Source organism: Sinohyriopsis cumingii, chromosome 19 (assembly GCF_028554795.1).
Source record: "Sinohyriopsis cumingii isolate HCF-2022 chromosome 19, ASM2855479v2, whole genome shotgun sequence".
Lineage (NCBI taxonomy): Eukaryota > Metazoa > Mollusca > Bivalvia > Unionida > Unionidae > Sinohyriopsis > Sinohyriopsis cumingii.
The window spans coordinates 53,369,195-53,441,283 of record NC_142979.1 but is presented as its reverse complement, the minus strand read 5'-3'; the positions used below and the strand labels follow the sequence as shown (position 1 = coordinate 53,441,283).

General features: G+C 37.1%; 2 protein-coding genes across 4 annotated transcripts in view; both read right to left on the bottom strand.

The window, feature by feature from the left end:
* Positions 1-27,399: 27,399 nt before the first annotated feature.
* LOC149775718 (matrilin-1-like) lies at positions 27,400-66,657 on the bottom strand. 2 transcript variants are annotated; one of them, XM_089943683.1, is made up of 8 exons: positions 66,189-66,657; positions 41,417-41,587; positions 36,255-36,377; positions 35,817-35,936; positions 32,436-32,501; positions 30,887-31,000; positions 30,084-30,638; positions 27,400-28,285 (listed from the first exon to the last, which is right to left on the bottom strand). In XM_089943683.1, exons 1-8 carry the CDS (start codon positions 66,244-66,246, stop codon positions 27,705-27,707), a joined length of 1,788 nt encoding a protein of 595 aa, XP_089799809.1. In that variant the 5' UTR covers positions 66,247-66,657; the 3' UTR covers positions 27,400-27,704. The 2 variants fall into 2 exon arrangements, with proteins under 2 accessions (XP_089799809.1, XP_089799808.1); XM_089943682.1 differs by having other exon boundaries at positions 32,379-32,501; positions 66,189-66,653.
* Positions 66,658-70,811: 4,154 nt separating this feature from the next.
* LOC149775717 (uncharacterized) overlaps positions 70,812-72,089 on the bottom strand; it is an 11,377-nt gene continuing 10,099 nt past the window's right edge. For both annotated transcript variants that reach the window (XR_016416480.1, XM_089943254.1), the window contains one exon: positions 70,812-72,089. This exon is cut by the window's right edge and continues 2,645 nt beyond it. The gene's annotated coding sequence lies outside the window, so the exon portion shown is untranslated.

The following is a 72,089-nucleotide window of genomic DNA, read 5'->3' as shown; positions in this document are numbered from 1 at the left end:
TGCAATTCTAATTTGATTTCTATCTGAAGCTGTTTTTGTTTCTTTAGTATATATGTAATTTTCGTAATTGACAATTTCAATAAACTTGAAGGTGTTTTGTATTTTCCAGTAATGCTTATACATACATCAATTCTTGTATTGTGCTATAAATGACACTAATCAAATAATATGATATACATCTTGCAGTGCATTTCATATGGAAGCTGCTCTTCCTTTGGTTAGTCTATACGGTCTCGCCCAACTACCGTCCTCTGTTTCCAATCTATTGGTGAGACACTTGCAACTGAAGTATACGTACGTATAAATCTTGAAATATGGACACTGTTAATACACAAAGTAATATGAAAAATATTTTAAGTGCAAATAAGCGTTATTATAATTCCATAACGTTCCCTCTCATTTTTGAATAAAACTATCAGAAGATATTTGTTTCAAAGTAATCAGAAATATGTGAAATGTTACTGATAAAATCTTCATAGAATCCAGTCTAACGAGGCAATATTCTTAAACCAGTGAAAACTTTTTCTTAACTTCTAAAATCTTTCTACAAGATTTTAAATTTAATCTTTCAATATTATTAGCAAGCCTAAGTCCCCATACCTCGTATAAATGTTACACAATTGACGATAGTATGTTACCGAAAAGGTTCAATAAAGGATATATCTTCGAAACAATAAGTTTATATATATATATATATATATATATATATATATATATATATATATATGTATATATATATATATATATATATATATATATATATATATATATATATATATATATATATATATATATATATATATATATATATATATATATATATATATATTCTTTATGGTTCTGTTCAGCTAACTATATATGCCTCAAGATCGTTCCTCCAATTATAAGAACAAGACAAAGATACCTAATTATTTTTACTTTTTCTAGATCTGTTTCACTATAAGTAAACTGTATATGTATTGACAACCAATGAAAATTCTTTCTTTAGAACGTACACTTGTGGTTTCCAATAATTGTGCAATAACTCTAAGAAGGTTTTGCACAAGAATTCGAAGGTGTAAGGCCATCAGAAGAAAAAGCAGTAAAATGGAAATTTTCACAACACCATTACCAGTATCCTCTATGCAAAGACGTATAGATTTCTCTTCTAGATCATTGAAAACTTTGAAAGAGAAAGAAGGGTGAGATTCTACTTGCCTTATTCCGAGGATATATGAAGATTCATTACCAACCATATCTGTGGATTCAATATTATCATACACAGATTTAATAACATTAAAAATGTTTCCCGCAAAACCCCGTTGAATAAGTTTATGATCGCTTATATCTCGTAGAACGTCCGCAGTTTTGCTCTTCCCATTGCACTGTAATTTTACAACAGAACATTCATAACTGTACAAAGCTACATATGTGTGTGGATGTTTGTTGTTATCGTTGTAATTTTGTTGTTTTTTCTTTTTTATACTAGTCGATGAAACTAACTAAATCGATGCGTCAAGGCTGTAAGATAGAGACCTATTGATAAGCTTTCGCACGACTTAGTATTGCAGTTTTGTATTTTATTACATACCAGGTGGGATTTTTATACGGTTTTTGCACTGGAATGGAAATAAAACCAATTTGGAAGTTTATAAAAGTTTGATTCGGTACGTGGAAGAATATCGTAAAGAATTTGCACTTACTTGTGTCTGTAGAAGTTTGCATATACATTGCTTTCTTTATTTTTCGTCCAAAAAAGAACTAAATCATCCGACAATATGAGTTAAAATTAGGACATTTGTTTATTCTCAGTCGTTAAAAGAGAAAGGAAAATTAAAACTATACATATTAAATTGAAAATAGTTTTATAAATTCGGTCAACATAAACCGTCATACTCAATACGATGACTGATTCGTCGGTAATCGTGTTAGGGCATGTGTTTATTTAGTTGCAGGAACACGACGATGTTTGTATTTGGGTACGTGATATTTTATTGTTGAAGGGTCGTGGCATTATTATATTGCTGTAAGAACAAGGCGGTGTTAGTTTGTGGGTATGGTATCAATAAATTAATGTAAGAACATGTCGGTGTTGTTGATTGAGCGTTGTATTATTTTGGCATGGTATTACTAAATTGTTTCAGAAGCACGTGGGTGTTTGAGCATAGTATTATTATATTGTTAGTGTAGGACCAATGTGTTATTATATTAGAAACACGTTGGAGGTCGCGTTTGGACAGGATGTTATTGTATCATTGTAGAAACATATTAGTGTTCATGTTTGAGCATATAAATATCGGTAGTCGTGTTTGGGTATGGTATTTTATATTGCTGTAAGGGCATGCATAATTTAATGAATGGTTTTTATCAGTAACATTTTTTTACACAAATGGCAGGATGATCAAATTGGATGTTGCACTAACTGTCAGAGTCGAGGCGTTCACAAATATCATATTCAACATCTATGATTATACATTGAATCAATGCATCATATTTTTTAATTTAACATTTTTTTAAATTATATCTTGTAAGGGATATGTTGTGAGGACTTCCTAAAATGACTGTGTGAAAATAAAGTGGCGAAGCATGAAAATGATTCCATCATCCACTACAAGTCATGCAAAGCATACTGTGAAATGTATGGCTGTATAAATCCATTCTTTTCACTGATAGCACGATAAGCTTATCAATGGGTGCAAAGAAATCTATTATTTGACAATGTGAAAATCTAAGTCGATGTGCTCATATAATTTGAAACAAAACATGTGCTAAATCACCGTACAGTTAATAGAGCTGCCGGATTGGCCTAATGTGTGTGCCTCTCCCAAAATGTGTAATGCAGTCTGAATGTTCTTATTCATGTGAGTGTAGACAATATCACACAGGAGGCTTCAACATTCAAGAAAAGGAAGTTCTGAAATTCACAATGAAAAACGTTTGCTGCGAGCCATCTATTTATGTATTTTTATACTGTTATCTCTTTTAAACACAGATGAAACTTAGCCAGAATTATAATACATTTGTGAATCAACCTTTGAAAAACAATCTCTTAAGTATTTCTGTAACATTAGAATAAAAACAACACCCACATCTCTCAAAACCACGAACTGAATTCTGTCCGTTCAATTATATGATGGTGTTTTGATCAAAACTAATATTGTCGTATTCAGTTAGGAAACAATAGTATGGAATATTGTATGATATTACGTCCGATGATATGCACAAGTATGATCACTGTATTAAACAGACATAATGCACCAGTTACACTTTCGTTGTGGGGGCCCTGAGTGGCCGAGTGGTCTAAAGCACTCTCCATTACGGATCACTGCCATCTCACCTCTGCCTGCGTGGGTTCGAGTCTAGGATTCTGCCAATGTGGGTATGTGAGAAAGCTTGCCAGTAGCTTTTCATGGGTCGGTCGTTCTTCCCCGTGTTTTCCCGGGTTCTTCCTCCACCAGTAATACTGGCAACCATGCATAGCCTATCGTGTGCTGAAAAATGGCGTTAAACCCCACAACAACAACAAAAACAACACTTTCGTTGTGAAAGTACAACACCCAAATGAATGAAATGGTAATTTGAGCTTAAGTAACATTAGCTATAAAGCTAGAAACAGCAGAAACATTTAACACACACACACAAATATGTAAACGACAAACCCTGGAGATTTACTAGAAAATTTAAATTGGACATGAGTTTATTGATCTGACTACTATTTTGTGGCAGTAATACACGATACATTAGACTACTGTGGACTCTGACAGAAAAGGGTCCATTAAAATTACTAAAATATTGTCTTTTGTCTAACTCAGATGTAACGAGTTTTCAATTAAAATCAAGTCTATGATAGTAGGAACAAATGCAGAATTAAAACTATGAAGGAGTTTAGCTGAGCATTTTAATTGACATAATGTAGCTAAATTTAATACATTTATACATGTAGTTGTACTAATATTTCCGATTAATTTGGAGTGGTTTGATTATGAGGAATGGATTTAAAATTTATTGGAATATGCATGTCACCTGAATATATCAATAGCTACACCATTGGTGTTTGTTTGTTTTATGAATTATTATCAATGAGATATATTTGGGATATGATACATTTCTTCAAACATGGACACTGCCAAGAGTTTTTCTTCGCTTGATTTTAGGTATGTTTGAATCGGTTGTACAAAAACTTCAATCATGGCACTACTACTACTACTACTACTACTAATAATAATAATAATATAAATTCCATAATAAAATAAATTATTACATAAATAAATAATAATATCCACATGGAAGGGAGAAATTGAGAATATACAGATGTCCTATAAATTTACTGGATTTCATTGATAACAATAATGTATGTGAAATTTTAATACTAATGTAAAGACACACAAAGAATTTTGTTTAAAACAAACAGTGCTTTTGCTCAATTATATCAAACACATATACTGTTGATAATTTAAAGACAAGTAAAGGATATCTTTGCTTAAAGTTGGTGAATATGCATGGACAATATTAGACACGAGTTCTACTGAACTGCTCTTATTGGATAATTAGCACAATTTATGACTGAAATAAAATTCAGGATATTTCTTGAAGTGAGGCAAAACAAAGCAATCTTAAATGCCGGTCTCAAAAATGGCTCTTAAATATATCTATTCAAAAGTCATGCTTATATTGCATGATTGTCATATAGTTAGACATGCGTGGATTAATATTGGAAAAAACATTTGATTTAAGGCAAGAATAACGAGATAAAATAAATAGGAACTATACTTGATTTAATGAGCTGTTGGCGGTTTCAGTATGCGACAGTATATAGCTGATGTTGTAACTTGGTCATGGACGTGTCCTTCGTGTATAAAGGAATATAACGTTATTAATAAACATAAATTACACACGACAAGGGAATACACGTTTAGGTTTTGTTTTCTTGCAAAAGTAGGCTTGAAGAAATCTTATGGGCAGGGTCCACACAATAATATGGGAAAGAACTCGGGTAGAATTTGACCAGTCACGCTTACAGCTGAACAAATTATATTATTGGTATGAGACAATCCCAAGACCCATACAGGAAGTTGCGTATTAAATGAAAGTTATTACAATTAGCATTGTCTTCTGACAACTAATGAAGACAACCTGGAATGAAAAGATAAAATCTCGAGATTTGTGAATACAGTATATCATTTTCTGTAATTATCGACCAATCAGCCTGTCTTTAAAAATGGTCTGCTTTGAACCTTGTTGAACTGAACTCTTTGTCTTTACAGCTGAAATGGTCTTTTCTTTTATCACAAGACACATTCATTATCTTTCGAACTGAAACTTAAAATAGAAAATACGGAAAACTTCGGACTTTTACCTTTGCTTATTAAAGCGCACTAAGCCCTATATAACGAAATGGCCAGCAATAATTACGAACACAAGTTACGATCCGCTGACAGAGTGCTCTTAGTCTCGTATGTGCCTTTCTCTCGCTAAGTAAGAATACACTTTGAGAATAGTGGAATACATACTTCAGGCAATCGTTTTTCTTTTTGTAATAGGGAGATTGAAAGACCTTATATTTGCTTTGTAGAAAATATCCCAGATAATATACGATTTTTTATGGTTTCAAACTATTTCATACTATGATGTTTGTATTCCCAAAGTAACTAGAAAACATTATTCTTTTTACCGCAGCATGCGCCAACATATTGTGTTCATGAATGTTGAAGTTTTTCTCGTTCCAAAAGTCTTATAAACCTTGTAATTTGCTTCTAAATTTTCTTGCAATTCTTCTCCAGCTAATATTGTTGTCACTCTAAAAGAAAGGAAAACCACTATATTTCATATCTTTGAAACAGTTGCTTCTATGTTTTATGAAGAAATATCCAAAATAATTCTATGACAATAATACTTCATTGATTTTAAAATATGCATTATATTCTTCTCGATGTCAATTGCTTTCTATTTAATATTTTAAAAACAAATTTAAATATATAATTGTTACATAACTAAATAATTTCGTAATTTATGAGTAAGATTAGTTTGTTTTATACAATTTATGCCCATAATATGTGTAATGGATAAAATATATTTTCCAGTATATTAGACTTACTATGTGATTAAAAATCGAAGAAATTAATGTTAGATATTTTTCTACTGTCTTTATATTTGGATACATATATACCATTTGTTCCTACTTTCGTGAAAAGCCATGCTAAGAAGTACAATGCAGGCGACAGATAGTTGAGTATCCTAGATTTCCTGATTTCTATTTCCATGTAATTTGACCATATACTTAAATGAATCACGGTAATTTAACGAAAATATCATAAAACCAGTTTACAAATGTGTCCAACTTTTCATGTAATATGAAAACAACTGTTTGATCCTTTTTTTCAGATGGAGATTCAAATAACTGCTGTTGTTCTAGGAACAATATTATTATCGGTGATATGTATGACAGAAAATGCATTTGTATGTAAAGAATTGATACCAACGCTACTGCAGGAACTACAGCAGAAGTTAGGGATGGATTCCACAGTGCATGAGAGTTTCAATATGATAAGTCCAAATATGGAGAGTTTCTCTATTTTGTCAGATCTGTTTATAAAAGATGTGAGACGTACGAGTATGTACGGAGGCCGCCAATGTAGCATCGATGCCATGAATAATTTGCCAGGAAATCATCATCTAAGAAACACTACCTGTCCTTTTCACCTAGTCATGAATAGAGATCCTAATCGAATACCTGCAATTCTCATGGAAGCCAGATGCAATTGTAACAGAGACGAGGCGTGCATTGGTGGAGACATTATGTCACGATGCGCACCCATTAAATACTTCGTCCGGGCGATGAGAAAAACTGCACTGTGTGGTATTGATGGATATTATGAGTATAAACATACTCTGGAACCAATCACTGTTGGATGTACGTGTACACAGGAACATTGGACATATGCTGGAAATTTGAAAATGTCGCTAGATTAAGGAACGTTGGAGAGAAGGAGATAACCCTAAAGCAACAGGTTTTGAAATGATTATGGTTATTGAACAAAGTAATGTCAGTATATATTTAGAGACTGATAATACATTCATGTATCTGTATATATTATGCCTTAAGGTGTACATGCAATGAAATACATAGTGCACCTTGTATCTCTGATAGTTTTTGTGTAATAATTATAATGAATACAGTGCAATAACTTGTCAGAAGATTTGTGTGGTTTCTAGTCTCATATATATATATATATATATATATATATATATATATATATATATCAGATAACCTATGTTAATATTAGAATCGTATATTACTACAGTGTTTAGGAATTCTGCAACATAATGACATTGTTCATACTTGAAACTATCTTATCTTTCAGGAAGCAGGTCGGAGTAAGAAATGTTAACTTTCAATAAATTGTTATGAATTTTATAACGCAATTCTCTTTCTATGACTTTTAGGAAATAGTCTAATAAGTGATAAGGCTTTGCATACCATTTTATTTAAGTTATATTCTTGTTAATTTCACTTATTTTTTTACGCTTTCCACCTACAATGTTCTACAGATGATCGTAATTTATTCATTATCGGCAATGTCCATTTATATTTGAAACAACCACTTACCTTTGTTAGGGTGATTACGATATATTTTAAAAATCGTTCGCCTTTCGGTTGAAGAAACCCGACAAAGTCACAGGCAACGTCATCGACTGGTGCAAAATCGTTAACGTCACGTGAAAAATAAAACCTAATTCATGTTCTTAATGGGGCATGTATATTGAAGAACTCTTGTAATAAAACAATTTGCTTGTAAACTCTTTTCATTAATTTATATAAAATGAAGTCAAGTTTAAATTCCTGTTTTTTAGACTCATTTTCATGGCTGATATTCCTTTTATAAATTAACCTTCCAATGTATCGTTACCTTCATAGCTTCAAGCAATAATCAAAGGGCATTTGCATTGTTTTTGCATGTTATATAAATTCATCTAGTGCTATAGATGGCGGGTTCATGCATACTTATAAAGAATTTTCTTCATTGTGTGTATTTTGATTAATGTTATTATGAAATATATTTTTCCTTCTACTTCGTATTCTTTTGTTATTATTATTATCATTATTATTATTATTATTATTATTATTCCTGCAGAACACACGTGCTATTGTGGTTTTCTTATTTATAATAGCTCCAGATGACCATAGTTCGAGCTTCAGACTGGTCGTGTGCTTTGTTCCTGTTGCATTCAGTGTGTGTTACTTCATGACCATCCAGGCCCGATAGTCTTCCACTCAGACTTGTAAAGAGTTATTGTGGCTGCTTGCGAAAGACTAAAAAGTGTCTGCCGAATGCAGATGACTATCTCACTTGTTCCTGGAAGGGACGTAGGCTAGGATATCTGTGGTGATGTAACGCACAGAGATAATAGTTCGAGCCCCTATCTGGCATTGCATAATTCTTTTGTTGATGTTTAATCCATGAACTAAAATGGAACTTATGGTTAACAAATTTCATTATTCACGTTTCATTGCATTGTTTGGTTCATAAACTTTAATAATGCATGGAATGTAAAAATCAATGTCACTCCACCTTGAAAGGATGTCTGCTTTTCAGTTTAGTTTGGTCATCATTCTTGTTTAGCGTTGCTAGGTTACGTTGCATTATTCTTGCCTATAAAGTATGAAATATATACATAACTAGGATATTGCTTGTACAGCCTCATCTCCGCTGGGTTGGCTTAATAAAAATAGCTCGTCAGTCGCCAACAATTTATGATATTTTTATTCCAAGCTTTCAAACAATACACTCAGTTTTTGTTGGTATCAGTTTGTATTGTGTCTTGTGCTGTATTCATGTCTAACGTAATTATAGCAATATAATATAATTCTCATATATCTTAGTTTGATTCCTTATTTGTTAAAACACATGCTACTTGAAAGAAATGAATGGTAAGGCTCAGTGAAATGCAAATGACCTTAACAGTTGGACTTTAGCAATAGTTCTTTTCGCTACAATTAGTATAATACTTTCCAACATCAAGGATGAGTTTCCAGTAATGACAAACAGGCATTAATAATAATTAATAATCCCCGTTTTCTAAATTAATTTAATATGGTACACAATTTCGTCGCAATCCTTTCTGCTTTCAATTATCCCCTCTCTGCTCATGCGTAAGCCTCAGGATAATCAGAAATCTGGAGTATGAGTGAAAAAGAATTTCGGCTGGTTGAAAACCTTGAAACTGAACTGACAGCAAGTAACCTACAAGAATATGGTTCTTCGTAACGGTATGTGTACACTCCTTGCGGTTATATATATATATATATATATATATATATATATATATATATATATATATATATATATATATATACATAGATAGATAGATAGATAGATAGATAGATACAAACATACATATATATACATGCATATATATATATATATATATATATATATATATATATATATATATATATATATATATATATATATATATAACCACATATAAAAGTCTGAAAGCTCTGGCTCTGGCCCAGATTGGGGTCAGTGCTACGTCTGCCTGTTCTAGCGAAACTTCGTCCGGAGAAAAGATATATATCTTTTCTCCGGACGAAGTTTCGCTAGAACAGGCAGACGTAGCACTGACCCCAATCTGGGCCAGAGCCAGAGCTTTCAGACTTTTATATTCTGTCTCCAGAGCAACACAAATATTAATATATTGTTATCATCAGTGGTTTGGCCGTGGTTGATTTTGTTGCCCGTTAGACCATAAATACATTTGATTAACACTGGGAAAAGATAGTATCATCAACTACGAACCTTTTGGCTAGATTGTGTGTGTGAAGAAGCTGTTAAAAATCTAGTATACGGCTTCGGTGTCGCTCGGGGACGCAAGGTAATACTTACAAAAGCGTGCCTACTACTTACAAGCTACGTAAAATATAATTAGCCCTCAGTTTGGCGTTTAAACTCTCAGAGAGGAGCATCTGCCGGACGTCTTTTTTTACCTCGTTATACTGTGGGGAAAGAGATGTCTAAGTACTTTCTAAATGTGGTAGATGTTTTGAGTCGCTATTGTTTCTATTAGAATGTTAATAGGAGCGATATTCCAGTTTTTGGCTAAATACCGCGTTCATGTTAAAGCAGTCTGAGACAGGTCTTTACCTGGCACAGGGTATATTAGAAAGATTTAAGTTGGTTGAATGATTAATCGAGTACCAGTGTGCACAGGACATGTTACTTTCCGTTTGTAGAGTAAAATTGTGCATCCTGGAATAGCTCTGCCATTGTGGAGGTTTTCAATAGCGACTTATCGCGATCGACCGGTAATGTGTACGTTGACGTGATTGACGACCTACCCGGGTGCAAAGGTGGATGACGAAGATCTGCCTCCACCTCCGCTCGGAGAGACACTGCACCTATATGCATCATATTCGATCGATGGGAAATCCCTGATCAGCTCGTCATACAAACGCCTCGGTGTGCCGCCCGATGGATGCGAGATCAGTCACTAGGCGAGGGCTCCTGCGAGAAGAGTTACAGGTCGTACAAGAAGACGACCAATGGCCTTCCACGGATATATTTTCTAATTGGAGGTAATTTATTATCAGTTGTGCAAGAAGAAGTCAAAGTGTGCAAATAAAAAAATGCCGGTCCATCCAAACTTGTATGCGAAGCAAATAGAAGAGGTACGGTCCTGTCAGGAAAAGGTCGCATCCTAGGAGATCCAAACGCACTTTAATATTGGGGTAGGTCGAATCCTTAAAATATGATGTTTAAAAGATGCAACGTTCGCGCTCCAAACGGACATATCGACAAAACAAATAAGTCCCTCTGTAGCAAAGGCGCGGCACAGACGATTGCTAAATACATTGGTTTTATCGCCTGTCGAGTAAATAGAATTTGGTTGGTACAAGCAGCAACGTTTGTAAATTATTAGTCAATAAAGTCATCCTAGAATAAAAACCTTTTGCCAGTCTAAATATAATAAATAATAGCCCTTTGTAAGAAGGACACACTATTGGCGCCCCTGGGATCGAAAGAACATGGTTGTCAAATCGGCTGCCCAAGGTCAGGGAAGAGGACATTTAATTTGCCAGTGGGATTCTACATATGCAATGATCATGAGTGGAAAACGTTATTTGAAATCCTACCAAAGAACGGTTAAAGTAGTAGAAAAATGATGAATTGCTATAGCTTGCTAGACAATATGATTTTAATGGAGCGAAGGCTTCTTTAACGAAGCAAGAAATAAAATAGTTTGGTCCAATATTTGGTGGGAAAGACTTTTTTGGGGATAAAAGTGCTTTGGATAAAAGTCTCCATCTGGCATTGGCAAAAAATTAATAGAATTGAAATTAAAACACAAGATGAGTTAAGAAAGCTTCCGTTTAAGAAGGAGAAGCAACAGAGACAAATACAACAGTACAAAGATAAAAAAGAGAAAATATAGCTACATAGAAAGAAAGAGAATTGAAAGAGAGAGAGAAAGAGAGAAATTGAAAGAGAAGACAGGTAAATACAAATGGAAATGGAATGTAAAATGAAAGAGGCAGGAAATACAGAATACAGAGAGAACACGAGGAGAGGAATGTACAGCAGCAGACAGAAAGAAAAGAAGCAAGGGAATTTCAATTTAGATTCAAAACATTAGAGCTGGCAATTGGAAAACACCCCTCCCCCTTTTAAACAGAAGTTCCGTTTTTATGTTACTAGACATGCTAGGTTTGTACCCCCGTTTAATGAAAACTAAGTAGATAAAAATGTTTCTCATTTTGAAAAGTCTTGAAAATTTAATATGGTCAAGCGAGCATTGGACTCTATTATTACACATTGTACTGATTGGCAAAGCTCATCAGTTATATACTTCATTGTCAGTACAAAAAGTTGCAGATTATGACCTGGTTAAGGAATTTATCTTGAAAAATTATGATGTGGTACCCAATGAATATCTACAAAGATTAACGACCTGTAAGAAAAAGAAACTTGACAGAACCATGTAGAATTTGCAAGAGAAAAAATAAATTATTTGACAGGGGTGGTCAGCCATCAAGGTTGGTTAAGACTACGATAACCTCAGACAGATGATATTAATTCAAGAGTTAAAAAATAAATTGAATCCTCAGTGACATTAAGACCTACTTTGAGTAAAAATGTCGAAACTATAGAAAATGCTGCTCGTACAGCTGACAATTATTCCTTGACTCGCAAAGTTTCTATTGTCAGTAAGTCTTCCACACAACAGTTGTTTGGTCAAAAAGCCGTTTCGATCTCATACGAGCACGTACATATCTCAATCTGGCACAACCTTTTGAATCAGGTTTCTGATAAGACTGATCAAATATCCTTATATCTTCTTATCTGCACCTATTGCGAGAAGAAAGGGCACGCTATTTTTAATTGCTACTAACTAGAAAATAAGCAGCAGAATCAATATAATCTAATCCGAAATGATCTTATTTCTCCTAGCCTGTTTCCTCACAATTGTGTGATTTAGTTCATCCTCCGCTGTGTCACGATAATCTTCTGTTTCTACCTCCAACAACAAACTGTTGTTGTCGCTTGCCTAGTTGCTGAGCCTTTGCATTCTAACCACAGTTGTAAAAGTCGTACTTCAAATAATTCGATGAACCAATGACTATGTGGCTGATATTTATGGAGCGTGTTAGGTTTTGTCTGGATTTGTTGAGAGTATCTTCGACGATCATACTTTACTGGAAGACAGGGTGAGTGAGCTGTCGTCGCTGCTTGTCTTCTTGGTCCTCAGGCCGAAACAGATAAACGCGGGTGCGCTTCAATAAATCTATCATGGTTTTGCCAAAGGTGGAATTATTTAACAGTTTATTTGTTTCTCGAACTCATGGCTGCCTCTGTTATTGGCAAGTGATGTGACAGCGGTCTTTCACCCGAGGTCCGCCTATATGACATAGGGTAAGGACATTTGAGGTGCTTAATGTATAGCTGATGTTTCCCAGCTCTGATATGAAGGCCCTTTGCGGTTGTAAGCACACACTGCGGTATGGACATCTGAGGTGCCTAATGTATAGCTGATGTTTCCTAGCTCTGATAGGAATGTCCTTTGCGGTTGTAAGTATACACTACGGAATGGTCCTCGCGGTAGTCGTATTGGGATATGGCGTAGATGCATCGGTAGCAAACGTGTTTCGATGTTTGTGCTGCTTCTACAATACTCCACCTGGGGAAGATCTTTGATCGATAAAACGTGCTTATTTTCGTCGTTTAGTATGTAGCAACAAGCTGATTGTCTTATCTAGCACTTTTTGGAGACACGTATGGGGTAAAGTGCGCAGTCTGATCCAAACGCGTTGATAGCAATCGTAGCGCTAGGGTTCTCACACTTTGTGTTTCCTGACAACATCATTGGAAATAATGATTACCAAAACTTATCGTTCTCTGATACCTACTATGCTTGATAACTCTATGGACATTGTTGTTGATGGCTATAATGCGGATAGGCTGGCCAATTCAAGGCATAGATTGTCCTGGTTTTCTGCAAGTATGGTAGTCTTTTTGAGATCCACCTTCGCCTAGGAAGATTCCTTTAACTCGAAATGGACTGTACTGAAAAATATATAGCTTTATCCCCTTACAATTTATTATCCGTCAGCCTGAACCCTTTTGGGAAAGTCTTTTAATCGCTTTTTTCCGTCTAGACTCTCTCTTGGATGGGAGATAGTAGCTGAACCTATAATCTTTCTGAAATGGAGAAATGGATGACCTCCTTTACAACCCTGGCAGCATTCCGCCAGGCTCTTCGTTTTGCAAATTTGGATGGTATACCGGCATGGAGATCATTTCCGCATCTGTAATCATTTCTATCATAACCTTTACCATAAGATTACATTTAACACCCGTCTTTCCCATCTCCACTTTGATGATGTCTATCACGGCTGGGTCACGACGTGAACGTAGCTTAGATATATCAACTTCTACCGTACGTCCGTGTGGTATCGTAGCTTGATATTCGTCTATCTGCTATTTTCTCCGTCTCGACTTTTATATGAGAAGTAGGGGCTGAACCTGTATTCGCGCGCATCATGTTGCTGCAATTGAATTAAGGATAACCTCCTTTGCTGCTTTCGCGGCATTTTGGCTGGCGCATCGTTTGGTACATTTGTATGGTGGGGCCTGCTACCTTAGGACCTTTGCCGATATGGGTTTCGACGCCTTGGAGCAGGCGTTCAAGGTCCGAAAGTCGGTGTTGGCTGTCTTATTCGGGCTTACGTTACTGCCTCCAACAAATCATTGTATTTGCTTTCAGTGATCTGCTCCTTATTTAGTAGGAAGCTAATTAGGTCTGTTCTGGGCATGGTTTGTGTGGATCATGGTATTATGTGCTGCGCTATCAATTTTTAAATGAAAAAGTGTCGTTCGTTGCTGCTGACTGAGGTTGCCGTTAGAGCAGACCCGAGCATACGTGTGCCGCTACGTATGCTATGCTACCTAGCTTATTCTAAATATACGGGAATATGCTCCTCGTCACAGCCCTAATAGAGCCATTTTTGCTTTGTTTGCGCAATAAGCATTGCTACCATGTCTATATCGTTGGGAGTGAACGGCGCAGTAAGTGCCACATGACTTTCATGCAAATTGTGATGTCTGTCCCCAGGGCATCCATTCAAGTACGCGTCTTATTTCTTCGCTGACGAAGGTTACCGATGCTGTCCCATAGACACATCTCGTCACTAATTGGTTATGTTGTTAATGGTCGCTTTTTGCCCACCTACTTATGACGGCCACACTACTTATACATGATCGCCACCTCCACCCTAACCTATACCGCTTTGGAAGTGTTTCATGAAGTTGAAAATTGTTGCAGAACTTTGAATTAGCAGTCGTGCTGCAAGGTGAAGTAAAACTCGTTGATTACTATTTATATTATTATTATTATTATTATTGTTGTTGTTGTTGTTGTTATTGTTAAAACATCACTCAGTTTCGTAATCATCGTCATCGTTAGCATCATCAACATCAACATATAATTATCTTATGTTTCACCAATTTGTCTACTGCTTCTTTTCACCTTCATCACCGCCTATGTATGTTTGAGACCTCAGCAACCACATTAATTGTCAACAAATATCTGCACATTTGTATTAATAGTGTTTTATTTTCTCTTATTAGTCCTAAACCCGACCTTGAACTGCATTTCAATAACCTCTGTGTATAACTGCGCATTCGTTACTTTATTTAAGTCCATTTACAAAATGTTAAAATCTTCTCTGTTCTCTTTTAATAGGCCCGAGTAGGTCAGCAATAATTATTTTGCTAGTGCAAATATACTTTGATAATCACGAGAGCACAGTCTCTGTCTCTGTTTCTCTCTCTCTCTCTCTCTCTCTCTCTCTCTCTCTTTTGAAACGAAGAAAAACGAACTGTGTTGGGCTTTGGTCCCGACTGCTGGATTTTGATCCTGTGTGGATTTCTCAAATACATTTGATTAAATTTATATTTATCTGTAGAAAGATACTGTTGGAATAGACGTCAGAAATCTCATACACATGTGATATGTAGGGGTTTCAAAGTTACAAAGGTTCATCATGTACGTACGGCACAATATCTATTCTTTTCGTTAGTTTTGGGAGCAAACAAGTCCAAAAGATTGATGCCTTGTCAGAAAATAGAAGAGCAACTACAAGAAAGGGAGTAGAAGGTTTCTAAATTATTTAGGTGCTTATCGAACCTTAGTAAATAATGTATGCAATGACATCATGAGCATGTGTAACTTCCTTCTATTCTTATAATGAATTAGAGCTTTTGTATCTCTTGAGAGGAGCATTGTCAGATCATGTGCCATTGATAATTAGAGTTTCTTAAAACTGACAACTGACTAATGCAATAAAACTTTTGCAATAAGATATAACGTCTAATTATCATATAATTTGATGAATAAGAAATAACTCAGAGTTTTATTATTATTATTATTATCATTATTATTATTATTATTATTATTATTATTATTAAAAGATAAAATGAAAAGAAAATAATAAAACGAGTCTGCATAAACATAGATGAGAGCTTGATAAACTAGGATAAAACGTTTTATTTTGCTACTATGATTCTTCTAAATTACGGAATTTTTAATTTGAAATATTGTATAAAATTATGTGTACACATTCCTTTCAAGCAAAACGAAAATACGAGACAATCATACTGTAATTTTTGTGGATTGAGAAAGGCGTAAATGGTCTATATATTATTTAAATGTAGAAAAAAATAAATCATCTATGGGTTAAGCTTGAGCGGTGATGAAGGATAAATTTAATAATAGTAAGAAATTTGACGAAACTATACTATTTAGAACTGATGTCGTTTACATTCTGGCTGGAAAAAAATGTTTGATATCCCTTTTAATTTTGTAGTTAGGATTCAGACGTTTAGTACGCATTTTAGAGTTGAGAATACATTCACATGCAAAGCAGTCCAGTCAAGCAGTCTTTACACATGGTCGAGATATATGTATATTTTGCCAGGTTCGTAAAATGGATAAAGCTATGACATATTGTGGCACTTTTGGTTATAAAACAAAATACAAAAGAATGTGCGATTTCTTTAACGTGTTTGATACGTTTCAATTACTGGATCTATACGTAATTTAAACACACATAAACATAGAGAATTTCTAGTATATATCAATCAGTATTACATTTTTCTAATTATTCTGCTCATGTTATGTAATTGTTTGCTTAAATTTGTATTTATCCTTTTATTGTTAAATGTTCCTATATCATCTTGTTCGACAATAATGAATAAGATGGTCATTCAATTCTGGAATTAGGTGTCTCATTTACCTCCCGTGTCGAATGTGAATTAGTGTACTGTATAGTATAAGGGAAAGCACTCTAATTTCAACCTCAACAGTCTTTTCAAATTTATTACCCTTTAGAATAGCGTAAGCAACTTTCGGACTTTCTATGTGATATTGTACGTATTTTCAAATCGGGTAAAATCAATAATAAAACTCTTGCGTCAGGCCTTGAAAATGTCGTTCTTCTGAATGTTTTAAACAAAATATTTATCAGGTCAATTTACCAGATTGGATTTGTGTACATATATTAAAACAAAGGTAGCATATTTTTATTTATATGAACCATATAGCTAACATTAAAAGTTAGCAGCAAATTGTGACTCTTTGGTTATTATATGAGGGAAACTTTGGTAAGACTAGAAAAAGCGATGTGTGTGCTAACATACTGACACCATTGTGACACTAAAAAAGAGATTTTCCCACTTAGGATCCATAGAGCTAACCACAAATAATTTTTTTTCTAAACTCAAAGCTTCCAGGCAAAGTAAGTATAATGGTCAAAGATACAACAAGCCTGGGCTTCATTTGCAACAAAACAGTAGAACTTGTTATACCATGGCCTGTGCTTCTTTGGAAATAAAAAGAAATTCAAGCAGATAGATGGCAAAAAAAAGCTTTCATAATTTAACCAAAGCAGTAATATGCGACACGTGAGCATCGTAATGTACAGTAGCAGCAGGGAGGGCAAACAGACCAATTGGGGGACGAATATAATTCTGAAAATAAACCTTCCGCAAGAAAGGCGGCAATTAACTGTTGTTTTTGAGAAGGACACATCACTCATGTTTGGGACACATAATAAAGTAATATATATGCAATAAAGATGCAAGTCAACCATTGCGAGATAAAAGTTTAAAGGATATGTGGAAGGACAAAGAGTGTTCTTTATGTTGGATAACTAATCTAACATAAAGAGTACAAGTCGGTTCTTTTCTTTTTATGGGAGATATTACTGAATGTTTACATTCTTCTAAAGCAAGAAATATGCTAGTCAGCATCTGCGTTGAAATGGTCCATGTAGTTATATAAACTCCGTACAAGTTCATTAGCTTGCATGATATTGTAACATATTTTGTTTATATCCATTAATGCAGTGACAAATTCTGATAAATTTGTTAAGTTTATTACTTATTTTATTCCAATAGTTTACAGCCTGACAGATTAGACTTACTATGCAATTGATTTACTAAACCAGAAGTATTAGTCATACTCAAAATAAAATTACCCAAGAAAAGAATAATTTAGAGTTTAAACATCGTCTCGGAGCTCTATTACTTTTTATCAACAAGGAACCAAACCTAGTACAAGAAACAAAATATCATTGAATTTTTTTATTATGCTTGAATATACTATTTAATACGACTTAGGTCTAACTAAAAATGAGAAGTTGACTTATATGATACCATTTTATTGATGTTTGAGGGTAGCTGTAACGCTTAAAATGCTTCTACCTCAGAAGACCATCGATGGTATTACATTGAAACAAATGTGTTAAATGATACTTTCTTAGGTCATGTATATCGTTCTTTTCACAAAAAGCACGCACTGTCGGTTGTTTCGAAAGAAGGTTACTCTCTCAAAATTATGAGGGAAAAATTTTCAAAAGAAAATCTAAGATTACGTTCAATATGTATTTTTTTTTATATTTACGTATGCAGACATTATACGATCAGTTATAACTGAAAACCTCATTGTAATTTAAGTCTGAGTTCGTTAGAAGTTGATATTGAACTCATACTTCATAGAGACTTGTCTCTGTTCCAGAATGGTGTAAATTTGATCACATGATAGTTAACCAACCAAAGACTGCTTGCATGACAGACTGGTACCTGACACAAATGGGCTAATAAACCCGACATATAACTATTTACTGAAGGTACTCAAATGAGATACAATTGCTCCCGAAGGCTTGGTGTGGAATTTACACAACATAATTTGCATTAGAACATTTATATTCATCAGCTTCGATCAACAATGTCAAAAACAATATATGGCTACGGGTTCATTTTGGGGTGGGTGGGGATGGGATGGGGTTGGGGACATAAATATTCGACATTGACCAAATAAATCAGCCAGAAAACTGCTGTATGGCGGATTGAGACTAAACTCTACATTCATAGCCACTTCCAGAGAATTAGTAGGGAAAATGGATTGTGTGTATTTGCATAAATATACTCGAATACCACTTGTATGTTGTCAAATACAACGCCGCCAATAATTCAAAAGCGCCATCCATAAATATTTAACATACCTCCTTGTCACCAATTTCTAACATTGGTGGTTACCTTTCACGTTCCTCCACGGAAAAGCCTCGCTCTCTATACCTAAACTAAGCTCAAGCTAAACTTCAAATGCATACTTACATCAGATAGAATATTTATTTCCTGGGAAAGAAGCTTTGACATGTTTACAAATCAAAACGTAAAAATACATGCAATATTCTAGTTGCAAAATAGGTTAAATTGCAATCGCACATAGAGAAGACAACTTTTCATTATATTAAGCCTGAAACTGATCTAATTTCCTTCAGCAAAATGAGCATACTACCCAATACATTAAAAAGCGGAAACCAATTAAGATAGATTGGGTTTTTGAAATAAATTACACCCTTCATATCCGACCTCACTAAAATCTATACTTACATATTATTATTATCGGAAACGTAAGGATACTAAATAGTTTCGGTGTCAGGAATCCATAACAAATCTGATCCCTAGCTTGAAGATCACAATGTGAATGTTCTTATTGTAGTAATAAAATAATAAAATAGAGAGAAAAAAGAGGGGACATGGGAGATCAAAATTGTTCAACCAGTCAGCCAGGATGATGCAAGAATACATTGTTATAGGCATACAGTTTTCTCTCTTTTCTTATTTTACTGATTCGGGTTTCGTTATAGTCTTTTGCATCTTTTCGATCCTGTCATATATATATATATATATATATATATATATATATATATATATATATATATATATATATATATATATATATATATAAAATTGTTATGACGATGCATATCATTTATGACGTTAAGTAAATGACAATTCTTATTTTAAAATATAAAGACATCATCCTTGTCTTTCAAAACATTTTGTGCCTGAAGAAGCATACATTAACTGAGAAACTAGATGCATAGAATTGTCAGCGTTTGTGTTGTTTTATTATCCCAATTATGTGTGTGATGTGATGTGATGTGATTTTGATTTTTAACGTAGCTTTAACAATTTTTCAGTCATATCGCTACGATGTCTGCAGTGTGGCAGTTTATAGTGATCCCAGTTATGACATTAATACAATTCGTAAACGGAAGTGAAAATGCCGTTCATTTGCTACTTGTTATTTTAAGGGTTCCATTTTGTGTACATTGGTGTCACACAAACAATACGTGGACATCAAAACTAATGGTGGATAATCTAATGATACTCCCCTCTAGATGTTTATATTTACTTCAAGGCTGGATTTAAATATTAATTCCTTAAATATCACTTTAGCACACGATTATTCATCCCCTATGTTTGCTTAAATGCAGCATCTAGTGGCAGAGTCACGATATAAGTCATATTTGTCTGAGGTGTACAAAGTTTTCCTTTGAAAGAAAATTTATTCTTGGTCGTTATTTCGATGAGAACATGTGATAAGATGTTCAGACTGCTTGTACACACAACAAAAACAACAACAGGTCAATGAAAAACAGGTCCCAACAAATCTGTTTTTCCTAAACAAGGATACTAAGTGCGTCCAATGAATCAATCCTCCTTTATGCCAATAACAATGTATTATTGCGTCATACTGATTTAACAATTTTGAGCTCTCAAGTCTCTTCGTCACCTCAGTTCTGTTAGGTTCCAGACTTTCCTTCGGATCATCATTTGCAGTCAGTCTGTTGTATACCGTACCTCCGATATGTGGCGATGTTCAAACTGATCGAAACTTGACTGAATCTGTTACCCCGTATAGGGTATTCAGATATGCTCACATGAGATACATTTTAACTGAGTTGTTCTCCTATCAGTCATCAGTGTGTTGGTATTTCATCATATGGTTATAGTAATATTCAGAGATATTTGCGCACTGAGCATTAAGCATCGTTTCAGCTCCAGTCCTCGCTTCTCTTCTTAGTTTAATTAACAGTGCAGAGGTCCATTGGGAACGTCCATTAATTATGTCAACAATTTTTAGACAATTTTTTACCCCCGTCCCCCCTTGTCAACAACTGTCAAACTTTCAGTGACGCCCCCTAATACAATTTTACACCCCACCTCCAAAATAACAATATTTTATACGGCTGGCTTTTATGCTAAAATTAGAATTATGGAAATTAAAAGGTATACAAATAAATTTTAATACATTTTTTTACTTGTTTAATAGTTCATGAAAAAATCGAGAGTTTATATTCTAGTTTCTATCATCTTCCCATGGGGAAGCCAAATATTCATCAATTGTTATAATGGGCATAGTGGCTGAGTCATTAATTTCTTGTGGAACCGATACACCTGACAAGTCAACACCATCTTCTAACCATTCTGTGCTGAACATCTCTCCATGAGCAATAATTGCCATCAGCTCTCTCTGTCTGTTGGCAGCCACTCGTATTGGCCGAATTCTTTGCGGTTGAGGAGCATGTGGTAATTGCCTAGGCCCAAGATCGCGTTGTCGGTGCTGTTGAACATGCTTCTTCAACATCTTGTGAAGCAACATAGAGGTGACAGATTCTGCAGATCCGTTCAAGCAACGACAACTGAAAGGAAGGACAATATAGATCATATGGAAGAATTTTGAATGCCTTTGCCGATCGAGGTTATATGTTATCAACTTTCAAAGACTGATTGAAGAAAAGAGATGGAAATATGTGGGTTATTGACGGGCGAGCGAGTTTGTGTCATACCAACGCACCGACTAATTTCCTATTTTTTGATTTTTTAAATTTATTGTAAAAACTAACATTGTTGACGTCAATTTATCTTGAACTTCCCCCTCCCCCATGTCAACAATTGTGAAACTTCTTCAAACCCCCTCCCCTCTATTTTGTTGACATAATTAATGGACGACCCCATTACACTTGTAGATACAGTCAAATATTCCTTGAACGCTTCATTCAATATTTCGTTATTTGTATCCGCTTGTGCTACACGGCATGTAGGCTCATATATTCATCCCATTATATTCATTACAGACAGTTATCTTACAATTGTCATCCGTAATGCACTAAAATTATGCATAGTATAATGTCACGTTCATGGTAATCACTATCACATGAATGGTAATCACTATCAAAGTTGATTTCCATCTGAAATTACAACATTCACCACTTCGTCACTCATGTCAAGGATGTCATCATAGTCATTGAAATAGATTTATCTCCCCTGGATCATTGAAGGAATCATTTGATCGGAACAACGTCAACTTTATCTGCCAGATCAGAAAAAGACCGATATAAGTCTGATTGGGTTACCCATTTATACAAAATCCAAACAAACCAAAAAATTCCTTGTTTACACCCCAGCCCCTCACGAAACAACAGCACTAATTTGTTGCGTAAAGACGTTCCAAGCAGCTCCAAATATGTTTCCTGCAATTATATATGTATACTAAAACACAGGTTAATTAAATATCTGCAAGCTAAGAATATTTGGTAAGCGGAAAAACAACATGTTAGACTTTTAAAATGAAGCAATACTTAACTTTAAATAGACATTGTGATGAAATATTTGGTCCAGTCACTTGATAGACTCGAAATAATTAAAATAAATTCAGACTGGCTGTCTCTACGACGTTGAGGATGTTGTCAAATGAAATCACCTCACATATTTTTTGTTCTTTAAAGTGTCATAAATGAAATTTAAGTTGTAGAACTGGGTGATATATGCTAATATTTACCCGCAGTTTATAATTTGGATAAGCATAAACCAGATAAGAAATCTATTTCACAGTATTGTAACCAATATCCTTCATATTTACATTGATTATGCAACAATATGTGTCTTAAAATTTCCAGGATTTTGATATCGGCAGTTTATCAATCTATGTTACCTATTCTACTCATTAGGTTCCTGTTTCTACCTCATATCGGTTTCTATAGATTTATCTCAACATGTGGTTGGCTGTTAAATTTAAATGCTTTAAATTTTCTCCCCAAAATGTATTATTTGTTTACGTTTCAAAGTTGTCCTGATCTGATGTTACGAAAGATATTTTAACCTCATGATGAACTGATTTGTTTTGTGACATTTTCCTTGTTTGATGCAATTTCTTTTTCTGTATGTATCTCCGTTTATTCAGGGAAACTCTTCCTTTGAAATTTATAATAAATGTATTCCCAGAAAAAGGTTTGCATGGACTGCGTCTAGGGCATTCAGATTCCATTCCGGTCTAATTGTCCACTACTGAGCTACGCCCTCTTCTGACACAATTCTCCACTTAATGGTTTATATATATATATATATATATATATATATATATATATATATATATATATTCCGCTTTTTCTTACGTATTAATCAAAGATACATGTCATGATATATACACATATATAGAAACTAAAAGAACAATATTACGTATGTACACGCATGGGGAAAACTAATTTTTAATTAAATTAATTACCAAATTTGCATCACTGAATGGATTAAAAAAATTCCCAATGGTTTCCAAGTGATCCTTCTAGGTGTAGATGATATCGTCATTGATGTTAGTGTTACGATTATCATGATGTAATCATGCTCATTAAACGTTGAAAAGTTGAAGACGAACCTTTCATATCAAATGACAACACTTTATATTGATAAAGTCCATCTGGATGTACGAGTGCCGATATTTCATTCGCCCTTTCCGTGAGAGGAATCTGTCAGAATCCTTTCAAAAGGTCAGGTTTTATGACATATTTTGCAATTTTGATTTTGTCAATGTAGTCATCGATTATCGATATTGGAAATGAATCTTTTTTTTTGGCGACGCCGTTTATTTTTCTCTAGTCTATGCACATACCGAAAGTTTTATTATGTCTCGGCACTCGAATACATAATGAACTCAACTTACACTTACTTGGGTGTATGAAATCATTCTCCAGCAAATAATTATTTCTTTTTCCAATAGCCCTGTTTGTGAAGATTCATCCTGTAAGGATGTTGTGTCGCAGGTGTAGAAGATATAATTTCATCTTCATGGTATAACGGTACCAATTGCGCATGTCCAGGTGGTCGGAGCTCAAGGTGTAGAGAACATTGTATTTCGAAATAAACAACAAAACTAGCTGTGATTGGTGCATTATGTAAGAGCTGTACTTTCTGTTAGGCATTAAAAAATAGGTGTGCCTCCTGGCAACATGTGAGATTATTTTAATTCATATCTAGACGATAGTTTGTATTTTTATGATTTTTTAAAATGTGGTACACATGTCTAAAACTGTGTCGGTTGTGACTAGATAACTCTTACCCCAGTCTAGTTCCAGCAGAGTTATCTCTCTTAAATGCAACGGAGTACCTGGTTTTGTCCTTGTCAAATTGACAATATAACACTGCTCTTTAGAAAAGTGTGCGACATGCACGCTAAAGTAGAATAGAAAATATATTCATTTCTCCAAACATTAGCATTAAGGTCTATGGAGAAACAATTGATACCTTGATACCTCATGGTAGATTTCATTTGTTCATGTTGGACCATCTGGATACAAGTGCTTATATTAAATTATAGCTGTCTACTTTACTCTTTTCTTGTAGTTGTAGATTTGAAAGTGTCTGGTCCAGATTATTTAATATTTATGAATCCTGAAGATTGGTTACACCAAAGGCATTACAGTCAGCTATCGATTCCATTATTTAAATCTTCACTGTGTGTTAGAGGTTCCACTAAATTCACAGACTGAATAACATTAATGTGTATCAATGTACTCCTTTAACAAATTCATATTGGCAAAGTTGTTTCTGTTTTCTTGCCTCCCGGAGTGTTGATGATATCATTTAAGTCACTTACTTTCTTTTCAACTGTATGCGAATCATAATATTTAGCCTGACGAGTTTTTTTTGGTGGTATGGGTAACTGAGCGAGTACTGTATAACGAGCAACAGTTTCCTGTCCTTTGTATTTCTGTCGTATTTTAATTTCATTTTTTGACTGAGAAGAGTAAAGATTAGTTCATTGTGCTCCAGAAGCCTATGACAACTCATATTTGAAATAATAAAATCAGGTCAAGAAGATCACATTTTGAATCATCCGTTGGAAGAGATTGCTCAATGGTAACTTTAATGGTTGACAGACAGTATGTCCAAAAACTAGTTCAAAACGAGTACATCATAATGATTCTTAGAATGATTCATTAACAGTAAGCAACAACAACCTTCGTCTCATTCGTTTCCTGTACCAAAGCAATATGATCGAATCATATTCTTCAAAAACTTTCAGGGTGATAGGCAGAATATTTAAATTGCTGGATGCCTAATTTATGCATAACTTGGTGGGAACACTCCACAGGCGAAATTTGATCCCTGATGAGAGTGGACAAACTTGGAAAGGTCAAATTGTGCAAGCACACCTTATCCAAGCTTTTACATGCTTTTGGTTTTAATATTCCTCAAGGAATTGCCCTGGAAATCTTGAGGAAGTACTTATTGTGGTAAACTTGTATTGGTTGCCTGACTTTGTCTTTGACAAGGGCCGATAAAGTCTGCCAGAGCGTGTCAGGTAGAATATTAACCTGATTTTGGACAAAGGGCAACGACAAAGTACGGATATACATACCATAAAACCATTAAGAAAAACCAGCGCATAATACATGGTAAATATACATAACAATATTCATTACCCTAGGTTGTGTTTTATGTCCTAATCGGTGTCTTCTCTATCCACGATTTTTGCATTGGACTCAACCTGCCTGTCGCCATACTGAAATCCGTGACTGAAACATTTTGTCTGTTATCAGTCCATTTACGTTACAGCCAACTAATTATGTATGATACCTAGAACCAGTAGGCTTGTGGTGGTATATTTATGATGTAACATAAAAGATTAAATGTTACTGGCGACTGAAACATGTTAAGTCATTTAGTTTCCTCTAAAAACAAATATGGATCATAGACATGTATACCAAAACTGTAGCTAAAGGGGAATCCCCAGTTGCAGCAAGTCCTTGTAGCACTATCAGGCTAATACGGTCCGAACGCCATCAAAAATGAATATGCTCTCAAAGTGTGCAACTAAACTGAAACGTACTATCACAAATATTATGTCATGAAAATTTCACCAGAGGATATGCTTATTTTGGGAAACAATACCATGATCTATGGGAAATAAAGACATATGCCCAATAATCTGATCTGGATATGTCGTAAATGTTCTTAAATATGAAACATTAAGAGAAAACATTTAACCGTGCGCTTGTGTTAGACTCTTTGCATTATCAGCACATATTAAATAAAAGAACAGGAGTTTCATCTTAGAAGAGTTCTTGTCTATCTCTGGGTTAACTGCATGCGGGTCTATTAATGTTAACTAAAATGCACTTTTATTGTTTTTGGTTCACAGTGTCAACTAAGGAATGTATGACTGTCAAATTAGTAAACGTATATAAAACACGATCATGGTGAAAATGAAAATTAATAATCATTATGACGGGATGTTTTCTTAACGATCAGTGAGGATATTTTTGTTTTGTCGTGTAAGGTTGTTTGAATATGTTCCACACATTGAATCAGGCATGCTGTGTTGAAACACAGACATAAGTAATTATTTCCTCAGACATTCAATCAGGATAATAAACTGACTGAATGCCAAATTTAGACGAGTTTTGGTTTCGATAAATATTTAGTCCTTGCATGACGATTCTTATTTCTACGTTCAAAATTGTTGGTATCAAAATGATATTAAGCAAACAATAATCCATTATGGGCCAAAAATACATGTATTTGTCTCCAACCTTTGAAAAGCGTTGCCTTATTGCAAATGTTATTGAACCGGTACATTTCAAGTACTTGCATTAAGTACTATGGATATGGTTTACGCGATCAGTGTGAAATAACAAGATTGTATTACCGTAGCAAACTTGTCTGTTACAACAACCAAACGTCTATTACACGAATGTGCCTTCCGGGTAAGTTGCATGCATATTGAGAGTTTTTGTATGAAAGGTTACACACACACACACACACTTCGTCTGTTCATTTCATTAGGTTGTGCTTTTTAATTACCCTATAGACGTATAATTTACCTCTACAAATGCAAGCAATCTTATGTTTAATCTTAAGGTTTCATGTCGCTTTTCATGCTGCAGAAACGAAAGGCAAACTAATGTCGGTAGAGGGTTCGATGAATTGTGGGCTTCATTATGGTAGACAAAGAATTGGATGAATTATTATTGACTGCTATTTTATGAAATATTCATACTTACTAACCATATTAAAAGCCTAATAAAAATGTCTCTTATTTTTAAAAAGCTGGGTAATAATAACACAAAAATAACGGCATGTTTTAAGAATCAAGCTTAAAATGGAGTAAGATACGAACGCATTTTCTTTCTAATGAATGAAATGACTGATTTAATTAAATATTGTATGAATTGGCAGTTCTTATTAAAATGTAATGATTCTGAACTCAATAATTCTACCCATAAAATATAAAGCCTTTTATGTATATTATAATATTTATTCAAGAGTTATCCTTCATCATCGAATGTGCTAAATATATATATGCTTAAAGCACCTTTCATGAAAGAGCTCGGGTTTACTACAATCATTTCATTGACCTCGCCAATACATAACCATCTTAACAGTAGACATTTAAAGAGGCAGATAGATAAATGGATACATTGTTAGAACAATATGCGTGTTTTGTAATAGGTTATACAAGAAAAACAATCGTATATGTTACAGTGAATTAGACAATTATGATAAAACAAGCATTTATGCTTGTATCCTGTGCTAATTTATCTATAAAGTGCACATATTGAACTCAAACAAAGATTTCATCGTGCTCAGGACAGAGGCATCTGTAAATAGCTTCGCTCCTAAATGGAAAAACATGTAAGGCTCAGAAGCAACGTTCAAAAGTGTTTCTCTTGCAATGTCATTTCCATACGCTATGGTAACAACGAATTTTCCACTTTCCTTTAGAAGATTCACTTTTTTCATTGTATCTGTGTCGATGTTCTTACCGTTAGTAAGTAAAATAATCAGCTGTCTGGCATCATGTCTTGCGCCACTGGAAGTTGTAAATCCATTTTGGCTGACATACTCAAGGGCCTTTGTGAGATTGGCGACTGACTTGGAATCCCTGTCGATTACCTGGATCGTTTGATGAATTTCATTCTCGGATGTGAATGTCCTAAAATCGAAAATTAGCTTCGGTTCCGATGCATAAATTACGAGACTTACTCTTACTTTGCTGATCCCTATGTCAGCAAAGGACGTGATGCTTTGTAGGGCTTCGATCGCTCCGTGAAACTGCGAGAGAGAATGGCGACCGCTAGTATCTAGGAGGTACAACAAATCAGTAGTCTTGTCAGAACAAACTATAAAAATAAATACATAAATAAACCAATAGAAAATCTTTTTTCTATTCATATTAATAATCAAATTACAGTTAGAATAAATTCTAAGTTTTAGGCATGAAATAATTGTCCCTCGGGCAAGCTTAAGGTTTAGAAGGTGGCTGACCAATCAACGTGGACAGGATTCGAACATTTTTTGATGTCATGTACATAGATCCTTATTAGATTCGTGATAACAAAAAGCACAAAACAGCTTCAGTGCTATTTGATTAATCTCAATTTCTTATATTTTTATCTGCAGATACCGAAACAAATTTATACTAAATTTTGTTGCTGGGTTCATTATTATTTTGATAAATTCTTTCTTTCGGTCAAGTTTTGTATTCAGAAAATATGGTTTCAAACATGGGGAATCTGACTAAATGTTACCCATATTTGGTAATACTGTAAGCTATTCACATTTTAAATTTAACTGTATTTTGTGAACATTTATTTCTTCATTACACGTACTAAGCATCATGCGTCTTCAGAAGGTTTCGGGGCACCGAGTGGCCGAGTGGTCTAAAGCACTCTCTGTTACGGATCACTACCATCTCACCTCTGTCTGCATATGTTCAAGTCTCGGATTCGGCTAATGTGGGTATGTGAGAAAGCTTGCCAGTAGCTTCTCGAGGGTCGGTGGTTCTTTCCGGGGATTTTCCGGGTTCTTCCTCCACCATTAATACTGGCCGCCATGCATAGCCTATCGTGTGCTGAAAAATGGCGTTAAACCCTACAACAACAACAACAGAAGGTTTCCTTTTCAAAATTGAAGAAGCATAGCACACCAGCTTAAAGAAAGTTTACATTTTTAATATGTAACTAAAGTGTGATATGTATATTAAATTTCTGCTAACCGTTTTATGAGCGATGATAGAGTTTTTGCCTATCTGACTATTGTCATGGCTGAGGGTTGTGTATACATGACTTTTGTAAATGTTTAGAAAGATTTTTACTTTAATTTAAGTTCATGTCCTGAGCTTGTTTACAAAAAAAATTTTCTATTAGAAATCATTAGTTTTCCAGAACATTCTGTTGTGTCATAGTTCAGGTGACCGGTCATGTATAAACAGGATTTAGTAAACAATTATTCATTCCTGTCTGATGTTCAGTTTGTAGAATCATTTATTCTAGTGTTCAGATCTAATCTGAGACGAATCATTTAAATTATTCATTGAAATTACAAGATGATCACTGATTTTTTTGACTAAATAACAATTTTGGGATTATCGTGAATTCATTCAAAGACATTCTGGATACTATCGTTGTGATTCATCAAGCTTTGTGGCACATCATTACATTCAAGACTATGGGTACATCATCACATTCAATATTGGAATTGATTTGGAACATTCCAAACGTTTGCACTTGTGATAGAACATTTGATGTTACTTGGAATTTAATTCACAATATTGTGCCTTTTGATTTTTCACTGTGTGTTCTACAAAAATAAATTGTTTATTGAATTTTACTTAATTTGCTGGTTTCGCTTCTTTCTGATACTTGGTTTAAGACCAATGAGTCGTAATAAGCATAAATAACTTAACAAAACGGAGGGTTGCTGTTTTCGACCTTTAAGTCTAAAGGTCAGCTTATGTATCCACACATAAATTAAATGAATCCATTAATCATTTGCTTTTTGTTTTGGAAGTATCCACATTTATGCTGGCCACACTTACTCTTTTTGACTCTCTTGTAACTATGGAGTATTGGAGGTCAAATATGAAAGTACACAAGGTAAAGATAGTCACAGAAATATAGACGCACAAAGCAGACTTACCATCACAAGAAAGTAGTCTGATATTTGAAAGAATGCTGTATAATCCGTCATATGTAGACACAGTAAAAACGTTGTTCGGGTTAGCAGTAATTTTGAGAAGTTCATCATGCAGAATCTCTGTACCGATTCCTATACCAACGATGGTCACGTTAGAATTCCTCAACAAGGCAGACTGATACATCGTGTCCAATTTGTTAGATGACATACCGTCTGTGAGCAGAATAGTCAACTTTCTGACACCAGGTCTGCTCCTTGATAACACGTCTTCTCGGGCCATTCTAAGAGCGGCAGCTGTATTTGTGGAGCCAGCGTTGTACTTTATATTTTGCAATGCGTTTAACAAATAACTTTGCTTAGAATACCTTGTCAGCTCAAACTCCACTTTTGCCACAAAAGAGAAAGTTATTAATCCAATCTGTACGTAATCGGGGCCTATATATACTGACTTAACGAATTCGCCAATGAAGTCCAACTGCTTCTTAAAACGATCTGGTCCTTGACTCTGAGAGGAGTCGACTAAAAATACCACATCCGCTTTAGCCATTCGGCATTTATCTGGGTGGAAAAAAAGAAATATTTTTATTCAACACAAACATCTGTTTGATGCCACAATATATTAAACTAACGATAAAATACTAACTCAGCATTGGATTTAACTTCTAGGTGCATCTCTATATACATTTTAATAAATCGTGAAGATAATTGCTAGCGAACATGAAGTTTTACAATAACATGCAAGTTAGTTCTGCTTAATGTCAATATCTTCTTTATCGAGTTGTTTTTTAATGATTGAACTAATTTACCTAGTGTGCAGTCTTTTCCGGTGTATCTGCGTGGGCAATGGCAGTTATAATCACCAAACGTATTGTTGCAAGAAGCCCCTTGTTGGCAGGGACTTAACTGACATTCGTCGATATCTACAAGAAATCAAATAGAATGCTCAATATCATCCAAGCAAACTTCGACAAGTCTGTATCACGTGGTTAGATGAAGATTTTAGTCTTTTGTTAATTTGCTGAAGTACTATATAGGAAATATTATTTTTCGTTTATGAGTACAATTTAATAACAATGCATAAGTAGTGGTATTTACTCTTCTGACCCCAAAAAAATGTGAATGTGCGAGCATCCTTTATAATTTAAATGTAAATATATTTTGCCCAACTTCAAGGATATCAAAGAGTTTAATCATTTGTGACATCATTTTGTCGAATTTTACAAGGTGCCTTAACCGCAGTAATATATATTATTATATGCTCATTTTATCTCCGTTATCTTTGCATTGTCAGAGTCGTTCAGTATTTTACGAGACTGAACTCGGGCGCAACTTCATATTGCACTCAGAAAGGAACTTCTTTCTTTTGTGAACAAACAATGGACACAGATGGCCAGCACTATTTTGTAAACAAATCATGTACACTCACATCGCAGGTGGCTTGCGTTTTGGTTGATTATATTTATTTCTGAATTACCTAAAGCAGATGTTTCGTGACCTGCAACATACCAGCTGCTTTGCGTTAACTGTTTTAATACAATGTTTCGGATTTAAGCGGAAGATGCCAGATCTCATAAAATTGTTGGGTACCTACAAATAACATGCAAGTGGCAAGGAATAATCTGCCTTATACAGCTGGTAATATGAATGGCAAAATATACTTACAGTTCTACATCCTGAATTTCCTTTCTTAGTTATGAATATCCGGATTTTAAGCCATGTCATGAGTTCTCAAGCTTGATTACACCTTTCGAGATTGTACTGTAATTTCGATTATATTCCAAGTGAAAATACATCCTTCATATTGCAGTTAAAATAAAATAAACATTAAATTCCCTAGCGTCTTTTTGATAATTGAAATCGAAAGACAATATTTTTCCTACATTACGATTTCCAATATTCAATGACAGAACAGAAACGCAATTTTCTTTCAAAAGTTATGTCTAGCGCGCGACTAAGTTAAAATTTATCTGGGCAGACTTATGTGCGCATTAATAATGTTGATGTGTAATGATCAATGTGTGCTTGTGTATTCAGTTTGGAATACGGCATTCATCCAGTTACTTTGTTCTTGTGGTGTATTTTGTTTATAAAATCAAGCCTTTCATAAAATAAGAAAAATGAGCATATACTAAAAAGGATACTGCATTTGTATGGGAAAATATGAGCTCGTTTTGTCGGATCGATATACTGCATACCCAAAGTTGTGCAGTATTCCATCCGAAAAAAACTCGTTCATATTTTCCCATACAAATGCAGTAACCTATAAGTCTGTATGTCTTTCTTTTTAATACCGCTTACCTAGTCCACAGTCATATCCTGTAAAACTGGGTTTACATTGACATCTGTATGTTGTACCTGTGTTGTGACACGTCCCTCCGTTCTGACATCTTAAGGAACGTGGTCGGAAGGCATCGCATTGGCCTGCAAATTAGTGAATAGTGGTATATAAGCTCTGTTTTATTTTACATACGTAACACAATATTCCATTCAGTCAACTCCTCGAGGTTGCGACACTCATGAGAAATAAACCTCTTTCTTTGACTGGTGAATGTCAATGTAGAAAATAAAATCAAATTTCATACCTCATGTTCCACATCCGGGAAGTTTTAACCCTACTGTTTTTCTCATTTCTTCGTACGTAAACGTTGAGATTATTAAAATCCACAGCGAACGGATACATGCTTAGAGCATACCAATGATGTTATAGTTTGTTCAGTTCATCATTGTTATCAGAGACTATAGCCGTATGAATTTTCTCGTGAACCTCTGAAATGTTGCTAAAGTTATCTAACTCGTTTTGCGCAGGAATGATTTTAACACCATTTATATCAACATGCATAGCAACATTATTCGTAAGATATAGCCTGAAAAAGATTGGTCTGTGTATATCCAATCAGCCAGGTTAGTCCTGGAGATATGGAAGAGTTTGTTTGTGATACAGAAATAAGCAGTGACGGGAACCGTGCGTACCACTGGTAAGCAAATATGTTCTATGCAATAGACAAATTATATTACATTAAGTAAAAATGTTAATTAATTTAAAGAAAACAAGATTTTGTTTGAATATGTAAATTTATATACATTTTGTAACGCTAATGTTACAATTTACGTACAGAGTAGGATATCATTCACGATGCTGAGCTGACTGAACTAGAACGGTTCATTTGCATTCTACTGATGTTAATGCATTTGATCCAGTTCCAGTCCCAGAAATTCACGGCTAAACTCATTTATTCCAAAGACCTAATTTCATGAACAGCAAAACGCTGGATATGACAGGCTCATCTTTGGAGGCTCAGTTTAGTTCTGATACTATCAATGATGACAAAGCAATGGACGAGGGTCCTGATTCTTAATCAGTGTATGATTCAGACTGGTCACCAATGGCTGGATTATGATGCCCAGCCTCGTGATGAGTTGTAAACGGATCTTCATCAGCTGGACAGTGAGCATAATTGTCCTCAGCAGTAAATAGTGTACGTGTTTGGCTTATTTATGGGTTGAAAATGTCATTTTAAAACTCGGTTTTTAAACTTTGAAATGATATCTATGAGGCCATAACATTTGATTATATAATGAAAACAAGAGGTGATTTAGATTTTTAATTTATTTGCAGAATATATGACATAGATCATAATTTTATAGTCAAATGTATTTAAAAAGCACGATTAAGACAATTAATTCAAATTGAGTTTAAACATATTTGAAATCGTTAAATCAAAATGCAGGTTTCTGATTTAGGATAGGCGCTATGAATTTAACAGTTTGACAAACTCCTTATGTTCCACAGATGAGAATGCTGTGTTAGTGGCATAATGAAGCAGGTCACTGCTATGTTTAATGCTGCATTCATGCTTGCTGATGTCTGCGTCACAAAGCTGTCAAGGTCAGGAACTTGACTGAGCCGATTCAGTGATGTTGGCTGTACTGAAGAAGCTTCACATTTTCTTGATACTACAGACACAATAGAAGTGACTGGTTACTCAATGACAGGGGTAGCTTTCATGTCACTGCTGCTCTATGTCTGGTTGCAGATTTGTGCTATTCGTACGCGTAACTATTTCCTGCAATTTCGTTATTACAACTCCTGTAAATTGAACGACATCTAGCTTTTCCAGGATTAAATATCCGGTCAAAGTAGAACCAGACACAACCTTGTTTATTTTCAGGCATTGCACATACAATAATATAGAGATTTGGGTATATCAGTCAGCGATGTTCTTTTTAATGATAACTGAACAAATGAACGTGGAACATATATATGCTGTGCCTGCTTTATAGTTAATACTGGAGTGTTTAAAATTCAAACGAACAAATGACAATTATAATCGGTTGATCAGATCCTGTTATTCAACATGTGTTTATTTAGACTTACTATTTCAGTGTAAGACATTCTAATGCTATTTGCACGTGATTTACATCACACAATCTTTGTAGCTTATCATTATATGCAAAACATTTAATGATCATTCGGATGATATTTGGATGATTTTTGGATGCTGTCTGGTTGATATTTGGATGATATCTGGTTGATATTTGGATGATATTTGGATGATTTTTGGATGATATTTTGTTGATATTTGGATGATATTTGGTTGATATTTGGATGATATTTGAATGATTTTTATGAGTGATTTAATGATTTAAATCATTTAATTTGAATCAAGCAGCCCTGGATGAATTTAAGACAAAATAATAAATTTGACTTGATATTCATATCTTATTGTGATATGCCATGATTCGTGTGTAATTACCTTAGTAAGGGCTGATATTCGTGTCAACCTGAATTTATCACTGACTATAATTTGTCTTCATGAATGATGAAAGGTATGACCAGTTGGAATTTGGAGAGAACACGAAGAGTTTTCAGGATAAAGCTCCTTGTTATCGCGAATTTCACAAACTACTAGTCTGTTGTTATCTCATTCAATAGAGGAGAACAAATCAGTCGACTTTTTGTACGTTGTTGTAATTTTGGCAAATTAATAAAAACAGAAATTTAAACGTGATTATCATATGCTTTTTATTTGCTAGAAACTTCTTTTCTTTATGGTGAGAGTCCTAATTTAAGAAGCTACATATCACGAGATTATGCATATATCAGGGAACCAAATTACATAATTAATATATAAACAAGTATAGGCATGGCATACGAACGTCCACACACATATCTCTGTTCTACATGTATATATTTGGTTTTTACTTTTTTCTTTCTCTCGAATGTGCATGGAATTGTTTTCTTCCTTCTGTACTAATGCGACTAACATTTACATCAAAACATCAGTTCAAATAAGTATTAGCTTCCAAACTTTTACAACATGTGTAGGACAGCGACGTCATTTTGTTATTTGAACTTTGTTTTCAGGCATTTCAGTAAGTGTATTACCGCGACGTCATTTTGTTATTTGGAGTTTGTTTGGGGCACTTTAACAGGTGTAGGACAGCGACGTCATTTTGTTATTTGGAGTTTGCTTATGGGCATTTCTTGATATCCCCTCCATATAGATCACATAACTATACAATCCAATCTTGATTTAAGAGAGAGGGAAGGGGATATATATATATATATATATATATATATATATATATATATATATATATATATATATCCTTTCAAATAGATAGGTATACATAAAGTTCATATCAGGCCGGAGGCAGACCATCCTTTATTTTATACAAGAAAATGCAGAATTAATATCACTAGATATCTCTCTTTGAGGGAACTTTAATACTTACTAAATTTCTCGCATATATATCCTTGTCGAGCAGAATCACAAACCATGTCGTTCCAATGATAATCCCACGAAGGAATGATTTCCGCACAATGTTCTTTGTTATTTGCATTATCTGGCTGGTCTTAATAAATGAAATTAGAAATGAGATATAATAGGCTTTTCATGAAATAATAATCTTTATAAATATGCCGAAATCCTTAAACGTGTTTATTCTAAGAAGTATATATTTTGTATATCCGTATAAACTGTTCGCTGTTGTTAAACTTCAAGTTTAAGGAATATAACACTATCAGAGAAAATATTTGAACGTTCAAGTAACGTTAATTAAAAGTATTAGAAATGAGCATCATTCTATTCTTCCAATATTATTTATCGGTTAATTAATCAATAAAATTGCAAAATAATAATTATATTTGTTAGTGAATATTATTTAACTTACCTCTGTTCCAGTTTGTATACGTCATTATCTTTCCATTTACCCAAGTCCGACTTAGTGAAGAATGCAAATCCGTGGCACCTATCCAGAGTCCTTCGTCCAAGGAAGATTTCTTACCTAGTTCATCTGTAATGAACATTCTATTTCAAAAGGATCCAATACTAAAAGTTTATCCATAGTGTGTTGGTTTTTAATTGTCCATGGTACTATTCACCTAGAAGTCAATTCAATAGTAGCTGAAGCAATATTGGTATAGCAGCATGACTTTAGTGAAGATATTGTCTACAGATCATCCAATAATACAATACCTTAAGCATTGTAATAATCAATCACTAGACTTGAATTATAAGATACTCACATGACGTTATTGACACGGTCTGTCATTAACCAATTTCAGAATTACACCGTTACGTCTGAAACTAAATCGTCCTAAAGATTTGTGGTTTCATTTACATAAATCAGAGGTTTCTGCGTTTACCTAAGCTAAATTCAAAACAATTATCATATTTTGCTTGATATATATAGAAGGAATTTGACATCATTTCGTAAATTTTATTTGAAATGAGCGCTGATTTCAGAATTCGAATTCACGCTATACTTGAAGATAATATTACCAACAGAAATTAAATCAGATTATCTTTTTAAGATGGAGGCTACCTTGATAATTATTTTAGTGTATATATATATATATATATATATATATATATATATATATATATATATATATATATATATACACACATATACACACACAATCGTGTTGTCTAATGTTCAAACATATTTGATTTTCATTGGCGCATCCTCCCTTTGTTTGTTTTTTGTGTGACGTTGGCATATTTTTCACGTCACCATTGTCTGATCAGTAGTGATCTAAACAATCATTATATTAATCTCGTCTACAGTTATACACGAATTATTCGATGAAAATCAAACACTGTAGTTTCCCTGCAAACATGTAAACATTGTTCATGTATATTTGTTATTTTTTGTGTGTCAGCCTTTCCGTCTGGACGCTATCTCCTTTGTAACATAGGATTTGTAGCCATAAATGTGAGGAAAATAACCCTTCATTATGCGTTGGTGTTAAATAAGAAAATAATAGATTCGGAATCAGTAACTACGTTAGATGTATGACGTTTATGGAGGATAATTTTGAAGATCGGGTGCCCGTCCTACATCAATTTATGTCAAGGATTCTATGAATCTTTCTCATTTTATAGTAATACACATTTTAAACGTTCTCTAATTATTGAACAAGCAAATTGAGAATTACGCCAGAGATAATAGCGATAAGCGAATCGCATGTGTCCCGTATAGATGCTCCGGAAATTTATATAGCACCGATACAAGTTGGAAATGCACACGGCGAAAATGTTTGATTTACGATTCTAACGTCGTTGGGAAGGTTGACATATATTTACATGTATTTCACCTACATGGGTTGACATTACTTTTGATTGCTATTTGGAAAACGGTACGCTATTTGAAGCAGAAGATTGATGAACATTACTGTTTCTGCGTGCAAGGGTAACATACTTGAAATAGAACAAAGTACACTAATTTTGCCTGCTCTTGAAATTTAGAAACGAATTTTATAGTGTAGGCGGTACTAATTTCTGAACGTGTTATTATGATATTGTAAAATATCCCAAAAATTAAAAACGATATTGGATCATGTATTGCTTCTAAAGGCCAGGAAGTGAAAATAGCCGCATTCAGCAAGCAAGTTTCTATAAAAGTAGTTTTCTATGATATGCGCATTGGAAGTAAAACCTAGCTGTGTAGTCTAAAATCCATTTCAACACCGTCTTTAAGATATCAAAACAGACAATTGCAAGTTGTGTAAACTTTCTATTAAGCTATACAAATTCGTTTATTTTCTAACAAGGATTTTCAGTGACGAAACTGGAGGGGTTACTTTTGAAACTTATAACCCTGTGCAAAAATGTAACACTGATAAGTAGAACATTAAGCCAAACACTATAGTAATTACTTTTACTTTTCACATCATTATACTCGAGTTTCTGAATAAAGTTTCACATTGAAATATGGTCATTGTGGTTACTTGGTCTTCATCATCCAACATCCAATGAGGCAGTATTGTGTGTAACACGTGCTTTCTTGTGGAGAACGTAATCTTAATGGAACATGGAGATAATTTAAAATTTAAACTGCTGAATTAAATGAACGAAACCTATAGCAAAAATGTTTCTTTTAAATCAAGAAAGAAAATTTGCTTGTTTCGATGTACAGATATCAAAATAATTAGCTAACATTTTATCGTATACCTTCAACCCCTGCAAACCTGATAGATATGGTAAGAAATGCAATACACAATTGCAAACAGATCACTTTTCCAACTTTATGGGACAATGTATATATTACATTCCTACTAAAGAATTCTGCTTTCGGAATTAAATGCACGATTATTATTAAGAAAAACCTTTTAGAAGCTTTCGATACAAACTGGACACTCTACAGCCAAACTTAATTCATACAATAATATATATGGTGGGCACTTATCGTTTTTCCCGAGATTTTCTCCAGCACCGTTGAACGTCTTGAATGCAATGCGCAAAGTTGCTTGCTTTAAGATTTTAACAATGCAGTGAAAGGTAAGATACGCTTGATTGTCTTTCAATGATTCAAGATAATTTTAAAAGCTATATCTGCTGTTTGAAATAGACAAATGAGTAACAACTGCCGTGACTATTGACTTCAAACGATGGAAATAAAACTTGTTTCAGACCTTACCAATCTAATGCTCCGAACTTAAGAACACTTCGTAAGGGTATACCGCGAAAATCGATTGATTCGAGAACTGGCGATGATGGACCATAACTGCTATAAATAACGACGTGCAATCTGAAAATGTAACATTTTCTTGGTCTGGTCAGTCAATAAAAAGTTGTGTAACAAATGATAGATACAATTTAACTTTGTTCTGCTGCAGACACGAAAATAAAACCAGACAATCAGGACCAATAACTTCTGCAAGTGATGAGGCAAGACAAACAACCTATTGTACCTTTTGCGGTCTCATTAGTCGAAAGCTACAGGCAAAGTGCCAACAAATTTTTGCATCAAAGTTATTTTACTGAAACGTTATTGTAATTGAAGTTGAATATTTTTTCTCATACCCATTTGCCTTGTATACATTTTCTCTCCGGTCATAAAATATGCATAAACCAAACCAAACTATTAATTTTATTTATGGTACCACCATGTCAATCAGGCCTTACTTAGCTCCTGCATATCTTAACACCATGTCATTCAGGACTTACGTATCTCCTCCTACTCTTACGACCATGTCAATCAGGCCGTACGTAGCTTCTTCGTATAGTACCACCATGTCAATCAGGCCTTACTTAGCTCCTCCTTCTCTTACCACCATGTAAATCAGGTCTTACATAGCTCCTCCTTATCTTGCCACCATGTCAATCATACCTTACTTAGCTCCTCCATATCTTACTACCATGTCAATCATACCTTACTTAGCTCCCCCTTATCTTACCACATACGACCATAGCGGTGCCATCACCAGATGTCTATAGTGAATGATTGCAAAGTAATACACAACTTAAGTGAGCTTGTAGTGAGCGTCAAATGAAAACTGGATAATGAAGATCATACATGTGATAATCAAAAGATATTTGTTTGAATGAGCTCAAAGTAAAATCCATTGATATTTATAACACTGTAAACGTTTGTTCATATGCAAATGAAAGAATCGCTAATATAATAGTAATTATTATATGCTCATTTTTTGCCCCGTTAACTTTACATTGTCGGAATCGTTCAGTATTCCCCGATACTGAATGCGCGCGACAATACACATACAGCATTCACGTGAATAAAGGAACTACTTTCTATTGTAAACAAGCAAAGACGCAGACACCAGCACTTTTAATTTGTAAACAAATCATATACACTCGCGTAAGAGGCTCTTTACGTTGTGGTTATTTAAATTTGTTTCTGAATGAACTAAAACATGTTTCGTAGTACACACACCAAAAAAACAGCTGTTTTGGCACATTCCGCGTTGATACAATGTTACGGATTTAGGTTAGCTACATTATATAAAAGACGGACGATCATGTCCTTACAAATACCATACAACTGACAAGGAATATACTGTATTCTTTATCTGGTGATAAGAATGGCAAAATAAAATATACTTAGTTTTACATCCTGAATTTCCTCAAAATGTTTTTTCTTAATTCTGCAAATCGGAGTTACATGAGCCACGTCATAGGTTTTCAATCTGGATTACACATTTCAAAAGTGTGCTGTAATTTCTATAAGTGCAATTGCATCCTCCTTACTGCACTCAAAATGAAATACACATTAAATTCCATAGCGTTCTTTTGAAAATTGCAATTGAAAGACTTCATATTTTCCCACGTTATGATTTCAAACATTCAATGACAGAAACAGAAACACATTTGCAGACGTAAATACGCTTCTCCCGCGCCACTTCAATCCGATGAATTTCATGTATAATTTGCACAGATGAATCCAGTCCAAAATCACAAACTTTCATCGAATCGAAACAAAATACCAAAAATACATTCACTCCAGATCAAATGGAAAAGTCGTTGCAATGCGCATTCATTCACAATATGACTGCAAATTTCAATTTTAACTAGACACGCCATTTTCTTTCGAAAGTTATGTCGACCGCGCGACTAAGTTCAAATTTATCTGGGCGGAGCTATGTGCGCATTAATTATGATCTCATTTTGTAATGTTAAATCTGCGCTTGTGTATTTAATTTGGAATACGGTATTCATTCATTTACGTTGTTTCTTGTAGTGTATTTTGTTTATATAATTTAACCTTAGGTTGAATAAAAAAATGAGCATATAATAAAAAGGTTACTGCATTTGTATGGGAAAATAGGAACTCGTTTTGTCGGAAGGATATACTGCACTCACAAGTTCGTGCAGTATTCATTCCGAAAACTCGTTCCTATTTTCCCATACAAATGCAGTAACCTATAATTACACTTCTACAAATGTCAGTAATCACAGTGAATAAATAATGTTTAAACCACTCCACACAAAGATTCCAGATAATCTCCAGATGGTACAATTAAGATCCATGTGAATTAAATTGTACCAGTGAAGTGCTATATGAATACACACTTGCATAAACCTACTTACTTGTCAAAAAGCTTTGTTCCTCTGGCCATTCAATGCATACTAAGTCACCGCCTCGATTCATGCACTTGATACGCGCCTCGTACCACGTGCTTCTTTCGAGAACGATCAGGTAGCAGTGTCCAGAAGCTGGATCCTCGATCCACGACTGACCGCAATTTGAGCTTGCAATTACTTCAAAAAAGTGGTGCAAATTTAATAACGACGAGAGTAGTGAAAGGGGTCACTTTACGGACAATGGGAATTAGCATTACAGGGACCCCTGGGTCACTTTACGGACAATGGAAATTTAACATGGCGAAAAATCGTGGGTCACTTTACGGACAAGGGGAATTTAACATGGGAATAAATCGTGGGTCACTTTACGGACAAGGGGAATTTAACATGGGAATAAATCGTGGGTCACTCTACGGACAAGAGGAATTTAACATGGGGAATAGAGTTTGGGCTTGTTTAGGGACAAGGGGAATTTAACATGGGATTTTTTTTTTTTAAATTTAAAAATTTAAAAAAGGGGTAGGCAATTCAAAGGCTATCTCTTTTCGAGATATATGGGGGCCCTGAAAAGGGCCTTTGGGTTTTCTTCTGCTTCTAATTTCTTCTTTTCCTCCACCAACTTCTTATTTTATCTCCAACACTCTTTCTCTTCTTTTTTTTCTCCTCCTCTTCTTTCTTCTCTTCCTCCTCCTCTTCTTTCTTCCTCTTCTCATTTTCCTCTTCTTTTTCAATTTTTTCGTTCCAAGTTCTTATTCTTATCTTTTCCTCTTCATCCTCCTTCTCCTCCTTTATTTCCTTCATCACACCACTAATCTTGTCCTTTGCTTTTCTTAAATTGTTAATTTCCATCTTTACACGATGGGGACTATAGGAATAATGGTCTTCAACCAGTCTTATTAGCATCTGTTCCATTATTCCTAAGTTGTCTAAAACGTCTTGCAAGGTTTGTATTTTGTCCATTTGGTTTGACGCCATCTTCTTTTTATTCTTTGCAGAATGGTTTGAACAACTAATACTGTGGGTTCTTATACGAAAAGCGCGTACGTGAAGGAAAACATCCCCCTACTTTCTCATTTCATATAATATAACCCTAACTATACTCTCCACATTTGCTAAGAAACCCATAATCTACTATTCACACAAACATACCTGAGCTCTTACAAACACAAACACACAAACACATACCCTCACAATATCTTAATAAAGAGTTAGTGTTTATTTTCACACTACTCTACCTACACACATTGGCAAATTAATAGTTATTTCTTTTCTAGAGTATTGGGTAGCCCTGAAAAGGGCTGTTTTGTTTGGAACTTCATGGACACCTGGTTAATGGTGGCACCTTCCAGGCCTGGCGCCACATACACATCTTATCCCCCAGTTACTTTTTACCTTTTGGGGGGAGAGAGCAGAGGCAGGATATGTCGCTTCAGAATCCCAATTTTCACTCTCTGGGATTCTGAAATTTTTTCTTCTCTCCTTTTCCTCCTCCTCTTCTTTATATCTTCTCTCCTCCTCTTCTTTTTTTCTTCTTTCCTCCTCTCTTATCCTTCCCTCCTCGACAATGGCTTCAGCGGCCAGTTCATTTAATATGCGCCTGGCATATTCCAGATGCACATGAAGTTCCAACAGTTTCTCCAGTCTCGTGTTCATTTTTGGTGTTGATCAATCAACAAGGGTAGCTGGACTGCCGAACGAGTTTCAATTTATACTGAAAGCGCGAACGTGAAGGAAAACATCCCCCTAAAAACATAAAATTCATCTTACCTAGATCATGACCAAAAAAACAACAACAACGCGCGGACCTAAAAGAAACACTCGCTCACTTTTTTATGCTACCCATCACTTCAATAGACTATCCACATACGCAAAGCAATCCAATCTAACCCCAAATATACACCTCAAGCAGCCCAAAAAAAACAAACATCATTTTAATCTACTATCCATACCAACTTACTTAACCACTTGCTAACACAAACACACAAACACATACACTTCCACTATTCATAAAGAGTTAGTGTTTATTTTCACACTACTCTACCTACACACATTGGCAAATTAATAGTTATTTCTTTTCTAGAGTATTGGGTAGCCCTGAAAAGGGCTGTTTTTTTGTTTTGCTATGGCATTCTTTTTTTAGTTTCTGAGAATGCGATGTCCTCTGAGGATAGACTTTCTGGCGATAGGTCTGCTTCTTCGGAAAGAGAAGAAGAATTCTTTGGTGTCGATACGACAATCGACAAAGCCTCTGTCAGCTTCAGGTTGTTGCTGCTGTTGCTGCTGTTGCTGCTGTCTCTGAAGTCTGTACTTCTCTGTCCATTCTTCTTTTTCCCTGTTCATTTCTTCTCGGAAGAGTTCTTCTATCAGGTCTTCAGTGATTTTTAACATTCTCACATTCTCTATTTCTTCTGGCTTCGGTATCAGACTGTGTCTGACCCTATGCAGATTCACGTAGGCTTCGTTGAGCTTAGCTAGTTTGGAGCACATCTTCTTAGGAGGATGAGTCGACAATGGATGGCTAGACTGGGAACAACCCCGGTTCTTAAAGTTAAAGCGCGGACGTGAAGGAAAACATCCCCCACACGGTTTTCGAGCTGCAACGTTCATGAGAGGGATAGTAAGAAATGAAAGAGCATCAATCCAACATTCTTATAGCTAAACAAACCACAAAGGCATTTTTTTCTAAACACAACATTTTTTATTCAAAAATCACTTAACACTAACTAACAACAACTCTAACAATAATCCAACATGATAACATCAAACAATATTTTTTCAAATGACAAACATTTTTTTTCTTCAATTACTAACTACTTTGAACAGGGCTGACAACGTTGTGAATGAAATTGTGATTTCCACTGTTGGAAATCATTAGGCCATTGATGGACACTACGTTTCCTAGCTTGAGACAAAAGATAAGCATAATGGTCACAAAACCATCGATCTACTTTCACATCGTTTCTAGCAGAAGAACGAGGATCGAAATGAGTCACTAAATGTTCTAAGGAATAGCCCAGGCTGCGATGATGCAGAAAATACACACAGTACTGTCCACACACCAAGGAATCTGTGCCTTGTAATTTCACATTATTGAATCGGGTGGTCTGAGCATTTCTTCTCATAAAGTCGATGATATCGTCTTCCAAAGGGGGCAATCCGTACGAATCGAAATATTCCACACAGCCTTCTTGAGGAAAGTAGACGGCTACCCAGTGGGTTCCTGGGAGATGACTATCGTCCGTGTTGATCACGTAAGCTTGATGGTCTTTAGGTTTGCGATGAGGGAGTTCATCTTTAGCACAGACGACGGGATTCCAAGAAGACGTATACGAACTGTGGTTCAAAAGGTAATAAAGTTCCCAGGTATCCATTTGTGTTTGTTTTCTTCTTCACAGGTAATAATAAGTCGTCAATTCGATCCTGACTTTTTGCTTGAAAATGTCTGACGAATAAACGGTTATTCGTTCTGTTTCCTCACTCTGATTCAGGAGAGCTTCGATACGATGGATCTCTTGAGTGGTTAATGCTGGACAAGAATGTTCACGCAAGTCTTTATACCACTGGTGCAACACGTCTTTGTTCGAGATGAGACTCCAAGCTTCGTCCAGATACTCGTCCAATTTTTCTTCTTGACTTAACATTAGGCATTTATCGTGTTGAATTTGACTGGGATGATCGTTTTGACATCCATAACAATTTTTCTTGATCAATTCCGTCATTTTGTCGACCAAGTGTTTGGCAAAACAGCAGACTAAATGGGCTTCTTGTTCTGGCCATCTCGACTTCATCATGATATCTTCTTCGTCTTTGTCTTGAGATTCTTCTCCTTCCACGGTCTCCTTACATTCCATCTCCAAAGTTTCTCCACTAGGTAAAGAGGGATAACAGTTTTCCATGGCTTTCTAATAATCTAGAATGACTTCTCTCAAACTGTTGATTTCTATGGTATTATCGAATTCTGCATACAGGATGACGTTCACTGTCACTGGTAGTTTATCTGCAAACTGAAGTTCCACACGAATCTGGCCAGATTTTATAGGGTGGAAATGTCCCTCGTCGCTGCCTTGGTCTGGAGTGAAATCGAAAGCCCACAAAGCATAGCCTCTTGCATAATCGTCATACTCAATGCCGTGACTGGTGTTGGTTCCTAACTGACCGGTGGCTTCGTACAGGGACAAGTACGATCTCAAGTAATTTTTGTTGGCAAAGTCAGGTTCGAAAGGTCGGGTACACAAGGTCTTGCCATCGCGACTGACTTCGATTTTCTTCACTAAAAAGTGTTGAAAGTTGAAAGGATTTTCTTTGAAGGCTCCGTTGAAGGCTGAATTCGAGACCATACCAAGGATTAAACGCTTGGGTAACTGTCCTTGGAACAGATGATCTTCGGTTATGGATTGCAGGTTAGCGGGAATGGTGAACGTTTTCACTTCCACACGTCGTATGGGATACTTGGCGGTTGTTCTGCTCAACGTTTGACTGATGTCGTTACCCACTTTGGGTAACACTTCCACGCGTCGTACGTAGAGTTTGGCCTCTAAAATTTTGCTTTTAGGAATGCCAGTCTTATCAGGATCAGCCAACAAATGGAAAGCGGTACTGTTGCGATTCAGTCTCAAGCGAACATTCACCCCGTTCAGCAAATATTTCTCTTGGAACCACATGTCCAAATGCAAACGATCCATCAGTTCTAAACTCCTCTTGTCTAAGATTTTGCTTTCTCTTTGCTCAAAGCCGGAATTGCTTCCATCTATTGCGTCGAACTTGCCCGCTTCGTCAGGTTCCCACAGCACACAAGCATTGAGATGAGTATCCTTGGCATCTATTCCGTACGTCAAGAGATTTTCCAGGTAGGCGCGGTAAGGGTATGTATCCATGCTGCTGCTGACTAGTTTGTTATTCAAGTACAAGTCCACTGAGCTGAACAAGGAATGCATGAAATTGTTGACGGGAGCTATATTCTCAGTGTCTTCTACTCCAGCACCATCCTTATCTAGAACTTGGACTTTCAAGTACAAGTAACTGCTATTCAGATCGATGTAATCTTCGGGCTGTCCTTTGATTTCAAACTCGATGGGAGCGGAATCGATCAGTGAGGAGATGGGATTAAATTCCACCCACTGAGATTCTTGCATGGTCATCATGGTGGGGGGCATGGCAAACAGATCCAGTTCCGTCTTGGAACAAGCGCAAGACTCTCGGTACATCATTTTTTTCTGTTTTTTTTTTGTTCTTTCTCAATAATCGAAAACGTCTAAGTCTCGAACGGTTCTTCTTTTCTTGGCCTTTCTCGCTTGAAGTCTGGTGAAAGGGTGTTTTCTTCTTCGTCGTCTCTTTCTGCCTTGTCCTTGCTGAATGCCTGACTCGGTAGCGTGCAGGGCATTTATAGGTGTGTCTCGTTGGCCTAAAATGTCTTTACCCGTTTGCAGCAAGACATTTTTGCCAGCCCTCATGAAGGCTTCTTTAGGGTTCTGTTTGTCGATGATGACATTTTGGAGAAATTCTTTGCCTTGCGTCAGTGCCGCATCTTTCAAGGCGTGCAATCCGCGTGTCACCATCGGTTTCAACACTGGGGCCACCGAACGAAAGGCCTATTTTAACATGTCTCCTAAACCGTGTCCTCGCTGTCGAGCCACCCCTTGGTACACTGGATACATGACTTGCTTACGAGTCGTGAGAGAACCGTTTTCGAAAATGGAGTTTCACCGTGACTTTTCCTTTGGTGAATGAAATATTTTGTCCCAAATCTCCTTTTATAGTAATGTTGACCGTGTCCAAATACGACTTGCTGACCGGTAAATAGTGAGGATGGACAAATTCGCGGTGGACGTGGTAAGTGTTTCCACCTTCCTCGTCAGCGTTCGTGGCAGAATCCACTTTGAAAGGAATGACACGCAGTAACGGCACGGAGGTGTGTCCCACCACGTTGTATTCCACCACATCGGAGTACACGAAGATCAAATTCAGTCCCTGGTTCAGTTCTACCGGGAAACGAAAATACCTCGCAAAAATATCGTTGTCGGAAATGACTGGTAATTCGGGGCTTTTTTTTTGTTCTCCTATCTTCCTCAGCTCCGTGTCACCGCCCAATATGTCAAACAATTCAGGACAAAATATGAAAGACATGAATTTTTTGGACCCCTCAGAAAATTTCATCAGAAAGCGACGAGCTATTTTGTGATATTCCAGGGTGACACTTTTTTGGACATTACTCAAAGCTTTATGGAACACGCCATTAAACCTGGAGGCTATGGCGCTGACCAAATGATGACCACTGAAATAATAGCCTGGGAGAATGGACAAGTTGTAGGTCCACGTTTTAAGTTTGTCATCATAGGTTCTATTGGTAGATGTGCCAATTTTATCCAACTCCACTTGCAATTGTTGGTCATGAACTTCCACCTTAAACCAATTTTGCTGGGCAATGATATTTTGGACTTGGGTTGGGTGAATCATTTCCACTAAAGCCACTTCCCAATGGGCTTCGTGATCTAAGGGGATGGCTTGAGGTAATTTGGCCGTGTAACAGCACAACGTGTTCTTGGGAAACACCTCCATGGAACTGTCACTGGGTAAGGTTAAGTAAAATTGGTTTTGGTGACTCATAATTCTAGAGTTCTGTGGCTGTCGGAGGGGATATTACTGGACGTCAGAGGCGTGTCTCCGCCCAAAATGGGGTTCTGGTTGTGGTTGTTGTTGGAGTGGTGACTGGCACTGGCACTGGACACAACGTTCCCGTTTGAGGAGAATTTCAGGGAGGGATTGGGAAGCAGGTAACCGATGCAACTGCTCAATAAAATGGTCCACAATTGTTTGTCTCCTTGTTGCAAACTCAAATTGGCGATGGCTGCCCCGATGACACAATACACCACGAAGATTTGGCAGAAAAAGACGATTTGCGTTTTAGGCACACGTTCTCCACACCACACCCACAAGGGTTGTTTTTGTAAATCTTGCACAGAAGAACTAGGGGAAGAAGGACTGGTCGACGTAGCTGCGTCTGATGTGTGAAAGGGCATGATGGTCACTTCTTCTTTTTATAGTCGATGACTTGCGAAGCGTCGATCCAAGAATCGAAACTGGGTGGATATCCTTTCCAACGTACTTTGACTTCTTTGACACGTCGTTTGCCCACTTTACGAGTTCTGCGTTCGAGAATGCTTTCGATGTCGTACACGTCGTCTTCTTTTTTGGTGACACGTTGTAACTCGGGCAAATAAAACGTTCCTTTGAGTACTTCTCCGTTCATGTCTTCCAATTTATAGACGGCAGGATGACGGCCATGTACTCGTCCAGTGACGCGAAACAGTTCGGTCGTCCAGTTAGGTAAGTAACCTTTGTCGAAAGTGCGTTTGGTTTTGCCAATGCGCACCCAATCTCCTACGGTCAACTCTCCACTTTTCTTGGGGACAGCCCTCGTCGGGGACGTACCGAACAGGCGCTCGAACACCAGCACTTCGTTGTCGGGAGTCACGTCTTGCGGGGCACGTCCGATGCTTCGATGGTAAGATTGGTTGTACGCTTGCACCAGGTGCGGTAAGATGTCGATGTACTTCAGAGTGTGGTGATGCGTAAAATATTTCCACATGCGTTCTTTCAAAGTGCGTTGAAAACGTTCCACGATGCTGGCTTTGGTTTCGGGATTCTCGGTGGTAAAAAAATGAATGTCACGTTTCTTTAATTCTTTTTGGAAAGCTTGGTTCAGAAATTCGGTGCCTTTGTCCGTTTGCCATCGAAGAGGGCGACGACCGCTTTGTTTCAACACCCGTTGCAGGGCTCGCACTAACTCGCTGCTGGATTTGGAAGTCAAGGGTACGACCCAGGCAAATTTGGAAAAGACGTCGATGACACAAAACAAATATTTGTAACCACGATTGTAGCTGGCCAAATGAGAGACATCGGCTAAATCGGCTTGCCATTGATGATCGATGCCTTCCACTCGGGTGCGACTTCTGGCAAACTTGCGTCGAATGGGTTTGTGTAAAGTGTAGGTAGCTTGTTCTTGTAACCATCGTTGCACTTGAGGTAAACGGAGACTTTTCAGTCGCGTTTTGGCAGCACGATACAATTTTTGAACTCCTGCGTAACCTGCAGGATGGGAGGGATCGTAGTAAATGCTAGCTAAGACTTTTTCCATTTTTTTTGTGTTGATTGGTGTCTTAATAAGGCACCCACTCTTGGAAGAGGCTACTCTTTTTCTCTTGGGGTATTTTCTTGGATTGCAAGGCTTTGCGTGTGCGGCCAGCAATAGGTGTCGAAGAGGAAGAGGATGTCTGAGCAGGGGATATCGGTTCTTGTTTCACTTCTGTCTTCACTTCTGTCTTCACTTTCTTTTTCTCTTGTGAGGAAGAAGGGGTGGCCATCATCTTTTTAATCCATCCAATTCTGGAGGTAGGTGGTGTTGTTAACTTGCGTACTTTTTCTGGTGGAGTTTGAAACCCTTCTTCTTCTTCTTCTTTTCCTTTTTCTGTCTTGGTCACGGGTACTGGTGGTACTGGTACTGGTGATGGTGCTGAACTTTTCATCAAGGTCTTAAAATCTTTCAGAGTGGGTAAAGCTGTTTCGTCTAAAGCTTTCTGGTGAAAGAGTTGCAGTCGTTGCAAGAGTTGACCGTACTTTTGCGATTTTTCTGTTTCGGACAAATCTTGGCGATCCAGCAAGGATTGCAATTCGTGTTGTAACTGGGACATCTCGCTCAAATTGGGATTGGGAGGTCAATGCGGGGTGCGTTGTTCTTGCCACCGATGGTATTCCATCCATCGTTTGTAAGGCACTAAAGCTACTTTTCGTCCTTCCATGGGTTGTCAGGGGTGAATTCTGAGATCTTGGGACTTCCGAAGGCCTTTTTATCTTGCTCCCATCAGTCCTCCCAACATGGTTCCCAAGACTCCTTTCAGTATGGGGCCTAACAAGAGAGGTAAAATGCCTCCACGTTGGACCAACATCTTCTTTTTTTGACGAATGGGAATTTTCTTTTGAACCATTTTCCGAAGAACGTGACGATGTTTGCCTAAGCATTGTTTCTGGTGTTTGGACAAAGGGATCGTGCCTTTCAAAACGTTCAAACAACATTCGCACACGGTATCGATGACCTCTTTGGAGGCCGTTTGAATGAGTTTTTTTCGTAGGGGTGGAGAAGCTTTGGACAGGACAGATAACAGGTCCCCATGTTTGGCTAAACGTGGTGGTAGTCCTTTCCTTTTCTTTCCTTGGGGTTTTCTGGAGGGTGACATCTTTGAGTCTTTAGGAGCACCTAAAAACACTGATACCCTACTCGGTCACAGGCCTTTTTTATACTGGAACGCGTCGCCACTGATTGTCTTTACGTTTTATCAGTTTGAGGACAGGCATGATACGTCGTGCAGGGGTACGTAACGGACTAAATCGAGCCAGTTCTTGCTTGGACAAATCCAGTAAACTTTGTAACATGCCCGATCTTTCATGGACTTTGATTTTGGGAGAAGGTACTTTGTGAGCAGCAGCCACTGCCGCTAAATTGGAAGGTCCTGCCACTGGGGAAGTTCTTTTGGGGGTCATCAACGGAGAAGTTCTTGGTGTAATCAACGTCTCCAAGTACTCTTCAGTTCCTGGTGACATCAACGGAGAAGTGGACAAACGTGAGGCTGCCGGAGACGCTGTGGCAGGTCGTGGCTTGCGAGTGTAAGGTTGCGTCCTGGCCGAAGTGCCTCTCTTGCGACTAGTTTTCTTCTTCTGTGGACTTTTCTTTTTCTGGGGACTTTTTCTCTGTTTCTTTTTATGGGGGCTTCTTTTCTTTTTCCGGGGTGATGGTGGTGGTGTCTGGTAAGAGGAGGGTCCTGCCACTGGAGAAGTTATTCTTCTTGGGGACTTGGTCTTTTTCTTTTTCTTCTTGGGGCTTCGTTGAACTTTTGTCTTGGGGATAACTTTGGGGGCATTAGGATCCCATCTTAAGAGTGAGCGAATGATGACCCCTCCTAGAGTACCGCTCCCTCCAGATTTCAAAATGATTTGTTTTTTGGTTTGAGTGTCGATGCGGGGATCGGCCAGTTGGACCAAAGCGACTTTGTTTCGATCGAAAAAGCGTTGGGTTTGATGAGGAATCTGAATGATTCCTTGGAGTAATTGACGTGCCGTCACCGTGAACCATCGTAAGACTTCTTTGAGACTAGCTTCTAAGACACGGGCTCGTGTTTGTGGATCTTTTTCTCGACTGATGCCATACAAGGCACGAATCAATTTGACGGGAAGATGCGACTGAAGGGACGTCATGTTCACACTGTGTGAGACAGACGAAAAAGGGTCTGAGGTTTTTATAGATTTTTTTCATGGGGAGTGAAATGAAGTCGAGGACGGAGACGTGTACAGGACAGGTCCTCCGTCTTGGCACCAGTGGTGAAACAAGTGGGTACGAAATCGCAAATCCTCAGGAGTCGTAGGTTTCAAATCGACGAGTAAATAGGCGTGTGGAGTTTGAGTGGCATCGTCGTACGCCTGAGTCAGCCAAGGCGTTCCTAACTGTTTGGCTAAGACTTGCACTTGCGATTTATCTCGAGGGCTTTTAAACAAGACCACGTAATGCGCATTGAGACTGATGGTGCGATGGGCTTTACTTTGTTGAAACAAATTTTGGGTGATGTAAACGACACTGGCATTACGGTGATGCCCTTTGCGCGTAAACCACAATTTAATTTCTTCTTCGTCTTCTCCTAACATGTCGTCGAAAATGACCAAATGGGTTAGACGGGAGTCAGAGACGATGCCATCGTCTTCTTTAGGAATGCCTTCCACAAACACGATGGAATCGCCTTGACTTTCTCGCAAGAGGCTGTACGTCGATTGCCACTCTTTGTAACACCACACGATCCGTTGAGGGGGCCGATCGATCAAATGATGTTTATGTTCGATCAAACGTTTGACGAATTCGGTTTTGCCTGAACCGCTAGGTCCAGCAATGAGCATGTTAAAGGGATGGCGAAGATACAAAGCCTCCCAACTGGCACGATCTAAGTGTTCGTCGATGACTTTGACAGTAGAGGAAGAGGGAGCAGAGACAGCAGAGGTAGCCATGGTGTGAGAAATGTCACTTGTGACACGAAAAACAAACAAGACAAGAGTTTATATACTTTTTCAGAACACGTTTATTGAATGTTTTTTTCAAACATGAATACGAAAGACAAAAATACATAAAAGCCAAAGGCTTAAGTACAAGGATAAAAGGCACATGATAACGATGAATGTGGAATAAACACAAGTGTCTGTACAACAACCACATGTTTTGGGTAATGTTCTAACCAGTTCAACAGGGGGTAAGGTCACACAAGTGTCCTCCCGAAAGGGTCTTTCAGGCCTGTCCACGACAGTCCTGTCCTGGGTGACGGGTTCTTCTGGCACCGTCACTAACACGGGTTGAAAAGTAACTTTTTTCCTTGAACAACTCTCGTGCATACTGGGCCACTTCTTGGGTCCAAGCCTCAAAATCCCATTCTTTCCAGGCACGGACATCTGTCCAATGGGGATGTAAGTCACAGGCTACACACACATCGTCATACACGTCTTGGGTAGCTAAAAGTTGACGAATCTTTTTTTCCCGTAGAGGTCGAGAAGTATCCAGATGAAAACGCAAGGCTTTGAGCAAAAGGAGTTTTTCGTGACCATTTAAGGCCATGGAGGTGGTAAGTACTGATCGTAAAGAGTCCACAAAGAATCGGCTGGTAAACGAAATCCCAGAAAACAAGTCACTAAGACACACACCACTTGTCGTCCCAAATTGAATGGATACAGTTCTTGTAATAATCGATGGTAATGATCCACGGTTTGAATATGGTCATTGAGTTCCTTCCACGGAATCTGTTGGATGACATGTGACATAAACCGTGGCATGGCAGCCTGTTTTTATATTCTCTTTTTTTCGGATGCAATAGACGTACTTTCTAGCCAGAGATCTTCGTTCTCCAGTAGGGAATCTAAATCTTGCATACTGTAACCGAAACGTCAGAGTTCGTTTAGGTGTTTCCTCTTCCTCTAAGTAGATTCCACGTAAAATATGTTGGTAATCCTTTAACTTGTCTTCCTCAATGTATTGCTGTAGGTGAATCTCGAAGTAACCATAATCATGAACATGTCGATCATTAGCGACCTCAAAGTTTTGAACAAGGTCTGACCATTGAAAGAATTTCTGACGAATCAGTTCTCTTATACCATTCAGGTACCAGTGGTTAAAGATCTGGTGACGTATCGGATGCAATTGTTCTTTACGTTTCACTTGTATTTTCACCAGCTCTCGGTAAATGCGTTCTCTCAACTCCACAGGCAAGCCCAAAATGTACTCTTGTAAAGTATCCATAAGTATATACACTGTTTTTGGAATCGTTGGGTGGTAGCCAATAGCCTCGTTTAACTTTGTGCCTAATGTAATATCCACTCATAATCAGTCTTCTTGTACTTTGGAACAGAGCATAATTTAAAAACGGATGAATTACTTTGAGTTTACGTTTCACTTGTATTTTGACCAACTCTCGGTAAATGCGTTCTCTCAACTCCACAGGCAAAGCACGAATGTTCTCTTGTAAAGTATCCATGAATAGGTCATACTAAATCCTCTTTGGTCTGACACAAGAAATGTACTCTTTGCACAAACATGGTTTCACTTCAGTGTCGAATTTAAATCGTTGAGTCACTAATCTACACATTACAATTCGTTCAGAAGTTTCCTCTTTCACCAAGTTGACATTGTGTTCAAGATGTTGGTAATTCGTTAACTCTTCCTCTGGAATTCGATGCAGTACGTTTACAATGATGTAACTACAATCGTCCATACCAAACCAATCCTTTTTAAAACTAGAGGATCGTTGATCAATGTCTGTCCAATGGAACACTTTCAATTGAATCAGTCCTTGTATAGCCTTCGGGTACCAGTGGTTCAAAAACCGGTGACGTAACGGATGCAATTGTTCTTTACGTTTCACTTGTATTTTGACCAGTTCTCGATAAATGCGTTCTCTCAACTCCACAGGCAAAGCACGAATGTTCTCTTGTAAAGTATCCATGAACAGATTATTATGGTAAAAAAAGTTACTTCAATGTCTCGGTCCCACTAAAGGTAAGTAATGACAATTCGGTGACCATCGAGCATGTTCAACGTAGGCCGAATCTTGCGGTTCCCAGTGGTGAAGTGACACACCGCAACTGAAGCACTTGACTTTATCTCCTTCGCCCAAGTAGAAAAATCCGGCTCTGGCTAATTCTTCGGGGGGTCGGTCCTCCCAGATACTTTGGCCATTTTCCTTTGAACGATTGAAGACGATTTTCAAAGTCGCAGTATTCCGACAAACGCACAGGGAACGAATATTCGTCTTTCACAGGTTCGTTTCGATGAGGGTTGGGTGACAGGAACAGGAGTTTGCTCAGGGCTGGATGACATCCGTAGGGAGGTAAACGTGAAGGTTGACATTCCCCTTTAAACCCGGTAAAATGTCTAAGAGGACGAGCGGCATCGCTTTCGCATCCCTCAGGTTTGACACGCACAGCATCACTTTCCATGACAGGGGCAGTGAGAACAAGGTTCCCATGATGCTTTACGGCATCGCTCAGGTCACAACGTACAGCATCGGTCCCATCTCAAGGCTCACAATCGCACTCGTCTGCAAACTCCGTTACGCAATTACAATGGTAACCACATGGACAATCGCAGTTTCCTTCCGGACATTTTCCGTCGCAATGCATGGGTCTTATCCATCCAATATTAGTCACACTAGAGGAAGATACAACTTTTTTACAATCCCCAAACTGGAACGATGTCTTTTTCAAAGTATTCATCTTGTTCGCTCGGTCTTGGTAGTCACAATGAACTATCGATCTTGCCTAGGGTTCCTTTTTATATACAGACCAATACCGACGTGACCGTACGGTAAGGTGAAATGATTGGGAAGTCGAACTCGCTTCTGGTATACAATTTGATAGACTTTTTCCAAGGGTCGACTGACGATGTGGTGAGTGGGTAAACGTACAATCTTGTTCGGTTGATAGGTGGTCACTTTAAAGTTTCCATCCTCTCCCGATTGCAAGGCTTCTTTCAATACCCCAAAGTTGACCACTCGACTGGTACGATAATTCAGAGTCAGTCCTTTCACTTTGCACGTCGTGTGCACTTCTCCTTGTTTGTCCCGGTATTCGTAGCCGTAATTTTTGGGACCGCCACTGACGAAACTTAGAATCTTGTCGTCGGGATGCTCGTCTGTCCAGGCTCCTAAACGGTCTCCTTCGATGTTAGGGTGATGTTGAATCGGGTGATGGATGTAAATGCAACTGTCCGTGTCAAAGTACAGGACGCGTTCTTCTAACAGTTCTAAAGCTTCGTACAATTTTAAGCGAGCATGGGCTGTCACGTAAGCCGCAATGATGACATTTCCAAAAGGGTCGTCTTGCACAAAGTCCAGATCTTCTTCGTAATTGACCAAGATCAAATTCTCTCGAACGACGTCCACGTGTTTCATGTATTTGGTTTTGTCGTGAATCATCTGGAAGTAGCGGGAAGGTTCTGTCAAATATTCCGTCTTGGGTAAACACGGTCGTTGTGCCATTTTACCCCACAAGCAATTTAACATCACTTTGGCAAACGATCGCCTGCCTTCGTTTTTCTCGATGTGGTCTAAAGTGATGCCTTCTTGTTCGTAGTATTTCTCTTTGAATTGTATTTGGTCTTCGGGAGTGTGACACCAGGAAGGATAGACGCTGGCTTCTTGCTTCAGTTTCAAAAAGGCATCCACGTAGTCTGCGAAAATGCCTTTCTGACTGGGATCACCCTTGCGGTACTGTTGTGTCTTGGGAAAGTGGCAAATTTCGTACACTTCTAACAGTTGGTATCCCATGTCCAGAGCTTTGAACAATTCTACGCTGACCCAGGTTCCCGTCAAGGCCCGTTCTTCCTGGCTGTGCTGACAAGGTTGATCTTGGTTGCACGTTTCGGCACAAGTACGGCACAAGGGAAACATCAATTTGCCTTGACAATGGTGAGGTAAGACGGGATGGTATAGGTTCGTGGGAGGCAAAACTTTGCACTTGATCAAGCCTTCGTATTGTCGAATGTTTTTCAGGTCGATGTGTTCGGTTAACAATTGCGGGTGCCCTACAGGAAAGCGACAATATTTGCACACGTAGGGATACAGCGAACACACGTCCAAGTATTTGATTTCTTCTCCTTTCTCTTCGTCGGCTTGGTACAGCAAACAGGTGGCATTGGTCCTTCCTCCGTACAAACTATCCCTCGGGTTCAGCGGGTCCATGAACTGGTAACTTTCCACGAGGCGTTTAAACTCGGGATCGGTTTTCATACGGTGATCGTACTCGTGTTCCCACATTTCCACCACTTGGTATCCTTCCTGTTCTAACTTTAGGCGACGCTGACAAGTGTCCTGGTACAAGTCTTCCATGGTTCGTTGCAAAAACTGATTCTTGGTGCCACGGTCAGGGTAACAAACGGGACATCCGTGAAATAAGCAACCGTTAAACTCGTACACGATCTTGGGGTTTTCTAAGTCCCAGCCATCGACCGAATACGTTCCGATGGTCTTTTCACCCCCTCCGTTGCGGGCATGCTGAATCCATTTGTCTTCCTTGTCGCACAAGTAATGTAACCAACGTAGGGCTTTGACCGAGTATTGACGTTTGACAAAGTGGGTCGTTTGAGGACTGATGACAGCCACTGTGTTTTCAGGCATGAATCGTTGTCGATACACTAAGGAACACGCTTTGGCAATGGTGCAAGCTTCTTTCAAAGGATCGACCCCTCCGTGTTCCATGAACAGTTCTCGAAATTTTCCACAGCAACGCCGTAAAATGTCCACGTCGGAACGACAATACTTTAGCATTTCTTCCTGAAAGTCGAAAGGGTCCGAGGCGTGAATCTGGTACCAAGCGTAGAAAGCTTCTCGTTGTTCGGTACGCATGTTGTCGGGGTCGTAATAGTGAGCCTCAGGTAAATGGGGTAGAACGGCGTGTTGATTGGCTTCCGTATTGAAAAAGTGTGGAAAGTACCCTTTAGCTATTTCTGTCATTCCAAACGTTTTAGGCATTCGACTCAAAGGCATGGCCAAGTAGCTCATCGAATCTTTAAACTGCACTTGTCCCACTTGCATGAAAATGATTTTGGCTCCGTTCAAAGTCACTTTAGGACGCTCGGTGCCTTGTTCCGTATAGTATCTGAGAAGAAACTGTCCATCGTATCCGGAAAAATTGTGAGCCATCACTGTGGCATGGCGATGACAATCTCCGTAACGTTCGATGTCCTCTTGGCTCCACGTCTTGTCGACGGGGTCTAAGACCCATTGGGCAAAATCGGCTAACGTGTTCGGTCCCCGAAAGATTTTTTCACGTCCTCCGGGAATCTTGCTACAGTGAGGGCAATGACTGAAGATAGGTTCTTGAATGCACTTCTCGCACGCTCGATGAGCCACGCAGAAATTAGGAATGTGAATGCCGGTCTCTTGCATGCATTCGAAATCGAAAAAGATGAAATTGCCTTTCTTCTTGTGACCGTCCTCTTTCTCTGGTGGGGATTGGTATTTTTGCACGTAGCATTGGTGTTCCAAGTCCACGATGTGGTGACAAATGTGACATTTTTTCTTTCCTGAACATACGTGTGCCTTGGTATTATTGGTACGTATGCCTTGTCCACACGTAGGGCACAATCTCAGGAGTTGACAAGCGCATTTCTTCTGTGAACCTTGCGTCTTCAAATGTTGTTGGTAACAGGTAGGGCTGACAAACGTGCGCAGACAATTGGAACAAGGCACTGGTTCTTCGCTCAGACAGGGTGGAGAGGCCAAACATCCTGAGCATTTCCATCCACAATGTTTGTGTTGCTCTCGATTATTATAACCATAGTCACATTTCTCACAATAATAAACATATCTCAGGAATCCAGTGATACTGGTAATCGTATCGAAATGGTCATCGTGATGATAAAGGTGAATGTATTTTCCGTCCTTAAAATCTTGGCCTCGAAACAACAGAGGTCCGCGCACTTCTTGAGGGTGCACTTTCAAGGTGTAGCGTGGAGCTAGGGCATCTTGCAATTTTTGCATCTCAGGAATGCCACAGGGTGTGTCTTTGGGCAGTCCGGCTTGTTGTAACAGGAGTTCTGCTTCGTTTCGTTGTTTGGCTCGGTCGGAACGTTGAATAGTGTCCCAGGTTCTTTTCCATTCTACCGTGTCGTTCTTGTTGGCATAGGTTCGTCCCACCACGATGGCACGGGCTAAACACATCTGCTCATGAGGGTTGTTAATTCGGACGAGACTCTTTTTGGTGTTGCGAAGGTCGTCCACCAATAACATCTTTTTGCGTCCTGTCCCTTGAGGAGGAGAGACGTGGGTCATGTCCAGTGTGGCTTTACCATCGGTGATGTCAAACTGGTCATTAGATTGTTGTACGTGTTGAATCTTGTCCATGACTTTGGAAGCAGTCAATTCTGCAGGGGTGCTAAACTCGATCCAAACAGGGGATTTCAAACCGTCGTGTTGTATGGAAAGTCTCAAGCGATCGTCTTCTTTGGGTTGACATTGTCGCTTGAGTGCAGTGAGCAAAGAATCCCACACCTCGGTGATGAACACTTCTGCTTTCTCTAACGGCACTTCAGCCTTGAAATCTTTAAACTTCACCGTGTATTTGTAAGCCGTAGTTCTAAATTTTCTAGAGGAGCGCTTTTCCGTCTCTCGAATGGAATAGTACTTTTCAGGGTTGACTAAGGGTGGTGAACTTGGTTTAGAGGGTTGGGATTCTGGTTCACTCATGTCCTCTTCAAAATCACTAGCATGAATTTGTGCCAAGATTTCAGCCCTGGTACGAGGCAATAGATCACGTTTCTGCCTCTTACTTTCTTCTTCTTTCTTCTCGAATGAATGGGATCGTTTCATCTTGAAAGCAAAAAGTCAAATGACTCAAGTTCAAACACCATAAACTACTTTATAGTCATAGCAGACCAGCGTATATAAAAGGGTGTGTGTCTTGTCCTTTCACTATTCATTTCACTCTCAAGCCGAGCACAACGATGGAAGAGACTAACCAGATGGAACGTTTCGTCAGAGCTTTGCGAGGGGTCATTAGAAAATTCTCTTCAGACCAGCCTACGGACTACTCTCCTTCCTTTAGAGATAAAAGTCAAGATACTTGCTATATCTGTCAGAAGAAAGGGCATTGGTCTTCAGAGTGTCCAGACCGTCAAAAAAGAAAAAAAAACAGGGGATAAAAAAGACAAAAGTCAAGATACCTGTTATTATTGTCAAGAAAAAGGACATTGGTCTCCAGATTGCCCAAAAAAGAAACAAGAGGAGTCAGAAGAAAAGAGGAATTCTTCAGAAGAAGAGAGGGATTCTTCAGAGGAAGAGAGGGATTCTTCTGAGGAAGAAAGAAGACAGGTGAAGAAAAAGAAACAGGAGAAAAAAAGAAGAAGGGAAGAAAGCGAGGAGGAAGAAGAAGAGAAAAAGAGTGTGACGGTGAAGAAATTCAAAAAACAGAGAGACTAAACAAGGAGAAAAGAAGAAATCAATGAACTTTTGATTAAAGTGTTGTGAATTGTGAATTGGATTGTAAAAAATGCAGAAAAGAATAAATGAATGATATAAGGTAAGAGTCTTTGAGTTTTGATTTTAAAATAAGAAGCTACACTCACGCACTCATACACAGACACGTACTATAAGGGTAAAATGGGTGAGTTATTTTTTTTTTGAGTTATTGGCAAATTGAAATTGTATTTCTTTTCGAGAAATGTGGGTGGCCCTGAAAAGGGCCTTTTTTTCTTTATGGTGCAGGGGTGAGTTTAAGCAATCAATTTTAACTGCCTTAAGCCTTTGCCACGGCCAAGGCCTACTTCTGGACTGCGTAATGATGATAATGATTGGGTTGAAATCACTAAGGGTGGTACGGTAGGCTTAGTCACAGGGTTGACGTGTTTGGCTCGGGAAGGTCGTATTCTCTTCGGTCGTGATAAAGAAGTCTGATACATTTGTTTCAGACTTCTTAACTCCGCTAAAATGTCCAACAGTACCGTGACCGTTTGATTTTCACCCTCTTGTTTCTTTGCTGCTACTTCTTCTTGCTGTTGTTTTTTTCTTACCTCTTCTTCTTGTTGCTGTTGCTGTAGGAGAAAAGCCTGTTCCGCTTCCTTTTGTCGTTGTATAAATTTCTCCAATTCTTCTTTCTGTCTCTGTCTAAAATTCTCCACTTGCGGTAATGAAGAAGGTAACGAAGGTTCCGGAACAAATTCTTGCGAGGAGAGAAAATCCACAAAATCCCAATTCACCTCTTCTGAAAGTAAGTCCGGGTTCCCTTGGGCGGTCTCCCCTGCTGGTGCACCCCACTGGATCGTTTTCTGAGTTTCCGTCATGTTGAATCACTATCGCATAGATTGACTGCACACAAGCGCTAGCGAATCTATATTGACTACGTGACGTCACAGACTGCTCTCTTCGGATTGGATGCGGGCTGACTGAATTCTTTAACGCGTGTTCGGATTGGTGAATGAACTCAATCCGTTTCAATCCTTTCTGTCCCTATAAATAAGTGCAGTTCACTGCATTGATTCACCTATTCTCGGAGCCTCAACATGTGGACCGACGTTGAATCTTCAACCCTTGTGTCAACAATGATGTTCAGGACGGACATGCTCATGTATGTCCGATCCAAGTGGACCGTTGTCTACAGGACCAACAGCAGCCTGTGGATAAGAAGAGTCTATATAGAGAGACAAGGTTGCCTCAAGAGGACTCTGATGTATGGCCCTGCTGTAAGACGAAGTTTGAGGACAAGAAGATGTCGCAAATGCCCTTTATGTTAAGGGCATATTAACATAAACCAAAGGCCCTTTTCAGGGCCAGCCATATTTCTCGAAAAGAGATAGCCTTTGAATTGCCTACCCCTTTTTTAAATTTTTAAATTTAAAAAAAAAAAAATCCCATGTTAAATTCCCCTTGTCCCTAAACAAGCCCAAACTCTATTCCCCATGTTAAATTCCCCTTGTCCGTAGAGTGACCCACGATTTATTCCCATGTTAAATTCCCCTTGTCCGTAAAGTGACCCACGATTTATTCCCATGTTAAATTCCCCTTGTCCGTAAAGTGACCCACGATTTTTCGCCATGTTAAATTTCCATTGTCCGTAAAGTGACCCAGGGGTCCCTGTAATGCTAATTCCCATTGTCCGTAAAGTGACCCCTTTCACTACTGACGAGACCAGTTCAGACAATCAAAAAGCAGTAACGACTAAAACAGACAGAAAGAGAGGCAGAGAGAGAGAGAGAGAGAGAGAGAGTTTGAAACGCATACTGACCAGAACAATATTTGATCAGATATTACATTTTTTGAAGCCAACACAAATATTGTAAGACTTAAAACTGTCGCAGTGGATCGAGAATCCCAAATGAACGTCCTCTTTGGCCTCGCATTGGCGTTTCGATTTATTCGTGTCTTCTTAGAAACCACTAAGACGCACTTAAACTAACACTTCAGCTAGCGTATGAGGTGACACCGCAAGTCGTTAACTCTTGTCTTCATCTTCGAATTCTTCACTGGAATAGTGGCATCGTTTCATCTTGATTGCAAATAAATCTTTTCACTACGTTTTAAACTCAGTGGGTCCATATATATATATATATATATATATATATATATATATATATATATATATATATATATATATATATATATATATATATATATATATATATATATATATATATATAGTAAGTGTCTCACCCTAAGTGTATTCATTCAGTTTTCAAACTGGTCAGAGATTTTCAGAGGCACTCCAAAGTATACTTCACACAAGACGAAATACTGCTATTCCTCACGAGACATAAGTCAAGATATCTGCTCCGTCTATTAGGAGAATGGAAATTAGGCTCTGGAATGTATACAACAATAAACAAAGAAACTACAAGATAAAGGAGAGACAAGGGTAAAGATATCCGTGATGCTTGTCAGGAGAAAGGACATTGGTCTTCAGTGTGTCCTAAGAAAAAAAGAGAAAAAAAGAAGAACGAAGAAGAGAAGCAGGAGAAATGGTCTTACGACAGAAAATAAGAATCCGTTCCCGTCAATACATGCAAGAAATCAATACCACTAGCAGAAACAAAAGAAGAGGAAGAACCCAAACTGGTGAAGAAATTAAAAAACGAGACTAACATTGAAAATGGACTCTTGTGGTGTGTTGTGATGCTTTAATTCAAACAAGAGAATTTGCCTAAACCGGATGTGTCTTTGTCTTCATTTTTAATGATATGGTTAAGTGACTCAAACACATACACAATATTGAATCATGTGAAAAGATGATGTAATAGTGTGTTGCATAGTGCGGGCGATGTGTTGGGTAGATTGTTTGTGTAATTTCATATCTTCTTATACGTCACACCCCTTTTATTCTCATCCTACGGGGATTTTAGACACTGCACAAGGCGTTTTGGATAGTGTGCATGGGTATTAGATAGTATAGGTGGTGAGTTGGATTGTATGTTTGTGTGATTTCATCTCTTCTTATTCATCATACTCCTTTTTACTGATAGTTGTTTTAGATTATTTGACACCACACTATACATTTTGGAAGGGGTGTATGGGGTATTAGATAGTATATAGCAATTCATATGCTAATTTTAGATAGGAATCAAAAGGTGGGTATTGAATTGTATATGTGGTTTTCTTGAATAGTAGTAAGAAACCTAGATGTTGGATTGTATATGTGGTGTGTAAGAATAGTTGTCTATGATTGTATCTATAAATGTTAACATTACTATTTCTACACGACCGGATACATTTTTCAACATCAGAACAGCCTAAAGCAGAGGTGGGCAAACTTTCCAGTGCAAGTGCCGCATACAGAAATTTACACCTTGTCGCGGGCCGCATAGTTCATTAGGTAAAATAATTAATATTTGAAATAGCAAAAACAAAAGGTTTTTCTAAATAGCATCATAATTAATTTTCAGTTGTTAATATGTTGTTAATATTTGAAAACTTAAACTTAAACTTCAAACGAAGCACATTTATTTAATAAACAGAGTAACATCAACAGAGTCAGTGCGAATGATAACTTGTTCCTAGGCCGCATGAAAGCCCTTGGCGGGCCGCATGCGGCCCGCGGGCCGTAGTTTGCCCACCCCTGGCCTAGAGCAATACAAATAATTAACATTTTCCCTATAAATACGTTTGACTCCATAAACACTTTTTGACCCAATAAACATTTTTAACCCCATAAATACGTTTGATCCTATAGACCCATTTTCCATGTTAAACCTGTGAACAAATTTAGCATAGGATTTCCAGTATGAACCCCCAAGTACCCCAACATGTTAACTTGCCGGTAATGCTGATTCGCATATGACCCCAATACCCCCTACAACTACTAAAGTGAGGCATATACACATTCAATTTTCAACTGGTATGTCGAACTTGCCTTTGTTTTGTTGTACGTGCAGGATTTTTTCGATAATTTTGGAAGGTGTTTGTTCAGAAGGTTTACTACAATCCTTTTTCTGCAGGACATGAAAACTGTCGTGGTTGATGGAAAGCGCCCTTGATCTTTGGTCAAAAACTTTCTTTTCATCTCAAACAACTGCGCGTTTAATAAGTCAGTAATAAACGTGGCCGTTTTGTCAGCGGGAACTCAGGACTAGGAAGTTTTAATTTCGGCCGTACATTTGTAGGCTTTCGTGCCGGTTGTATGTAAATCACTTGATGAAAATAAGAGGCAACATTTGTCTCATCGTCAAAAGTACCAAAATGAATTTGTGCCACACAACCTTCCCCGGTGGCTCAGAACTGTATCTGCATCGATACATCCTTTCTGGATTCTCCGGTAATTTATGAGATCGTTTGAGATCGTTTCGTCATGAAACTTCATATAGGGTCATTAGACAGTGGTACTTGTTCATTTGCAAGAAAGAGTGTTTGTTGGTAATTTACATTCATATATATATATATATATATATATATATATATATATATATATATATATATATATATATATATATATATATATATACGATGCATGCGGGAGGTCGTGGATTCGATCCCCGGCCGAGTTATACCAAAGACTTACAAAAATGGTACTAACAGCTGCCTCCCTTGGCGCTCAGCATTAAGAGGCTAGTGTTAGGATTGATCGACCTTGTGCGAGGACACTGCAAACTTCGTAGCGATATGACTGAAAAATTATTAAAGCTCCAAATCTCACACACATATACATAACGTCATGACACTATATGATCAAATATCATATACATAATCTATAAAACATTTGGATATCATTACTAGATTGGTTTATCGAATATATTACTCACCGAAGATCAAAATAATTGGATAAAAGCCACTAAGGTACAATTCCTATCGGTGGCTCATAAATGCAAATTGAGGCATTGCCTCATCCCCATTTGACATTCCATAAGACCCCATATTTCATCTACCCTTTTTTTTTGATTTTCCATAAGACTCATAATAAGAACACTTAATGATAATCCTAACAGAGCCCCTAACCGACACATCCATGTAAAATTCCCGTAGGGCCTTATAATACTTCGGTCATTTTCCATAGGGCCCCCATTATGTTTCGACATATTTTTAGCATGTAATTCCAATACAGCCCCTTGTTGACCCAGATTTATTGTAATGTTTATTCCGATAGGACCTCATTGTGGCTCATCCATGTTACATTTATGTAGGGAACCATAAGATATGTTTGTTTTTTACAAGGGCTCCGTGCCGACCCCAATAAATACATTAAGTAAAGGATGGGTCGGTCTAACGTAAGCCTCAAAATTTCGGCTGTTTTGCATTCAGCCTCCACTATATACCCATTCACACGATACAATCTTTGATGGTCACTTATACGTGTATAGTATGAAAACAACACCAGGCTGGCGTTTTATTATGACTAAACGAATCAAATACATTTGCGAAGGTGAACATAAAGTAGTGCTGGAATTGTCCGTCCCACCAACCCCAAAGTACCCACCCCGCTTTCACTATATTGCATAAATGTTCCCATATTGTAACCGTCTTCAAGATAGCACTAGTAGACAGGACGAAACGTAATTCATCAATTTAAATGCAGTCCATCTCGTAATGTTTTTTTTCCATTCTTGAAAAAGAAGATATCTCAATTACAATTTAAAAAATCCTGCTAATGTTTGTCAGTGATCCTTTATGAAGAAATGAAGCCTATTAAGATTGTAATATATTTTATTCATTAGTGCGCGTTGAATAAGTAAAGTTTTTCGTTGCCAAAGTAGGAAAGAGAACAATATTAAAAAGTCTGAATTCGATGGATAGTGAGATATTGCGTGACAGCAAATTTAGATCCGTACATGTAAGAATAAAGTGCATATGTTCACTTGTATTTCTATATACTTTATATCTGTCTGTTGGTAGATATCTAAATAAATAAACGGGCATATGATAGTAAATGTAAAGTATGACAATAAGTTCGATGTATCTGACAACAGAATTCCTACGATGGTTTGTTCTGGTGCTTAACATTACGTTCATTAGTACATGCCATTAACATTATCCCTGTTAATCCCGTTTCTATACCACGACCATCATTAGCACAGGCCATTAACATCATCCCTGTTAATCTAGTTTCTTTACCACGACCAATCATGGCATAAGCTTTAATAGTTGACCTGGTAACTCACGTTTTGGAGCACTTCACGGCGTTAGAGGTTGTGGTTTGTAAACTACATTCTCATTCGCTACATTCATATACCTATTTGCATGCAATCTTTAATTTATGTCTCTAAATAGTAAAGGGTAGTACGTACCTGCTACCTGCAGGAGGAATGCAAACAGTTCGAAGTTATTAAACAGGTAGAACATCATTAAGCAGTCACAAATGATCTCCGACAGAAATTATGTCTAATCGTGGTAAAAGGTTTTCAGATTTTTAAGATAATATCATGTCAGTGGAATAGTTCAATAAAAATATAGTAATTTGTTTTTATTTTTGAAAGGTCTAGTTTCTTATCAGTTATCCAACCTAAATAAACGTGGGCTTACTTAGCAGGGGACGTTAGCTAGTGAGCTGGCTCAAATAAATACACTGAGATAATGTACACACATACCTAAAGTACCAAAGTACTTGTAAATGTGCACGTACTTAAATCATATCCAAGTAAGAGAATCTGTCTGGGCATGTTTGCATTTACTTGAAACCGCGAGAGCAAAGTTGTTTAAACATTGGAATCGTAATTCAAGGATCGATATCTGCCCAGGCCAGATGAATGTGTTCGATGTGTGTTTGGGAAAAGCAGTTAGATCGCATTTCCAAGCAAACAGCTCTATGTATGTATGTATGTATGTATGTATGTATGTATGTGTGTGCGTGCGTGCGTGCGTGCGTGCGTGCGTATGTATAGAGAAAGAAACATAGCTTGACAGTAATGGATTTACAGCACACCTAATCTCTGTTGCTCATATATTTTATTTGCAATGAGTTCTCTCACTCATGTGTTTAGATAGTGTGCCCCGTATACGAACAAATCTGCAGGTAAACCAGAAGGCAGACAGGCTGAGGAAACAATGTTAGATTAACCCAATGTTCTGTCCTGTTGCTGCTAATATGAGTTTAAGTAATCTTGAAGTAGAATCTGACATTTGACCCTTGTGATCCCTTTTGCGATCATGATAACATGTCTTTGTATTTTCTTTATCCATGTATGTCGTAACATTCTACGTGTTGGAGTAGATGTCATAATTTGATATGTTCCGGTCAAACATTAAGGTCACATTTCCCTGCTGATCCATCGACTATAAACCTTGACAAGAATTGTGTATACGTTGTATGTACGGTTGTCTGAAGCATTATTTGATGCCAATCTGTGTCATTGTGTACACACAAGACAAGAAAAAACGAATGCAGAATTATTCTAAAGACAGGTTACTTAAGTATATTTTAAAAGATTTAAATCGCTAAAGTTGGAATAGGACGTGCGAGTCGTTTCAAATGTATTGCAGTAATATTCGATGTCTAAATGCCACATTTTTAAAGATGCAAGAACGGAGGCAAATGTCGTGATATTGATCCCACGTCTTGAAGATGTTTATGTTGATAAAACAAAAAACCATCTGTTATCTTCAAATATTATGCAAAACGTACCCTAATATAGTGGCGTTTATTTCCATAGCAAAAATGATATTGCCGATGTCTGTATTTCCATAATCGGAAATTGCAAATGACATTAGTTTTGTTATCATCAGTGTAGCTGCTGAAGTTGTTGCTGGTGGAAGTTTAGCTTTATATATTTGTTACTAAATAAGATTCTGTCTGCTAAATATCGATGACTGTCAATTTGACCCTTTCCAACGAGAATCGTTTTGCTAAAACACTATCAGCAATATGTCAGCCTTCACTGTCCGCGGATAAGTGAAATAAAACTGTTTAATGTATTTTTATTATTATGTCATTAAATATATCAATCATTTTAGGCATCGGCTGAAGTACAATTTTCTACAACAAAAGGAATATCTTCATCTGAACAAATAAACGTACAATTCAACACTAGAAAGCGCCTTGTACACATTGATTCCACAAGGTGGACTGAGGCATATCCATCTTTGCTCTCGAGTGATTTCGCCTGACATGGCTTTCGATGAAGATGTGAAAATATTATCTTTTGCCTAAGGAGTGGGTGATTGGACATTTTATGAGAATATTGATTATTGCAGAATTATTTAATGGTGTCAAGTATCCATTGTGTTAGATACATGCAAAACGGCTCCATTAGATGCAATGTTTCTCATGGACTCTTCATGGACTCGGGAATATCTACGATTCAAAGAAGGAGTTTGACTTCATAAAAAAAAAAAAAAAAAAAAAAAAAAAATTCGTACAATCTGTAACGTCAGATCTGTAAAATATGTAAATTTCTGTTTCGCTGACTTTATTATCGTCTATACCTGAAAACCCCAAAACGTGTTCTTAAAAATCCTGTTGAATAGAGTAATGACTATTGCGTTTAAATGTTTAACCCTAACTAAAGTTGAAAAAAGTATTACTCGCTATGATACGTTTACGACGTATCAACAGAACACATGTAGTAAAAAGAACATAGATGTCAATGCCCGTCATTGCTAATGTTAAATGTTTAACCCTAACTAAATTTGAAACAGGTATTACTCGCTTTGATACGTTTACGACGTATCAACAGAACACATGTAGTAAAAAGAACATTGACGTCAATGCACGTCATTGCTATGGAACAAGTAAAGTTTGTTTAAAGAGGTAAAACGTCAATACTATGGAAAAAAGTAAAGGTTGTATAAGGAGGTGTAAGGAAACGTCCACGCACTTCAATGTTATGGAACAAGTCAAAGTTGTGCATAGAAGTAAAACGTCAATGCACATCAATGCTATGAAAAAAGTCAAAGTTATGTAGAGAAGTGAAAAGTCAATCGTTGATATTTGATATGTAAGTAGAAAGAACTAAACATATCAACATCACGCCAGATTTATATGCATTTATCCATAAAAGGAAGAAGAATTTACAGACATTTCAAGTTTGCACTCTCGACAAAAACTGCTCTTAATATAATGCATATAATTTACCTACATGACGGGCATGAATTAATTTGAAGAAAAAAAGAAATCTCATCGTGATTTTACTACGCTATATATTAAAATTTAACTTTCAGCACGTAAAGAAAGACTTTGAATCACAGGCAAGGATGAAAATGGAAGATTTTATATATAATCTATTCTGTCCTTAATTTTATGTTTATTAAATGTTCTTATTTCAGCAACATTCTCATTCAAATCTCCAATACCGATGTTAAAGAGGTAGAACTTATCATATAAAAGTATCGTTATGCTCAGTTTGTATACAACAAATAATTGAGACTTTTCACACACACACACACACACACACACACACACACATATATATATATATATATATATATATATATATATATATATATATATATATATATATATATACATACATACATACACACACATATATATATATATATATATATATATATATATATATATATATATATATATGTGTGTGTGTGTGTGTGTGTGTGTGTGTGTGTAAGAGGGAACAAGCTGTCATTATTCTTATGCAGATTACTTCAAATTTTCTTTCTCCACAAGAAATAAATCTAATGCACGACTCCTTATTGAAATCATATCGGCTCTCACACAGAGACTGTATATCATGTCTCATGCCCTGTACTCTATACATCATGTATCATGCCCTGTACTCTATATATCATGTATCATGCCCTGTACGGCAAGTCAAAAGTAAAACCTAACACCAAGGAAAATATGCTAGTCGAACAATTAGCGAATTTGGGCATACCTGGTAAATTTCTTCTTTTTTGTTGTTGTAAATATTATATTACATGGCTAAGTTTTGTCTGATTGTACAGTATATATTAAGATTATTATTATTATTTGTAGGTGAACATGTTTATTTGGATTTTAGTTCAGGACATTAGTTTTCCGCTGGGGATTTCCTGGTGTACCTGCTGTTTGCCATGTTATTTACTACAGCTTCAGTACTAGACTTGATATCGTTGACATCTAGAATGTTCTAGAAACGAACTTTGGTCCCTCATTCTATTTCATATGTTGTGATTTAGTTTTTGATATAAGTGAGAATACTACTTAGGTGGCATAATGGTTTGAGCGTCCACCTTGGATGCAGGAGGTCTCGGGTTCGAGTCATGCCAAACACTTGTAAAAGTTCTAGTAACAACTGCCTCGCTCGGCGCCTAGCATTAGGAGTAATGCCAGTATTAATGGTGGCGGAAGAACCCGGGAAAAACCTGGAAAGAACCACCGACCCCGGAGAAGCTAATGACAAGCTTTCTCACATACCTACATAGGACGAACCATCGACTCTAGCCCACGCAGACAGAGATGAGATGGCAGTGATCCATAACAGTGAGCGCTTTAGACCACTCGGTCACTGGGGGCCCCAACTCTATTGGTGCATCAGCACTTTAAAATTGGAATTTATTCGAAACGCCACTGGAATACATTCGGAATACTTTGTACCGTTGGCTTTGTGATATAACTTGTATGACTATTTGGAATTAAATTCACAATACTGTAAGTTCGTTTTCAAATTTTCACCTTGTTTTCTAGGGAAAAAAATGATTTGTTTAAGTTTAGAAAACTTATTGGTTTTCGTTTTTTCTGTTGGTTAGTTTAAGACCTTAGGATCGTAGCGATTTGCAGATATCGTTATAGTTGTACCATCTTAGTATAGCTGACTTACATGTGTATGAATTAAATTTACATTTACAATTAAAGTCATTTTGAACGTTAGACTTTACATTGACAAACACAATAATCCAATGCCATATGTTAAACACCGAATTACCATAAATTCACACACAGGATAATTACCTATGATTGAAAGACAATGCAACCCTTTTGCAATAAACTTATATTTATGACAAATTTATTTCACCAAACAAATCTCAAAATTTTTGATAAAAATTGTGATCTTAAAAACGATATCAATAATTTAAACTGAATAAAATAATGATATGTTTTCTTGAAGAAACTTAAATAGATATAAATAATTTATGTACATGATAAAATCCATTGCATAAGGCATTGATAGTACAAATTGTATGCATTCAATGTAACTCTCCGATCAAAGTTTATTACGATTATATGAAATTATTTTCTAGCCTGGTACAATAAAATCAAAGCTGCTATTCAACCGTGCATACAGTAGGGCTTGCTGATCAACAGTGCAGACTGAAGAAGCTGATATTCAACAGTGCTAACTGTAGGGTGTGTTATTCAACAGTGCAGACTGTAGAGCGTGCTATTCAACAGTGCAGACTAAAGAAGCTGATATTCAACAATGAAGACTGTAGTGCGTGCTATTAAACAGTGCAGACTAAAGAAGCTGCTATTCAACCGTGTATACTGTACTGCGTGCTATTCAGCAATTCAGCAGTGAAATCTTTTTAAAAGACGTCATGCATCAGCTTAGTAATCTATTTAGAATCCTGAAGCATTTCTACTTAGAATTAAACCATACTATTTTTAAAACAATTATCAATTTCAGTCTCATGTCCATGAACACAACATTCGCTGTTTTTCGTATTAAAATGAAGAATGAAATCAAAATATTCACATAAAAATATTACCGAAAAAAATGCATGATTATTTTTTAAACAAAATGTTCCATAAAATCTTCCTCTAGTAACTTTACCAACTGATGTCGCTACAGTGCATTCCGTTTGGTATGGCTATGGGGCATACCATTTGGTATGGCTATTAGGCATTACATTTGGTATGGCTATGGGGAATACCATTTGGTATAGTTATGGAAATACCATTAGGTATGGCTATAGGGAATACCTTTTGGTATGGTTAAGGGAAATGCCCTTTAGCATGGCTATGTGGAATATAATTGGGTTTGTCTATTGGGAATACCATTTAATACCGCTGTGTGGAATACCGTTTGGTATAGCTATGGATATTATCATTTGATACTGTTATAGGGAATGCCATTTGATATGGCTATGGGGAATACCATTTTAAACCGCTATAGGGAATACCATTTGATACCGCTTTAAGGAATACCATTTGATACCGCTATAGGGAATACCATTTGGTTTGACTTATGAGGAATACCATTTGTTATGGCTATGGAGAACACCACTTGACACCGCTACGAGGAATACCATTT

Excerpts from the sequence above, each read along its gene's own strand:
- LOC149775718 (XM_089943682.1), bottom strand. The coding sequence starts at position 66,246 with ATGATGTTCTACCTGTTTAATAACTTCGAACTGTTTGCATTCCTCCTG. Across the intron at positions 35,937-36,254 it reads GTATACAAACTGGAACAGAG|ACCAGCCAGATAATGCAAAT; the intron begins GTAAGTTAAATA and ends TCATTTATTAAG. Across the intron at positions 28,286-30,083 it reads CAGACTACTTTCTTGTGATG|TTTGTTCTGACAAGACTACT; the intron begins GTAAGTCTGCTT and ends TTATTTTTATAG.